Raw genomic sequence first — 72,089 nt, 5'->3', positions numbered from 1 at the left:
CAATTTTTTCTCACTCCCAACAGTTTATTACTTTCTTTCATAGGAACCCTGTCTTGTCAGTTTTAGGAGGACAGAGGATTAGACTTCCCCAGCCCTGTCAGCCACTGCCTATTATCATTTTACTTATCCACTATTAGTTGGAAAATCCCTCCCAGTCGCAGCAGCTGCTGTAATGAATTTGGCGTGCTATCTTGCCCATCCACGAGCGAGCGGTATTGGCACTCCAGGGATCTCCATTCTCATATGCACCAAAAAGTAACTTTTCTTTATTTAAGGTCTCCCAGATTGATACAGATCCTGCAGAGGCCCTTGAGCTCTTGGATCTAGGGATATTTTATCACCTAATTTGTTGTAAATTTTTTCATGAGTTTTGGTATCACCATTTAGTTGCTCTGGTTCAAGTTACCATGATGCACCATCACCTTCCAAAATCCCTTTCCTTAAAGTTTGCATGTAAGTCTCAAGTTATTTTGCCAAGTCTTATGGAATTAACTTTTTCAATTTGTCACTCACCCCTAGAGCTCTTTTTTCCTCTTTTCTGAAATACTTAAATTTGATCTTCGTATCTGATTCTTGATCACACAGAAGTATAGACTTTGAAAATCCTTCTTGCCTCTAACTTGTACATTCTACACTGATATGAATTAAACATTTTTATTTTTTAAGATACACATCACTTAAATTCCTGGTGGCTATATATGATGCCTGTCCTGGTAAAACCTGTTTAAGGTGGAAATTTCCACCAGCTTCACCAAATTTCCCATTAAAAAAAAAAGCAATAATCTTGGCCAGTAAATTTAATTTAAAAGATGAAGTGGATACAAGGGGGAGAGTGTTGGGGAGAGAGGAGTGAAGAGGGACAAGTACAGTATATGGTGACGTAAAATGATTTGACTTTGGGTAATGGACAAACAACACAATCAGCAGTTCAGATGCTATAGAGATGTTTACCTGAAACCTATTCACTTTTATGAATCACTGTCACCCATTAAATTTAATTTTCTAACTAAAATTATTAAAAAATAACATGATAATTAACAAATATGTTTGGGAATCTGGTAGACTATTGCTTTATTCTTTTTTTATTTTTAAGCTAGAAATCAAATTTAGTCTCCATGTTTCTTCCCCAACTTTAATGTTACAGAGACAATTTTTGTTACCTAGTGCTTATATTGAGGTGCAATAACAGGTCTTTATGCATTGCCTATGCTATCCAAAACTAAGTAAAAAAATGCTGCGGTAATATTTTAAGTCTAAATTCTTTAGCCAATGTTCTGATTGCATTAAAACTCAGTTTAATAGTATTAGTATTAGATAGAGTTCCATTAATATGACTTTTTGGATGAGCAGAAACTTGAGAAAAGGAAGGAGAGGCCAACAAGTATCTCCATAATCTGCTGTATTTATGCATTCATCTCATTATTCAAATGTCCTGTCACTTAACATTAATAACATTTAGGTATTGATAAGCCTATCAGTATTTATTCTCACAAATCAAATTTCTAATGAGGTCATGGTTAAGTTGGGAAATGCTCAATGGTTTAAGTTTAATTGAGTCATGATAGATCAAAAGTGGTCCGAGCCTGACCAGGCAGTGGTGCAGTGGATGGAGCATTGGACTTGGATGTGGAGGACCCAGGTTTGAGGTCCTGGGGTTGCCAGCTTGAGTGCGGGCTCATCTGGTTTGAGCAAAGCTTGCCAGCATGGACCCAAGGTCGCTGGCTTGAGCAGGGGGTTTCTTGGTCTGCTGAGGGCCCACGGTCAAGGAACATGTGAGAGGGCGGTCAATGGATAGCTAAGGTGTCTCAGCGAAAAACTGATGATTGGTGCTTCTGTCTATCTTTGTTCCTGTCTGTATGTCCCTCTGACTCTCTCTCTGTCTCTGTAAAAGGAAAGGAAAATGAAAGAAAAAAAGGAAAAACAACAACAACAAAAAAAGTGGTCGAAAATTGAAGTAAATATGGTATCCATTAGATGACTCTATCAAAACCTCTAGTTTAAAGAAAATAAGAAAGGTGCTACCTCTCACTTCATTGGATACATAATTGGCACCTACAAAGAATAATATCAGCATTGGTTAATGTGTTTATTTATTACAGAAGTTCTAATCATGTTTCTATATCTCTCTGCATTGGTGAACACATGGCTTCTTTCATCAGAGGCGCATCTTCCTTTCCAAGATTACTCATCTTCATACGCCCTCTCAAAGCAGCAAATCTTACTTGGTGACAAACATATATCAATTTGCTTTTCCATTTTAAAACAGCGTCTCCTACATTGACCAGATTTTTTTGAGCACTTATCAGGATCCACCAAGGTGCATGTGGCTATAGTGAAAAAAAGAGTAACTAAAATTACTGATCTCTTATTTCAGAACATATTACTTCTGATTATAAAAAGTACTAAGTGTACATTGTAACAAATGTGGAAAATATCAAAAAATAAGAAGGCATTAAAATATTATATATACCCATATATAAACTTGAAATTTGCTTTTAATCAATATATCATATAATAAATTTTGTCATATATTGCTCTTCTTAACAAAGATTAAAGATTTTTTAGAGCTTCAAAATACTTTCTTGAAATTACAAGAGATGAACTATTCAGTCTTTCAACTAGGTCATATTTAAAATTTTAACATTTTAGGTTTATGATAAATAAATTGATATTTCATATTATAATATTTATGGTACATATTTAAGACAGCTGTGAAGAGATAGACTCCAGAGTTTTTTACTTATATACTGCCACCAACAATATACATAAATACTGTCACAAAATAAAATGGTATTTGTTGACATTTTAATTTTTACACCTTTGGTTATTTATTTGGAACAGTTTTTCATTAAAAAAATTTATTTTATTTTATTTATTCATTTTTAGAGAGGAAAGAGAGAGGGAGAGAGAGAGAGAGAGAGAGAGGAGAGAGAGACAGAGAGAGAGAAGGAGGGAGGAGCTGGAAGCATCAACTCCCATATGTGCCTTGACCAGGCAAGCCCAGGGTTTTGAACCAGTGACCTCAGCATTTCCAGATCGACACTTTATCCACTGTGCCACCACAGGTCAGGCCAGTTTTTCATTTTTTCTTTCTTTAGTATATTGTTTATATACTTTGCTTATTATGTTATTGGTAATAAGTTTTTATTTTTCATGAATTCATAATAGCTTTTTTATTTCTTTTCATTTTTTTAAGATTTTATATTTTAAAGTACGTGTAGTTTTAGATTTACAACTATTTTGAGAGTAAGGTATCGAGATTCCACATATATCCAGTGCCTCCACACATGCATAGCTTTCCCCATTATCGACAGTATTCAGTATTCATCAGAACAGTTTTTTGTTTGTTTGTTTGTTTTTTTACCAAGGATGAACCTATTTTGATACTTCATAATTATCCAGAGTTCATAGTTTACATTAGGGTACATTCTATGGGATAGAAAAATGTACATTTATACGTATATTATGTATTATCTATATATATTATACAGAGTATTTTTACTGCTTACCGCCCTACAAATCTTCTGGGCTCTTCTTATTGATCTCTCCCCCAATTTCTTTAGCAATCATTGACATCTTTTTTTTTAATATATAGTTTCGTAGTTTTGCCTTTTCTAGAATGTCGTAATTATACAGTACATAGCCTTTTAAAATTACATTTTATTTTTATTTAGTAATAAGCATTTAAGATTTCCACATGTCTTTTCATGGCTTCATTGTTCATTTCTTTCTGGTATTGAATAATATTCCATGGTAGATGCACCACAATTTATTTATCCATTTATCTACTGAAGGACATTTTGGATGCTTCCAAGTTTCAGAAATCATGAACAAAGCTTCTATAATCACCCATGTGTAGGTTTCTGTATGAATGCAAGTTTTCAAATTCTTTGGATAAATACCAAGGAACACAATGCTAGATCATATTGTAATAGTATGCTTAGTTTCATAAGACTCTGATAAACTATTCCAAATTGGCTGTACCATTCTGTAATGATGCTATCAGTGTATGACAGTTTCTGTTGCTCCATAGCCTCACCAGACTTTAGTGTTGTTAATATTCTGGATTTTGGCCATTCTAAAGGTGTGAAATGGTATTTTAATGTTGTTTTAATTTACATTTTCTTGATGACATATATGTGGCTCATCCTTTTATTTGCTTACTTGTCATCTATATATCTTGTTTGTGAGCTGTCAGTTAAGAACTTGGTTACATTTTCTTAAGTGAGTTTTTTATTTTCTTGTTGTTGAGTTTTAAGAGTCCTCTGTATATCCTCAAGAATGGTCTTTTATCATATGTGTCTATTGCAACTATTTCTCTGTTTGTAATTGTCATTTCTTTATCTTATCATTGTATTTTGCAGAGCAGAAAATTTTAACTTTAATACAGTACAACTTATCCACTTTTTTCTTTCATGAATTATGCCTTTGGTGTTGAATCTAGAAAGTCATTCCGTAGTCAAGGACATCTAGGTTTCTGTACTTATCTTCTAAGAGTTTTAGAATTTTGCACTTTATAAAAAGGCTATGACTAATTTTGAATCATCTTTTTTTGAGAAGGATGTAACATCTGTTTCTAGATTTTTTTTTTCCATGTGGATGTCTAGTTGTTTCAATTTCACATGTTGAAAACACTATCTTTGCTCTATTGTATTTTCTTTCCTGTTTTATAAAAAGTCAGTTGACTATATTTACGTGGGCCTATTTCTGGGTTCTCTAACTTGTTCCATTGATCTATTTGTCTATTGTTTTATCAGTACTATACTGTCTTGATTACTGTAGCTTTATAGTAAGTTTAGAAGTCAGGTAATGTCAGCCCCTCAACTTTGTTCATCTCCTTTTATAATGAGTTTGCTATTCTGGGTCTTTTTCCTTTCCCTATACACTGTAGAGTAAGTTTGTCAATATCCACAAAATAATTATTATTGTTTTTAAAAATTGCATAAAATCTACAGATCAAGTTGGGTAAAACCAACCTCTTGATAATATTGAGTCTTCCTATTCATGCACATAAAATTTCTTTCCATTTTTTTTTTTTTTTTGTTCATCATAGTATTATAGTGCTTCTCAAGTACATCTTTCACCTGGTTTGTTAGATTTATACCTAAGTAGTATATTTTGGGGATGTTAATGTAAATTGTATTATGTTTTAAATTTCAAATCTCACTTGATGGTTGTTGTTATTTAGAAAGTCAATTGAAATTTCTATATTAACATTGCATCCTACAAATTTGCTGTAATTACTTATTAGTTTCAGCAATTTTATTTGTCAGTTCTTTCAAATATTCCACATAATCATGTGATATGTGAACAATAGCTGTTTTCTGTCTCCCTTCCCAATCTATGTGTATTTTCTTTTTCTTTTTTTGCATTAGCAAAGACTTGTAGTATGATGTTTGAAAAAATATTTATAATATTTTTCTTGTAGCAGTTCTTGCTGTGAAAGTTCTGAATTTCTCACCATTAATTACGTTGTTAGCCTTTATCATGTTGTGAGAGGTGTTGTTGTATTCTTTTTTTATTAAGAGCTTTTATCATGAATGGATGTGGGGTATTATAATATTAACTGCCTTTTCTATATCTAATGATGTGATTATATGTAATATTAGTTTTAGTCTGTTGATATGAGAGATTACTTCAATTGTTTATTGAATGTTGAACTAGTTTTGCACATTGAAAATATATCCCATCTGGTTGTGATGCATAATTTGGTTTGCATATTGTGATTTTGATAAGCTAGTATTTTTAGAGATTTTGCATCTAAGTATGAGAGATAATGGTCAGTAGTTTTCTTTTTTCAAAATCTATTTGTCTGGTTTTGGTATTAGTATAAGACAGGCCTCCCTGAATAAGTTAGAGAGAATTCCTTTTGATTTTATATTTTGAAAAGATTGTGAAGAATTTATATACTTTCTAAATTGTTTATTGAAATTCACTAGTGAACCCATCTGGGTTGGTGTTTTCTGACTTGGAAGCTTATTGATTATTGATTCAATTTCTTTCTGATTGCCTATTAACTCTTATGTGAGTTTTTTCCTGTTTTATCTTTCAAGGAATTAAGCCATTTCTAGGTTATCAAATTCTTGGCATACAGTTGTTCATAGTATTTGTTTATTATCTTTTTAAATTTCTATAAGCTCTGCTTTGATAGCCCTTTTTCAATTCTGATATGAGTAATTTGTATCTTCTCTCTTTGTTGCTTAGTCTGGCTTATCAATTTTATTGATCACTTAAAAATATCTACTATTTTCTGGAAAGAACCAGCTTTTCATTGTGTTGATTTTCTCTATTAATTTCCTGTTTTTCATTTTATTGATTTCTGCTCTATTTCTTACCATTTATTTTGCTCTGCTTATTTTGGAATTAATTTGTATGTAACTTTTTTAATTACCTAAGGTTAAAAACTAAGATTATTATTTTTAAATCTTGCTTTTTTACTAATGTAGGCATTTAGTGCTATAAATTTCCCTCTAAGCACTGCTTTTACCACATCCCACAAATTTGATAAGTTGTATTTTCATTTTCTTTTAGTTTAAAAATACTCTTACATTTCTGTTGAGATTTCTTTTTGACCCACATGTTGAGAAGTGTGTTGTTTAATCTTCATGTAATTTGGTATTTAGTAGTTGTCTTACTGTTATTAATTTCTATCTTAATTCCATTGTGTTCTGACAACATCTATTGTAAAATTTTTATTCTTTTACATTTTTTTAAATTGTGGTTTATTTTGGTGAATATTTCATGCAAGCTTGAGAAGAGTGTGTTTTTCTGCTCTTCTTGGATGAGTAGTCTATAGATGTCATTTTTATTCAGATGATTGATTGTATTTTTGAGTTTACCCATGATCTCTTCATTGTTTGCCTACAGAATCTATTTCTGAGAGAAGTCACAAACTATAACAGTAACTAGTTATTTCTCCTAGAAATTCTGTCAGCTTTTGCCTCACGTAGTTTTATGCTTTATTGTTAGGCACATGCATATTAAAAATTGTTATGTATTCTTGGAGAATTACTAAGAGATCTTTTTATTTTAAGGATAATAATTTTATCTGTCTATCTGTCTTATTTGTCACAAATTTTTTTTCCCACTGTTTTCATTTTGTTAATGGTAGTTTTTAGACAATAGCAGTTTTGTTTATTGTTTTAAGATTTTACTTATTCACTTTAGAGAAAAGAGAGAGAGAGAGAGAGAGAGAGAGAGAGAGAGAGAGATGAAGAAGGAGCAGGAAGAATTAACTGCCATATGTGCCTTGACCAGGCAAGCCCAGGGTTTCAAACTAGAAACCTCAGTGTTCCAGGTTAATGCTTTATCCACTGTGCTACCACAGGCCAGGCCAATAACAGTTTTATTACAAGTTAATGCATATTCATTTTTAAAAATGTAAAACCATAATTTTCACATGCAAAGACATAAAGATATAAAATTAAATCAACCTTACTTAGTGAAAAGTTTATTTTTCCCATTGTTCACAATACCATCTTAATCTTTATTAAGCATCTATAGGTATCTGAGTCTTTTTCTGGGCTATTTTTCTTACTGTCTTGCTGATCAGTTCTTTCCACCATTTCTTATGATAATACTATATTGATTTACATTTTTATACAAATTTCAGAATCTCACTCAGTTTTCACAAAACAAGTAGAAAAATATCTTTTGGAGTGTGATTAGGATTACATTGAGTATAGACTAATTGAAAAATAATGACAGTTTTACAGTGAACCATCTAATTCATTTATGGAGCATATTCTTCCTTAAATTTATGTTTTTCATGATTTTTTAATCATTATTTTAGCTTTCTGTGTAGAGGTGTTATAAATTTTTCTTTAGAGTTTTCCCTTTGTCATTGACATTTCTAATGATATTTAAATAGTATTGGACTTATGATTTTCTCCTAGAAATTAAAATATAAAAATTGAATTGATAATTATATTAATTTATTTTTATTTATTTTTAAATATTTTATTTATTGATTTAGAGAGAGGAGAGAGAGAGAAAGAGAAGGGGGAGAAGTGGGAAGCATCAACTCATAGTAGTAATTACTTCTTACATGCCCCTTGGCCAGGCAAGCCCAGGATTTTGAACCGGCAGCCTTAGCATTTCAGATCGTTGCTTTATCCACTGCATCACCTCAAGACAGGTCTAATTATATTGACTTTTAAAATGCAAGTCATGATAAACTCACTCATTAATTATTTTAAATATATATAAATACATATATCTAAACACATATATGAAGATTATGAGGATCATTTTGTTTTTTCAACATATACCATCATGGGAATGGAATGATTAAGTTTTTTGGTTCTGTTCAAATCTCTATCAAACCTGTAACATTATTTTTCTAATGCACTGGCTAGAACTCTCTTGCAGTGTTAATTGATATCAAAGATACAATGCACTCATTTTTATTTCTGATCTCAAAGAATAAATTTTCATTATGTTGTCATTTAGTAGGATGTTTATTGTAGTAATTTTTTATAGGTAAACTTTATTAGATTAATGAGCTTAATTCTTTTTTGATTATATGATTATATATCTAATTATATGATACTGGGACTTTTTAAAAAATAATAAATTATATCTAATAATTTCCTTTATCTATTAACTTGATAAAATAAATTTTCTCCTCTAATCTATTTATGTGGTAACATTTATTTTAGAATGCTCCACTAACTGTGCAATTCAGGAATTTGTGCAAACTTTTCTGATTTTTCTCAATTTTGATTTTAGTTTTTTGTTTTTGAAAGATTTTTGCATCTACATTAATGAGTAATGTTGGCCTTTTTATTTCTTAAAATTTTCTTATGAGTTCTGCCACTGGATAATATTTATCTTCCAGAATGAGTTAGAAGTATTTTTTTTTATTTTATATTCTTTAGAATAGTTTGTGTATAATTTATTTTTAGAAGCTTAATTATTGGAAGTTAATTATTACTGATTTTAATTCCTTAAGGATTTCAGATGCATTTAGATTTTCTTTTGGTCAGATTTATTATGTTGTATTTTTCAAGAATTATTCATTACATATAAAATTTTAAATGTACTGTCATAGAGTTGTATGTAATGTCCTTACATGGTTCTTTTATACTTGTAGCAATGTACCTTTGATAATGTTCATTTACCTTTTCTCTTTTTCAGTCTTGTTAAAACTTTAATTTTATAATATTTTATACTCATTATTTTTTATTGAATTTTTGGGGTGACATTGATTAATAAAATTATATAAGCTTCCAGTGTACAATTCTATAATACATCACCTGTATACTATAGTGTGTGTTCAAGTCTCCATCACCATATATGCCCCCTTCACCCTCTTCTACCCCTCCCCCAACCTTCTTCTCTCTAAACACCGTACTGTTGTCTGTGTCATTAGATTGTTTTTCCTCTGCTTAATCCTTTTACCTTTTTCAATGAGTCAACAAACAGCAAATTTTGGCATGAATGTGGAGAAAGAGAACCTTCGTGTACCGTTGGTGGGAATGCAAATTGGTGCAGTCACTATGGAAAACAGTGTGGAGTTACCTCATAAAATTAAAAATGGAACTGCCTTATGACCCAGCAATTCCACTTCTGGGAATATATCCAAAGAAACCTGAAAGACTAATTTAAAAGAATATATGCTATATTACCGATTTATTAATCTTTGTCTCACTAGCTAAAAATAGAGCTGAATAAGGATGTACTAACAAAGTAAGCTTATAAAAGAATTTCTGTTACATGTTTAATCCAGTTTTACTCTTATAACCATGATTAAATATCACCAGTTTAGTAAGCAAAGTTATGTATTCTGTAACAAATTAAAAAGTATATAATCAATTCTGTGCTTTCACCTCTGGCCAAGATCTCATTATAGCTGAAAGGCCCGTTTCCCTCCAGCTGACATACATCAGAGGATAGATACTTTCTGAGCAAGAAGAATAAGCATAAGGAGCTATACCTCAGCCCCCTTCTCCTCACTCCCACCACACCATTCTTGTTACTATGGGTTTAATTTTATTTTTTTTCAAACTTCTTGACTTAAATTTTAAGTCACATTTTTAGCTTTATTTATTTTCAGATATATAGGTTAAATGCTATAAATTTTCTTGTAAACAAGACTGTATTTCATGGGCTTTTATTTACTACATTTTCATTACCATTTAGGTGAAATATTTTCTAATACCCATTGAATTTCTTCTTTGAATTAGATCAAGTTTTGTTTGTATTCATGTTTAAACCTTCTAGATTCTTCTTTCTGTGTGCGTTTTACTCTGTTTTCTGTTTAACTGAGTAAGCTGTATAATCATTGCCTATTATAATGTTCTCTACTTTTTAAAATTTCTGTATATTTGCATATTTTGAGACATAATTATTAGTTGAGTTAAATTCATGGTTGCAATATTATTGAGTCTTTTATCACTCTGAATAATCAGTTTTGTCTGCATTATTTATTAATGTCTACTTCAGATAATGCTAACATAGTTTTACTGTACTATGCTTTTATGTTATGTATTTTTCTATTTTTTAGGTTTTACAACTTTTATTTTCTCATGTGTTAGATATTTTTCTTATAAACTCTTCATTACGTTTAAAACTATGTTTACTACATTCAAAAGAGTCCCTCTAAATTTATTTTTAATTCTACATTTATATTTAAAATAGTAATATATGTTGGGTGAAACATACTCTGTTATTTTTTTTCTTTTTCTTTCTCTTTTTTCTGTCTTCTTTTGTAATAAATTATAAAGATTATTCTATCACGATATTTACTATTATGTAATATTATTCTATTTTATTATTCTTTTACTGTTTGTTAGAGGTTTCAACTTACAAATGTCATATCAAAAGTCACTTCATTTTTCTGTGTCTGTGAGTTTCCATGTAAGAAAATAAGTGTTGTTTTGTAGACAAAATTGCTTTATATTTTTTTGCTTAATATAGGAGTATTGATGTTGAATTGTGTTTGACTGAAAATATCTTCATGTTACCTTCATTCCTGGGGAGGGTTTTCATTTTATATAGATTCCTAGACTGTAGCTATTTTCTTTCAGGATTCTGAAGATAGCATGACATTCATTGTCTTCTAACTTCCTCCTTCAATATCAATGAGAAGTCAGCTCCCAACTTAATATTTGACCTTTGAGAAAAATCTGTTATTTTCTTCAACTCTTGCTTCGTTTTATTTTATTTTTTAAGAGTTTACTATCTTTTTTATTATTTTCATTTTTTCCCACTCTTCCCCCATTTCTTATTTTCCAATCTTTAACCTTTTTATTTAATTCCACATATTGTCTTCCCATTTATCTTTCATTTTTTACATTATTTTGCCAATTGTACATAAATCAGTGCTTAACACACTCATATATTTTATTTTGGTTCATATTTTTGAGTTCTGGAATTTTACATTTTCTTCTTTGTTATAGTTTTTATTTCTATGACATGTTTTTAATCTTGTTTTTATTTATTTAAATAAATTCAGGATAGTCAATTTAGGGTCTGTGTTTGTTAACTTCATTATGTGGATACCTTGTTTTTTATTTTATTTTATTTTTTTAAATGAGAGGAGGGGAGATAGTGAGAGAGACTCCCACATGCACTCTGACCAGGATCCACCCAGCAACAATGGTCTGGAGCAGGGGTCCCCAAACTTTTTACACAGGGGGCCAGTTCACTGTCCCTCAGACCATTGGAGGGCTCCCACATACAGAGCTCCTCTCACTGACCACCAATGAGAGAGTTGCCCCTTCTGGAAGTGTGGTGGGAGCTGGATAAATGGCCTTAGGGGGCCAAATTGCGGGCCGTAGTTTGGGGACGCCTGGTGGAGCATTGGCTCCAGACCAATGGAGCCATGGCTATGAGAGGGAAAGAAAGAAAGAAGAGGGAGAGAGAGGGAAAGAGAAATAGATGGTCACCTCTCATGTGTGCCCTAACCAAGAATCAAACCAGGGATCTTCACACATCAGGCCGACACCCTGTCCACTGAGCCAACCGACCAGGGCCCACCTTGTTTTTAATTTTTTTTCATTTTTGATAAGATAGCCTTGTTTTCATTTGTTCCTGATTTTTTAGCACATACATTTTGTTTTGTTTTTTGTTTTTCACAGAGACAGAGTCAGAGAGAGGGATAGATAGGGACAGAGAGACAGGAACAAAGAGAGATGAGAAATATCAATCATTAGTTTTTTGTTGCGACATCTTAGTTGTTCATTGATTGCTTTCTCCTATGTGCCTTGACCGTGGGGCTATAGCAGACCGAGTAACCTTTTGCTCAAGCCAGCGACCTTGGGTCCAAGCTGGTGAGCTTTGCTCAAACTAGAAGAGCCTGCGCTCAAACTGGCGACCTTGGGGTCTCGAACCTGGTTCCTCCGCATCCCAGTCCAATGCTCTATCCCAGGGGTCGGGAAACTTTTTGGCTGATAGAGCCATGAATGCCACATATTTTAAAATGCAATTCCATGAGAGCCATACAACGACCCATGTACGTTATGCATTATCCAATAAAAATTTGGTGTTGTCCCGGAGGAAAACTGTGATTGGCTCCAGCCACCTGCAACCATGAACATGAGCAGTAGGAAGTGAATAGATTGTAATACTTGAGAATGTTTTATATTTTTAATATTATTTTTTTTATTAAAGATTTGTCTGTGAGCCAGATGCAACAATCAAAAGAGCCACATCTGGCTCGCGAACCATAGGTTCCCGACCCCTGCTCTATCCACTGCGCCACCGCCTGGTCAGGTGGCACATACATTGTTAATGCAAAATTTAAGAAAGATCTTGAGGCCTAGGATAATATCATCCTTCTTCAGAAATAATTTATTATTGTTTCTTGCTGGTAGCTTACAACCACCAACCAACATTCTTTGATTACCTTAAACCACTTAAAGATTATGAAATAATTTGAAAATGGGTGTTTTTTCCTGAGAGAGTTGGACTAACGTGATATTAACTTAGACCCAGTTTATAGACTTTTGGATTTATTAATTATATTTGCTTAATGAATTTGGATGTTTTTTATTTTCTTTTATGTTTTTGGTCAGATTTAATATGTTATATTTTTTCAGAAATTGTTTATTATATTACCGTTTTTCTATAGTTCTTTCTTCTCAGGCTCTAAATTAAATTTCTTTTGGTGCTTGTGGTAGTATAAGGCTATCAGTTTTATGTTTTTCAACATCTGTTCATTCTCTTCAAGAATGGGCAGGTGCTTGGAGGCAGAACCGGCTCAAAGGTTGATCTCAATGAAATCTTTTCTCTTTAAGTTTTAATTGACTTTTCAACTCTGCAAAGCCTTTAAGCATCTTTCTTTTTTTTTTTTTAACTATTCTACTGTTCTCAGTAGGTGTGATATGAAAAATAAAGCTGTTATAATTTTATAGTAGGGTTTAATATTAGGTCGCTGTGTGAAACAGACTACTATAATTAATGGTCCATTTTACCATCTGATAAAGAAATCAAATTTTTAAAATAATTTGGAAAGTCTTGGTATGGTATAGATAAATAGTTCTTTGTAAAGTGGAAGTGATAGTATCTCCACATTTAATATGTTAAAATGTTTACAACAGTGTCTGGAATATAAGAGTTCTTCAGAGATTAAGAAATGGTGAACAAAAGACTATAATTGAAATTAAATCATTATTGAGTACCACTGTTAAACCAGGTAGTAGGCTTTATGCTCAACTTTATTAGCTACTTGGGAAATGCAAATCAAAACTATAATGAAATACCACGTCACAACTGTTAGAATGGCTAATGTCAAGATAATTAAAAGCACGTGTTCGAGAGGTTGTGGAGAAAAAGGATCCCTCACTCACTGCTGGTGGGAGTATATACTGGTACACACACTATGGAAGACAGAATGAAGGCTGCTCAAAAAATTAAAATACAGTTACCATATGACCCTGTAAGCTCTTCTCTTGGTACCTACCTGAAAAATTTTAAAATATTTATTCACAAATATGTATGCACCTCAGTGTTTACTGCAACATTATTCACCATTGCCAAGACATGGGACAACAGAAGTGTCCTTTGCTAGATGACTGGATAAAGAAGATGTAGTACATATATACAATAGAATACTACTCAGCCTTAAGAAAAAATGAAATATTGCCATTTGTGACAACATGGGTTGATCATGAGCATATCATGCAAAGTAAAATAAGTCAGAACCATAAGGTAAAAATCATATAATTTCACTCACATGTAGTATATAAAATTGAAAACAACAAATGAACAAACAAGAAAAACAAAAAAAATATGTTAGACATGGACAATAGTATGCTGGCTACCAAAGGAAAGAGAGGTGGAAAGTAGTAAAGGGTAAGGGGTCAAATATATGGTGATGGTAGATTTAACTTATGATGGTAGGCACACTATGCAATATATAGATGATATATGATAGAATTATACACTCAAAACCTATGTAATCTTTCCAATAAATTTAATTTAAAAGAAATTTAAAAAAATAGGACATAAGAAAAAATAACATTGAGGCATAGATTAATACAGAATAAAAAATGATTAATTAAGTATCATGATTAATATATTGGGTCCAAAGTGTGAATAGATGCATATTTGTTTATTGTCAAGGCATGGTATCATAGAAGAGTGATATAAAAATATAACCTTCAAGATGAGTAAGAATTATTGAAGTGAACAGGAAATATGTAAAAAGAACACAACTAATCAGAAAAAGTGGTATAAATTTTATCCTAGAGTAGAAAGAATACATGATATATTTGGGTCCAAAAGCTAATTATTATGAAAATAGTTTTCATTCATTAAAAACCCATTGGTCAAGTATTGTGTTAAATATTTTGCATACATATCTTATTTAACTATCATACAACTTTGATGTAGATGTTGTCTAGATAAAAATGTGAGGTTTAAGTGATCAATATTTTCCCCAAATTTGCAAAACTAATACATGCTTAACCCAGGTTTTAATTGTAAATTGTTCCAAGTCCAGAATCCACTCTTTAAATATTTAATCAGTGTCCTCTACATTGAAAAAGTTAGACACTGACACATAAAAAGCACTTAGCAGAGGTCAGGAAATTGTGTCAAATTTGATAGCGCTTATAATAGATCTGCCTGTGTCTAGGAGCCTTAATTATTTTACGACTACAGAGGGATGTGAAAACATGAAAAATAAAAGTTGAGGGCTTTGTGGATGACAATTTATAAGATCGAATTCTATTAAAATGGATATGCCTACATACACAAAGAATCATTTGATATAAATTCTTGATCATGTACGCTATATGCTTAATAGATGGTTTTCTGGCCTGAAACATGAATGTAGGAAAACCTTTGCTTTAGGAAAATTTAAATAATTCTATTCCCTCTACAGTATCTGGAATTAGGTGTCATTTTTTTTTTTACTTGAATATATCTTAAAGTTGTATTATAACTGAGAATTTAATGTTACTTCCTGTTTCTCATATCTTATTCACTTCTTATTCTGATCTTAGAATTAAATCTTTGTTTCCTTTTTTTTTCATGAAACATTGTCAGTGTGGCAAGAGTTATACTTGTCTATTATTCTATGACTGGTAACTGAATCTCTACTCTTAAAAATAATTTATATCAATTGATAGTACCATCATGTAAAGGTCATAAAAGGTCATAAGTAACTCTAAAATATTAATATTTGAATTTTATTTATTTATTAGGTTATTTAAGAATAAAGGGTTTACAAATTGAGAAAGGTATAATTATTTAAGTCAGGTGGATAAAAAGATAGAAAATGTTAAAATTTATTTGTAAATTTTCTTAATACAAACTAATCAGTACCACAAGAGAAGCGTGGTGTTCATTTGTCATAGGGCATTTGTCAAGGGCAACTTTCTGCATTCGTTGGGAAGTTATTTGGCTAATCAATAAACTCCTTGCCAATTTAAAGGGGCTATTTATTTATATGGACTCTACTTTTATCTCAACATTTTACCATATTTTTCAAGTAACCACATTGCATTGGTGACTGAATAACCTTAATTTTGAATTTAATCATACCTAAAACACCAGGACTAGGACTGATACTGTCTTCTTGCTTACATTTCAATACAGGTGAATGTTTCTCTTTTACTATTTTTGACTCCATCTCCCATTCACCATGCAATGTATCCTAAAGCTGCCAAAGCCACCATGTCTGTGCCGCTAGAGATCCATGGCCTCTTCTGAGACATCGTAAGAACGGGCTACACCTGTACACTACCTTGTATTCCTTCACCCCTTCTACTTCTTCTCCTCTTCTTGTTTTCTTTTTACATCTATTGCTCTTCTTCCATTTCATGAAATATTCAATATGATAAATAGTTAACAAATACTATCACTTTTAATCTTTGTACAAGCTTATGAAATAAATATTACCATCCATTGTACAGGTAAAAGAACTAAAGCTTTCTCCACAAAGCCCTGTGTGCTTAATATAAAACCTGTTCTATTTGATGGCAAGCTCACTCTACAAACCACTGTAGTATGCTATTTTCACTATCACTATGGATTATTTTATGCTTGTACTTCCTTAAAATGTAGTCTACTCCTTCATGTTTTAACCATCAACAGCATTGATCTCTATTAATTTTCTACCACTGCTGAAAAGTATCTGTGTACATTTTCACAAAGTATCTGTGTAGATTGGAAGCCATTTATTGTTTCTTTTGTGGCTTTCAGGTTTTACTGATTGCCAAACCACACCACTGTAAAACTGATAGATTTGTGCTACTCTATGATCTCTTCAAAGCCATTCACTCTTACACCTTGTATTACTCTTTCTATTTATTTTATTTTATATTTTGATCTATCAAAGGTCAAATACAGATCATTCTCTCCATTCCAGTAGGCATTATAACTTAGTATATGTTTAAATGATCAAAAGGTAAAGGGAAGCTTATGCTTATATTTATAGTGTCTTCAAAGCCTTATTGGAAACTTTTCTACAATACTGAAAAAATATAGTTTAATGGTACAGCATATAAAAAGAGACAATAGGAGTCATCTCATAATGTTTTCTATGAAGTTGGATTAGATATCTACATAATAATTTACAAAATAGTGTTTGGCACATACTGAAGAGTCATATTTATTTCTCTTCTTTCTTTCTCTCACCTTCCAAGGTTTAAGTATTGAATACAAGTGACTTATCTGCAGTTTAAAGCTTTTATTCAGAAAATTTGGGATATCTTCCTAAATCTCCACAATTACTATAATTCCCCATTCTTACTATTTAAAGCATATTTACAAACCTTCAAAACCAACTAAATCTATTGATTTATCTGGTTTTTTTTTCAACTAGGTTGTAAATATGCCCAGAGGATTACTGTCTTTTATGTCTTAGTTTTCTCAGTGTCTAGCATATTGCTCAATAGATCACTAAGCACTTGATATCAGAAGGTAATTGATTAACATTCTAGCACCAGGGTCCCTAACACATTCCCTAATTATATTTAAGGTCCTCACTTATGCAGCTTCCTTTTAGTAATAATAATAACAATAGCAATAAATGTAATAATAATAATGGTATCTAAATCAACAGACTAATTTTTGATTTGTAAGGCTAGATTCCAATACATTAAATCTTAACTGCAGTTTGACGTGCATATTTTAATTAACAAGTACAAAATTTTGTTAGGTTTTTCATTTTTAAAATTGTGGTTATTGATTCTGCTCATATTCTCTCTTATTTTTTTGTTAATGACATTGACAAATCACTTAAATTCTCTGAGGGCAACTTTCACAAGGTATTAAGCAGGGAGCTAGTAATAAAATCTAGATCTTCTAAGTTTGAATTCAATTATATTTCTAATACATCATCTACGTCTTGAATTTTCAACTCTAAGGCTAAATGAGAACACCTTTAACTGTACATTTCCATTTTCATTGGTAGTGAGTTTGGATTGTCCCCTAGGCTACACCTATCAGGAATATCATATTCACATAATCAACACCAATGGTCTCATTACAGTATATATTTTTTATACTTTATTTTTGATTAATTTATAAAGCCATTGCTGTATTCCTACATGTTTTAGCTAATTCAACAAGAATTTTTGAGGTACTTTTTCTTCACTTGACCCTTTATTTCTGCAGTACCTCATGGCCCAGAATATTCTGAGACTATATCCTAAATCATCTTATAGAGTCTGTTAATGATATCCCAAGAGATATACACTGTTGTTGTCAGTCCATCATCTTCCCTGGGGCCAAATTTATTATAAAGCCTTCACTGCTGAATCATATAAATAAATTTAATAAATTATGATTTTATTAATAATTTGAATAAATAATGGAAATCAAGATCCTCCCAAAAGACAAAGGATTGTTTCATTTTATCTGTATATTAATTTTCAAACTGAGGTCATTAACGTACATTCATATAGCACTATCCAAATGATTAAACCAAGATTCATCATAATCAAGAGATGTTTTTAATTTAAAAGATTATGCTAAGAACCTGCATTTTCCAATTTATAATCTAGGATTTCTATTTTTAGCCGGAAGCTATATGCTACATATGCACATGCCAAAGCCTCTTTTACCTGGTAGAATGAAGGTCACATAACACAGAAAGTGCAGGAGGTAATAAAAGATCTTCATTCTGTAGAAGGAAGCTGCTGAAAGATTTGGTAACAAAATCTAGAGACCACAGCACTTTCCAAAAAGCCAAGAAACATTTACTATTTATAGTTTTCGAATAAAAAAAATTTATCCGGAAATTGTTGTATTTTTGGTGTGTACTTATCTCGCTCCATTGACTAAGGCTGTGGGCAGAATTACCCTAATAGAAAACACTTGAAATTAACTGATTTTTAAGGAGGAATCTCCATGTAGAAATAGATGGTAACATGATATTTTTCTATCAGTGGTGATTATTTATATACATATATCAACATAAAGGGGCATGGATAGAGTAGGTTTAAAAGAAATACTTATTTACTACTTTAGGTGTAAAACAACTGAACATTACCATGTTAGTTAAACTCCTGCTTGTTTTTCAAAATATATTCTAGTCACTAATCTTGTGTGTGAATTCATCAGTATGTCCATATATCCAAAATACTTATTTCTAGTTAACTCAATATTTTCCCAAAATTATTCATTTACTTAAGTTCAGATATTAAGCCTCACTTTTGTCACTGATTATTACTACTTTATTCAAGTGCAACTTGAGTATTTATGGAGCTCTGCCTTTTTTTCTAAAATAGCTCAATTAATGTTCATTTATCTCTGTTTTATTGCAGTAATAAATGGACAAAATAAATATTGGAAAAAAACAACAACCTTATAAGGAATAGAAATAATTTCCCACCTCAATTTTCTGATTTTCAAGTTTTCTGGTTACTATTAACATCAGAATTAGAATTTAGCTTATATTTTGTTTTTGCTTGGCAACCACAGAATATATCTTTTGGTGTTCAATATGAGAAATGCAGTTTTAAGTCACTTTTACACTCTCTCCTGCACTGAACTTAAATATATGACAGTTATATTAATTTTTGAAAATTACTGTGTTACCCTCAACCTTTTCAATACTTCTCTATTTAAAATGAAGATATTAACACCCTTGCCATTCACTCCAAAATTCCTCCCCAGTTTCGACATCTCATCCGCTTGTTACATATATTCTTTTATCTTGCCTGGGATAATATTTAAGCTCTGTATAACCAGAATGGAGACACTAGTTCATGCTTGATATTTAAAGATTCTAACGCAACAATAGATTACATTGCCTTTTTATATGTCTAATATGATGATATTATGCTAATCAAGGACAAATAATTGTTGCTTTCAAAATCAAGTGGATTATTACTGTTTTTATTTTCTTTTAGTATTATATCTTTTTTCCTTTTATTCTAAGATGTTTTCTAGACTTTTTAATTTTACTATTGAAAAGTATTTTTTCTGTATTTTCTTGTAAATATGGGCAAAAATATAAATAATCGTCATTCCTAATTCTTTAGTATCTCTGAGTATCATAGGCTATTTCTACTCCTACATCATTCTATTATTTTCTGAACCTGTCCTGCTGTATAAGTCTACTGTTATCTAGATCTCAGGTTATCTCTTCCTTTCTTTTCTTCTTGTTCTCAGCAAAGGTTTTTAAAAATTGGCATTTACTTGCTGGAAAATATTTTTATTATACTTTTACATTTGATTGTTGGATGTAAACTCCCGGTGGGAAATAATTTAAAATCATTGTGCAGTAACTTCTAGCATTGTGATGAGAAATTTAATGCTAAGCAAGCTCCTTTTAAGTGGTTTGATATTTTTCTCTTGAGATACTTTTAGGACATTCTCTTTATATTTTGTATCCTGAACTTTAGGATTTATACATTTTCTGGTGTGAATTTCTTTTTTATAAGTTATTTCTCGATTGATGAGTTTTGTATCTTTCTTTAAAACAGGGAAAAACTTTTTAAAACATTTTCTGCTGATGTTCTTTCTTATTTGTTTGTATATTTACTTTCTTTCATTTGTGATATCTTTTAGCCAAGTGTGTCATGTCCTTCTGCAGTTGTATGTTTACTCTCATGCTATTCTCTCTATGTTGTTATTTTATAATTTTATTTTTTATTTACTTTATATACAACCTGTAATTCTAACTGCTACTTTAAAAGTATTTTTTATTTGGGAGAGGAGGATGTATTCGGGGCAACACTAGAATCTATGTAAACACAATAAATTAAAATCAAATTTTAAAAAAAGTATTTTTATTGATTTTATTATGGTGACTTTAGTAACTATAACTATATAGGTTTCAAGTGTCCAATTCTATAACACATCATCTGCACTCTGTATCATGTGTTCACAACCTAAACTCAAGTCTCCTTCCATTACCATTTATTTTCCCTTTACTCTCTTCCTCCATATTCACTCCTCTTCCCTCTGACAATCACCATACTGTTGTCTGTGTCTGGGAGCTTTTCTTTTCTTTGCTTAATCCCTTCACTTTTTTATCCAGCCCCGCAACCCTCTTCACCTCTGACAGCTCTCAGTCTGTTCTCTGTGTCTATGAGTCTGTTTTAAATAGTTTATTAGTTGATTAGTTCATTAGATTTCACATATAAGTATAAATAAAAACACTTTTATTTGTCTTCCTCTGACTGGCTTATTTCACTTAACATAACATTCTCCATGTCCAGTCCAACCATGCTATTGCAGAATATATTTTCTTTTTTTTTTTTTAAATAGCCAAATAGTATTCCATAATGTAAGTGTATAACATCTTTTTAATCTACTCATCTACTGATGGACACTTGGGCTGTTTCCAGATTTTGCCTATTGTAAATAATGCTGCAATGACATGGGGGTGCATATATTCTTTCTAATCAATGTTTTAGGTTTCTTCAGATAAATTCTCAGAAGTGGCGTCTCTGGATCACAAGGCAGTTTCATTTTTAATTTAGAAATTAACCCCTTATCAGATGTATCGTTGGTGAAGATGGTCTTCCATTCAGTGGGTTGTCTTTTCATTTTGTTGCCGATTTCCTTTGCTGTGCTAAAGCTTTTAAGTTCAATCTAGGTCTCATTATTTTGTAATTTTAAATATATCACATTTTAGTTTTTCTGATTTTTTAGGAAACATATTTATAATATCAGTGCCTTTTTCCATTCTCTGATTGTTCTCTTGCCATAGAACGGTATTCTTGTTTTACAGATGTAAGAGTTTTTTAATTCCTCTGCAAATATGTTTAAAAGAAATTTTTTTATTTGTATCAAATTCTATTTTTCTTGAACTATCTATTTTCATGGGATCTTGTGTTCCATTTGCTGTTGTAACCTTGGTTTTTCATGCTCCTGATAATTTCACTGTTGCAAAATTATCAGTTTTAGAATGAACAACTGGATATCTTGTGGGTAATTCCGTTGCTTTTGTACAAATCTTTTTTTCAAGAAATCCTCCCTTCAGTGGCATTCTCGTGGTAAGATTTGTGAATGTAGTTTGTAATGAGCTTTTTTACTGTGAACAGAAGGAATTAGGACTCCAGTGTTTTGAAGAAGAAACCTAAATTTTGTTTCTAGGACAAAAGTTTCTATGCCAGAAATCTTAGCTTTCTCCGCATAATTTGTTCACTTGAGCTGTGGTTTCATTTAAACAAAACTAAAAACTCCATGATGGAAGAAATGTTTATGTCTTGATCTACAGTTAGTCTCCAATGTGTAGAATTTTTTTTTATTACAGAGGAAGAACTCCAAAAATAAATATGTAACCAAATGAATTTCTTTGCCATCTTTAAAAATAATCAATTGACTACATATATTAGAGTTTATATCTGGACTTCACATTGTTTTATGTCAATCTGAAAATCTCTTAATTACTGTAAAACCTGAAATTAGATAGTATAAGTTTTGCAACTTAGTTCTAAATTCTTCAATGTATTATGTCATTTTTAGGTCTTGTGAGTTTTCATATCATGTTTTAAGTAAGATTGACAATATCTATTTAAAAATCCAGATGGAATTTTGTTCTGGATTTGGTTGAATCTATAAATCACTTTGATGAGATCTGACATTTTGACATTTCCAATATGTGATCAAGGTACATCTCTCTATCAGTTAGCTCTTCTATACTCCCTCTCAGCAATGTATAAATAATTTTCAGAGGAGGGTGTTGCATTTCAATATCTCTGTCTGTAATTTGTCATGGTTTTGGATACATTTATATAGAATATTTTGAAATTTAATTTTTCATGTATGTTTTACTAGTTTACAAAAATAAAACTGATTTTTATATTGGACCTGTATCAACAACCTTATTAAATTCAATTATTAGTTATATTATCTTTATTTTTAGATTTCTTAGATTCACTATATAGGCAATCATGTTGTTCTCAAATGTCTTTACCAATTAAAAAAATTAAATTACAGTTGACATTTAATATTATATTAGTTTCGGGTGTATAGCATTGTGGTTAGAAATTTATATAACTTATGAAGTGATCCCCAAAATAAGTCTAGGACTCCCCTGACACCATGTATATTTATTACGACATTCCTTCTGCTGTATTGTACAACCTGTGACTATTTATAACTGTCAGTTTGTATTGCTTAATTCCTTCAGCTTTTCCCCCAGCCCCTGAATATCCATTCCCACCTGGCAACCAGCAGTTCGTTCTCTGTATCTATGAGTTTATTTCTGTTCTGTTTGTTCATTTATTTTGGTTTTCTGATTTCACATCCTGTGTTGTCTTTCTCTGACTTATTTTACTAATATAACTTGGGAAGTGTTTTCTAATTGTATTTTACAGAAGTATTTGTGTATAATGTGTATAATACAGTACCTAGTATTTTCTATGTGGGAAGATTTGTAATCGCATTATTTTAAAATATAGATATAAAATTTAGTCATGTTGCAAATTTTTTTCTTGAGTGAATCTTGGTAGTTTACATCATTTGTGGGTTTTTTTCCTTTCATAACGGCTTTCAAAGTACTAATAAAATGTTTTTATTATATTCTTGTATTTTTTAAATCTCCATTGCATCTGTAATTATTTCTCCTATTAATTCCTGACATTAGTCACTTGTGCTTTCTCTCATTTTTTTCTTGATCCATCTGCTTAGAAATTTCTGAAAAACATATTTTTAACTTTTTAAAAAAAAACAGCTTTTTTTTCTTATTGATTGTTTTTATTATTTGTTCATTATATATATTTGTTGTTTTTTTAAATGAAAGGAATGGAGAAAGAGAGACAGACTCCCACATGTCCCCAATAAGGATCCACACAGCAATTCCTCATCTAGAGCTGATGCCTGAATCAACCAAGCTATCCTCAGCACCCAGGGCTGATGCTTGAACCAACTGAGCCACTGGCTGTGAAAGGGGAAGGGAGAGAGAGGGGAAGAGGGGGAGAGAAGCAGATGGTTATTTCTCATTTGTGGCCTCACTGGAAATAGAAGCTACATCTGCACACCAGGCTGATGCTCTATCCATTGAGTAAATCAGCCAAGTTCTCATTTTATATTTAATTATTGCTGATCTTATTTTATTTTCTTTCTGCTAAGTAAAAATAAGGGTTTCATTAAAAGATGCTTTTTTAAAATTAGATTTAATTTACCCTTCTTTTTCTAGATTCTTAAAATTGAATTTTAAAACATTGCTTTGAGACATTTCATATATTTTAACATAAACATTTTAAAATAATCTTGAACTGTTACCCAAAAGCTTTGGTCTGTGTCTCTTTCTCTGTTCATCTCCGTGGGTATCACAGGGTTTCTGTTTCCGGTTCTCTCTGTCACTGCTTCTCATCTCTTACGTTGAGGGAAGAAAGGTACTATATTGTGAGCTTCTTTAAAGAGCAGCCCAATGGATGTGGTTAGAATCTGTACCCATCTATTTAACAAGTTATAATGAACTGAAGCCTTAAGTTGAATAGAGTTCAAGAATGAAGGCTGCCAAAAACCACAAGAGTGAGCTTAGAAGCTGATTCTTCAGCCCCAGTCTAGTATTGAGATGTCTGTAGCTCAGATCACCTGCTTCAGTTTCAGCTCATCTGAGATGGTGAGACAGGAGCTCCAAGCTGAAGCTTTTTCCTGGAATTCTTCCCATTCAATCTATGAAATAATAAAGGTTTTAAGCTGTTACTTATTAATTTGTTATGCAGAAATAGATAACTAATACAATATTCTGTCTTACAGTCTCAACCTTTTCATTGCTATGTTCAAAATATTTACATTTAATGAAATTATAATGTAGCTGTGTTTAAACCTGCCATTTTGTTGTTGTTGTTTTTTCCTATTTGGTCTTCCTGTGTTTGTTCCCTTTTCTTTTTCTTCTGATCTGTGTATTTTTATTATTATATTTAAATTACCCCATTGGTGCCATATATATATATTTTTTTTTCCTTGTCCTAGAGTTTATACCACAGGGCTTTAGCTTACACATATAATACAGGAGACTTCCAATCCTATACTTCTATTTCTCCCCTTTTTGTGATCTGGAAAATTGTTCTCATTCATTTCTTTCTGCAATTCAATAAACTGCACAATATATTATCACTCTTGTTTAAGGCAGTAAATTATCTTTCATAAAGATTAAAAATCGAGGAAAAGAATATTCCCATTTAGCCACAAATTTATAAATTTCATCTTAGTTTATTCCTTTGTGTAGATCTAATTTTTAATCTTGTATAATTTTTTTTCTACTGGAAAAGTTTTGTGTGTTTCTGCCAGAAAACACTGCTAAAAATACATTTTTAAAGGTTTCATTCGCTTGAAAGTGCCTTTATTTCACTTTTATCTTTGTGACCATTATTTCCACTGAGTAGAATTGTAGGTTGAGTGGAATTTTTTTCAATATTTAAACATGTTGATACATTGTCTTTTGTCTTACATCATTTCAGATGAGAAGGTTGCCTGTAATTTTTTCTTATAACAACATCATTGAGATTTACTCACGTACCAAACCATTAAGCTATTTAATGTGTACAATTCAATGAGTTTAACGTATTCACAGAGTTGTGTAAACATCACCATAATCAATTTTCGAATATTTTCAATTTCAAAAACCTGTACCCTGTAGCTATCACCCTTGACTCACCTCTTTTAAGCCCTAGAAAACCATGACTGTAAATTCAGTATCTATTTGTTTGCCTTGTCTTGATATTTCACACCAATGGAATAATAAACACCGTATGTGAAATTTGTAACTGGTTATTTTCACTTATCATATTTTCAAGTTTATCAATTTGTAGCATGAATTAGTACTTCATTACATTTTATTGCTCAATAATATTATTTTGTATAGGTGTACCGCACAACATTTATCAACCCATCAGTTTTTGGACATTTGGGTTGTTTCTCCCTTTTAGCTATTATAAAGAATGTCGCTATGAACATTTGTACAAGCTTATTTTTTAACATATGTTTTTATTTCTCCCACACATATGCCTAAATGTCAGATTGCAGAATGAAATAAAAACTCCATTCTTGACTTTTTCAGGTACTGTCAGGCTGCCTTCTGAACACTTGTTACTATCTCTTGTTTTAAACATAGGCCTCTTAGTGGTGGGAAGTGGTAACTCCTTGTGGTGTTGATTTGCATTTTCTTGATGGCTGCTGAGGTTAAATATCTTTGCATGCGCTTGTTGAACATTTTATATCTTCTTTGGAGAAATATATATCTAATTCTTTTGTTTATTTTATAACTGTCCTTTTTATTATTAAGTTGTATATATTCATTATGTATTCACGGCTACTGGTGTAGGGAGGCTGTGGGTTTCCAAGGTTATTGCAGTGCTGGGACGAGTTGGACAGTAACAGGGCAGATAAAATGCCACTAAGCTGGCTGTTCTTACTGAAATTCAGTATACATTTTTAAAATTAATGTTCCTTGGATTTTCACAAGTTTAAGGTTAATTTGCACAACTGTTAAAAACTGAATTTTTGTCAATTCTTCCCAATCTTTTGTTGATTTTTAAGAAGGGGTGGATTTTTGGAGTTCTTTATTTCATTCTTTCTCAAGTCCTATCTATGATTTATTATGTATTTTTTAAATTATTTTTTAAAACTTTTATAGTTGGAAATTATACACACACTGGTTAATATTGTTGTGCAACAAACTACCCTGAAACTCGATGGCTTTAAACACTATCTATTTCATTATGCCATTGATTCTGAGGGTCAAAATGAATGCAAAGCACCATGGGAATTGGTTTGCTCTTTCCTTCTATGTCTGGGAACTCAGCTGGGAAGACATGAAATCAGGGAGTAAATTCTCTCTAGCTAGCTGATGTTCCTTTCCTCCTTGGTAGAGTCTACTTTTCCTTAACATACTTTAAGTGCTATTTCTTGAGATTTTAGACTTATTTTTCTCTTCTCAATCTGTAGTCTTCCCTTGAGTAGTTTTATCTTATTGCTTCAGTTAATGGCTCCTCAAATTCATATTTGAAGCACATTTTTTTCCCTGACCTCCACCCATGTATAGAGCAGAGCAGTCTAAACTTAATGTGTCATAAATCTTCCTTTCAAATCTGCACCTTTCGCAAATTTTCTAATGAATGTTTGCATTGTTTGGCATGTATTTCTCAAGTAAGAAAACTAACTGGAGATTATCCTTTCCTCTTATATCTCTTTAGCTCCTTTATCCCAAGGCGCTAAACTTTTTTCACTTCTATGTCAGAATTCTGACCTAAGTTTTCATATTGTCCAAATCTGTACTATAGCTTTAGGTTAAAAAAAAAAATACACTCGGTGGAGAATTTTAAATTCTGAATGTCAATCATTTCATAAAAAAAGTTTAGATTAACATTCATTCAATATTATGATAAAATTAATGTGGAAAGTGAAAAATTGGAAACACAATAAGTTCAATGAAGACAGGGACAAAGACTGAAGCATTAAATACTGAATTAAAAAGTAAAGGAGTTAAATAAAATTCTTCAGGACCAAGAGAGAAGAGCCTTGGACTGGCTGTCTAAGTTCAGGATTGATTATGATAAATATCATATCTCTAAATAGTATTATTAGAAATGACTTTTATTGTTATCTTTGTACATTTCTGTATCCTTCCAAATTTTATTATTTTATCATAAGAAAAATACCTTTAAAGTGTTTTTAACTTGCTTTTGCTCTCATCACATTTTATTCCCTGTTGAGTTTTGTTTGATGTCTCTTTCTCACATTATCAATAGTCTGTTCTATGTTGTGGTTAAGATGTATATGACTTTGTATCCAAGACTCAAACACAGTTTGGCTGAAACTATGGAAAGGTACTATAAACCATGATTGAAGGCTGATACCATAAAGATCATATGAAAATAACCATGCTATTACACAGGGAAAATAAACAGGCCAGAGATGAGTAAAATATTAAGAATGGAGGACGTTGGTTATACGAGTGGGAGAGAACTATTTAATGAAGAGATTATTTATTACTCTTCTTTATTTTGCTTGTACTAACCCAACATTGAACTCACTAGCTGCCATGCAATAGTTTTATAATCCTGAAGGCCAGAGGACACCCATGAGAAAAGATTTATAGAAAGTAGAAAGTTTGTTTTTATTCATAGTATTGTTACAACGTAGTATTGTGTAGTGTAGTAGAACTAGAAATTACTTTTGTTTTGGAAGTGACAGCTGTAGTAGTTCTGTATTTAATGGTTGGTTTTATGTAGTCTCGTATGACACAGCAGGGCTCAATATTGCAGTAGTTATATACATATTCCCAGGTGTTGCATGTAGTCTTGCAAGCACCACGAACAAGGTAACATTGCATTGTTCTCTGTGTAATTTCTTTTGTTTTTTCTTTTGTTTTTCTCTTTGAACCTAAGAAAAAAGAGCCATAATCATAAATCCAAGTTTCCATAAATATATGGATAGAAAGACAGATAATATAGAGATAAGTAAATAAAGTTGTTTAAGTTTTAGAGTTAAGCCATTTTATTCCTGAAATCATGCCCAGGTAATTGGATTTAAAGTGTGATTCCATCCTCTGTAAATTGGTATAAGTATTTATTTATCCAACAGTATTTCCTTTGCCATTACCATTTTTTTTGGTAAATAAAATATCTTTAAATATCTAATCTGTGCATTCTTCCTCAAGAGAAAAGGATGTGGAAAGAAAATTATAGTCTCCATGTTTTGTATTCTGAATAACCATTCACTTCTAATACCATAAATACACAATCTATCCCATCACAGTTTACTGGCTAGTTAGTTATAGAAAAGTTAATGTTGACAACAGCTACAGTATCAGTTCATTATACTGCATGTAAAAAGAGGAAGCAGTAGAAAACACAGAAGGAGTCATAGTCTCATCAAACAAAAACACCAAGCAAGTTTTACTCATTTTTTCTCCCATGCAAATAAAGTGAATTGTATTATGAATTCATATGCTGTCTTCTAACAACCACTCATTTGCTTTATTTTTCTAGAGTAAAGCCCTCCCCACCTTTTCCATATTAACAAACTTTTATTACCTGATGGACCACAAGACACAGTGAAGACAAAAGTCAGGAAAATACAAAGTATCTTCATTGCTGACATAGTTACTAGACTGATGTTTAGGCAGAGCTCAAAATATCTGAGAGTTGTGCTATTTTTTTTTGGTAAAAAGAAAACCAACTCTGGTTTTTATAGTCTTCTCAGAGTGATTATTATTCTGATTAATGCCACCATTCAAGATTGAGAACATTCTGAAATAGCAACAAGCAGATTAGAGGATTTAGTTCTGTTCTGACCTTAATGAGCCAAATGTGAACTCATTTTCAGCTATACAAGCAATGAGTGAGATTAACATCTTATTAAATTCTTTACCTAAAAGCATATAATCAACATCATCGATATTTTGACCATGTGCTTTTTCAAGCCTACCTTACAGCCCAAGCAATGTTCTGAGCACTTTATATAGCTTAACAGGTTTAATTCTGATGACAATTTCTATGACATAGGAACTTTTTATTTTCCAGGTGAGGAAATTCTGGTACAGAGGGAAGGATTATGTAATTGCCTCAAATCGTACATCTAGTGATTGGTAGAGCTGAGATGGACTCTCATGTAATGTGATGCTAGAATCCAAACTCTCAACCTCTACCTTCTTCATGCAGAGCTGAGTAATGGGTGTCCATCAGGTGAAGTTATTCTCTGTACACATGGTCTGAGCCAGACACTGTTAATGAAATTTAACTTTTCTACAAACAGAAAATATTTCTACAACATAGTTCTGGTACTATTACATTGAAAATAAATTACCATAGTTATGCTATAGGGAAAATCAATATAATTCTTTACATACCGTGTAATGAATCAATCCTAGGGTTACCTCCTTCATAGGGGAAAGCAGAATGGGGGACCCTGGAAGAACCCTGGAATTACACACAGAGAAGTGATCTTGAGCTATGGCTCCTCTGTTTGCGTGCTGTATATTTGGGATAAATATTCATTAGCTAAACCTCAAGATTCTCTCCTTAAAAGCTAAACTGGTATGACCAACCATATTTAGAGGTTTATGGTAAAGCTTAAATAAATAACATATATGAAAAATAATTGATAAGTAATTGACATATAAACATAAACCATTTGGCTGGGTCTGAAAACCTCAAAGATGTATCTTTACAAGTTCATAATTTGTGTTCACTCTGTATCGTGAGGACAAATTTTTAAGGGGATTCTATACTCTGAGCCTTATAAGTAATCTAGTCGTCTTGTTACTTCTCTGCCTTATTTTTTATCTCAAAGTTGCCTATATACTTATAGCCAAATCATGAAAAAAATTTTTTCACAATATATCTTCCTAAAAACTGCTGGTGATTTAATAAGACCTATTGCACATAAGTAGAGCAAATAACAAGTGTGAAGATTAAAAGGCTGGGCATTATCATAGTGATGGCATGGATAAGAAGGTGATGTAGGAAAGAATAGTTCATTTTTGCCTCAATGAATCTGGGTCCATTTCATCTATTTAAAATAAGCCATTCCTATCAAGTTGAAATATCATCTAAAGTCTTATTAATTGCATGACCTTTTCTTTCTTTGCTTAAGTATGTAATTGGGACTAGTGACATGTGAATTGCACAGAATATATTTCTATACAATAGCCTATTCTAAGTGCCAGTAGTAATGTCCATTCCATCCATAGATAAAGGAATAGGATTCTACTCCTACAGTGAAAAGATGGTTAAGGAAAATCACACAGCTGATGATGCTCGGATAAAAGCAAAGAAAACTGCAAGTGAGGACATCAAGAAGTAATATGGAAATATCTTAAATAACAGTTTTATTATTTTTTGTCAGGTATTATTTAATATTTTATTAATATTTTAAAACTCCTTCTTATAATCTAGTTTTGTGTACCTCTTTTATTGTTCTTATTTAAGTATTAAATGCATAAAATAATAAACTACCTTTTGGTATATCATTTTTTATAAAATTTTAAAATGGTCATTAGGGCAGAGAACTGGTTGTTAAATTATTTGAATCCCACCACTGACTTACTATAAGGCCATAATATCCAAATAGCATGGTGCTGGCATAAAAACTAACATATAGAAATATAAAGATATGACTTTATAGTCAATTAATATTTGACAAAGGAGATGAAAATATACAGTGGGATAAAGACAGTCTATTTAGTAAATGGTGTTGGGAAAATTGGACAGATACATGCAAAAAATAAATCTAGACCACCTTCTTTTACGATACACTAGATTAAATGCAAAAATAGATTAAAGACTTAAACGTTAGACTTGAAACCATAAAAACTCTAGAAGAAAACATAGGCAATAAAATCTTTAACATTACTTGTAGCAATATTTTTTCTGTCATATCATCTCAGGCAAGGGAAACAAAAAAAATTTAACAAATGGGACTGCATCAGACTAAAAAAGTTTTTTCACAACAAAGAAAACCATCAATAAAATAAAGACACCCCACTGAATGGGAGGCCATATTTGCCAGTACATCTGATAAGAGCTTAATATTCAAAATTTATAAGAAACTCATAAAACTTAAAACCAAAAAAAACACCAATAACACAATTAAGAAATGGGCAAAGGACTTGAATAGACACTTCTCCTGAACAGACATGCCAATGGCCAATAAATATATTATAAAATGTCCAACTTCACTAATCATCAGAGAGAAGCAAATTAAAGCCACAATGTGATATCACCTCACACATGTCAGAATGGTTATCATCAATAAATCAACGAACAACAACTGTTGGCGAGGATGTGGAGGAAAGGGAATGTTTGTGCACTGACTGAGGGAATACAGATTGGTGCAGCCACTGTGGAAAGCAGTAAGGAGTTACCTCAAACAATTAAAAATGGAACTACCTTTGACCTAGTAATTTCTCATCTGGGAATATATCCAAAGAAACCCAAAAACACTGCTTCAAAAGACTGTATGCTTCCCTATGTTCATTACAGTGTTATTTACAATGCCAAGCTATGGAAGCTGCCCAAGTACCCACCATGAGATGAGTGGATAAAAAGCTGTGGTACATTTAAAAAATGAAATATTACACAACCACGAAAAAGAAGGAAATCTTACCTGTGTGACAGCATGGATGGACCTGGAGAGCATTATGCTAAGTGAAATAAGCCTGTCAGAAAGAAAGTACCACATGACTTTATTTATTTGTGGAATATAATGCACAAAATAAACTAAGAAAATAGAAACAGGTTCATAAACTGGCAGCTGTCAGAGGGAAAACCCCTCAAAAGTGGCCCATAGACTTTCAGAAATGAAGAAACACAATTTATAAAGTATTTCAAAAGTCCATTTAACACAGTTCCCTACTTCTAAACATCCATTTCTTTGACTAATTATCTCCATCTAATACCCCCTGACTAGACTAAGTAGCTTTGGAATATAGAATGAGCCTGTTCTTGGACATTAGAAAAACCTGGAGTTGAGCTTTAGGCATACTATCAAAGTGGTCTGGTAAGGATCTGGTTTCCTAGCCTGACCAGGCGGTGGTGCAGGGGCTAGAGCATCGGACTGGGACGCAGAGGACCCACCCAGGTTTGAAACCCCGAGGTCATTGGCTTGAGCGCAGGCTCATTTGGTCTGAGCAAGGTTTACCGGCTTGAGCCCAAGGTCATTGGCTTGAACAAGGGGTGACTCGGTCTGCTGTAGCCTCCCCCCACCCCCTGGCCAAGGCACAGATGAGAAAGCAATCAATGAACAACTAGGGTGCCATAACAAAGAATTGATGCTTCTCATCTCTCTCTCTTCCTGTCTGTCTGTCCGTATCTGTTCCTCTCTCTGTCTCTGTCTGTCTCTATCACACACACAAAAAAATCTGATTTCCTTATCTATAAAATAGTGATTTTGATAATAAACTTATTAGGCTATACTACATATTAAATGAGATAACACATGAAACTGACAATGAAGACACTCATTAATAACTTAAAAAATTATGGAGTTCTAAAATAAAATACTGTACTGAGTTCTTACTATGTGTGGGCACATCTCAAGAATCTAGGACAAAGCAGGAGGCAAGGTAGTCTGGTCATAATCATGCTTGAATCTTAATTTTTGGAAATACAGAGCTCTTCATAAAATTCAATAGAATGTTAGGAAAGAGAATGACTATTAAGAGATGATCAAGAATGATGTCTACCATCCTAAGAAGGGGATGACGGACCAGAGGTGTCTCATGTAGAGAGACATAACTTTTCTTGAGCAGTAAAATGTGTGAGGAGCAAAGAGCCAGGCTGTGAGCTGACACAGTGGTAGAGAGGAGTTAGGTTGTGTTAGAGGTTCCATCTCACTGGGCTTTTTCTGTCTTGGTGAAGTGGTGGATTTCGTTATGTTTGCTAGAACCTATTTGAGAGTTAATGAATTCCCTCTAGCTACTGGTAGGAGAACTGTCTGGAAGGGAGTGGAGGAGTAGAGTCCAGAAAGGAGGTAATTTTGGAGACCACTACCGTGATCTAGGTGGAGGGAAGAGATAGTGGCTTAGATAAGGTGTGTCTTTGAGCTGACTATTGATTGTTCTCCTTACTGCTTACACTTCCTCCCCATGGCTTTGCTAGTTCTCACGTTGATTCTGTCTAAACTCCTTCCTCTCAGATCTGACCACAGATGAGGAGAACCTGTCCCTGATTTATTGCTAGATCTTTGATCACTGATATGTGTCTGTTCTCTCCTACCTTATTCCTGTCAACCTTGGTTTGGACTTTATGTGCTTTCTCAAGGAACACTCTGAAAATGACATACTGAGCCACATGGGAGTTTAGAGCAGAGTTTCTCTTTTATCTCACGATGCCTGTGCACTTTAGGGGACATTCACATCCCTCAGTAATGTTGCCATCTAATGCACAGAAAATAAAATCAGAAACTCCCACAGGGGAAATGTCAGGTTAGCTGACAGATGAATATATATGCTTGTGAGAGGAAAGGAGGACAAGAAAAGAGAGGAAGCAGGAGGGAGAGAAAAGACATTAATAAATGGACACAGTTCTGATGTGTTTCTAGAACAGTTTTTCTTGTGAGTTACCTGGGTTTTCCTTAACATGGATTCCAGTTTGTTAGGTATGGGTCAGGGCAGAAAGGCTCCATTTCTTATAAGATCTCTTGCAGTATAAATGCTCTTCTTCTGCGGAGTTCACTGTGAGTATCAGGGCCCCTGCATACACCTCAGTGGGCATTTACTGTATCATTATATGGAGATGGGCCCCCCAACAATGTGGTGATAACAATAGAGTATAGGCACATTGCTGCAATGACAATTGTTCTTTCACCCATCATCAATGTATATTTACATTGTGGTGGAAGTTGGATTCAAAGGTTGAAATATGGCCGTGGCCAGTGTGCTCAGTGGTAGAGCATCAGCTGGGCCTGTGGACGTCCTGGGTTCAATTCCTGGTCAGAGCACACAGAAAATGAGAGCATCTATTTTGTCACTACTCCCCCCTCCCTTTTCCTTCTCTCTCTCTCTCTCTCTTTCTCTCTCTCTTCCTTTTCTGCAGCCATGGCTCTATTGGAGCAAGTTGACTCTGGGTGCTGAGGATGACTCTGTGGCCTCCCCTTCAGGCACAAAGAAGAGCTTGCTTGCTGAGCAAAGGAGCAATGTCCCAGATGGGTAGAGCATCTGCCCCTAGTGGACCTGCCAGGTGGGTCCAGTTGGGGTACATATGGGAGTCTCTCTGTCTCCCCTTTTCTTACTGAATAATAAAAAAAAAGCTGAAATATAAACATGGATTGTCATCACATAGTTTTCAGGAAACTGAATTCTTCAGTATACTCTCTCTTCCAGTCAGTGAGGTGAGTAGCAGTTCAGAGGGGGGAAAATTCAATTAGGGAATGATACAAATCTCTCTCTCTTTTTCTCCTCCCTCTAACATACAAAGGAAAACATTTTAACAGAGTATGTATTAAAGAAGAGATATCACCAGTAAAAATAAATTTGTAATGTAAATTTAGGTTTTTATTTCAGGCTAGAATTAAAGATATAAAAAGATAAAGAATTACTATTTTGCCCAGAATCTCAAGGCCAGCAGTCACTCCTTCCAAACTTTCAATCTTAATGTTCTTTATCACAAGTTTAATCATGTCCTGCTGAATTAATTCTGGATTTCTTTTTATCCACACAACTTTATTTACTTGGATTATACACAGTAATCTGGACAAAACTTCAAAACTGAACCCATGTAACTTTCAATAAAATATTTCAATAGATATGTTACTTATAGATATGCGTGCCAAAAAAAAGGGGAATATGTTAGCTATAACAATTTCCATGGCTGATGAGATTTTTTTAAAGTACGAAACAATGAGATTAAATAGGTGAGGCCCTCTAAACTTTTGGATGAAAGACGTACCCATATTTATAGTTCACCTGTGCGGTTCATAGTTTTGTTTACACAATTATAGAAGATTATAAAATCTGTGGCTTACTGAGAAAGGACTACAGCTGAAATACTTCACCAACACACTTAAGAATAAATAAAAGAGAACCTTCATGTTGCCAACCCAGGCTTAGTAGGGGAAAAATTATTTCTAATGATTCCCTGGCAGTTAATGGTAGTGGTTTCAAGTTTTGATCTCTGAATCTTCAGTTTTCATTAAAAAAATTTTATTACCCTTATTTTTAAAGTACCACCCCAGCTTCCAGTTATTTGTGGAAATATAATAAAAACCACGTGGGTGAAAGTTATTGAACAACTTGTCTCTGAGACGCATTCTACTATGAAACTCACGGCTCACAAGTCTCTCTACTCCCCTGCAGGGCCTTGCTGTGGCTGCTGTGTTCCGCTTGATGGCCAGTATGTTCTCCTTTGAAGTGGCCACTATTTCCCACCTCTCTGCTGTCTGATCAGGGCTCTGCTTTCTATTGCGCTCTTGGTGATTTTGCACTTTTCAACTTTTCTTAGCGGGGGTCCCTTCTTCTCCACACTTCCATTGTTACCATTGCTGTTCTAACTTTGGATCCTCTTTCTTGACCAATTTAATGGCTCATTTTTCAAGGTTTACAAATGAGATATTTATGCTCTCTGAACTCCCTCCACATTCTGAGAGTGATAGCTGTGTTTCATGTCGTATCAGAAAGTGTTATTTCTAATCCTCTGCCTTGCATGGAACTGGAATCATGTCTCTTGCAACCTGTGTGTAAAACCTCGTCCTCGGCTGGGTTTGGTGGTACTGTTCTAACTCTGACCCACACTGGACTGCCTCACCTCTTGCTTACAACATTTCTAGTTTTTGGATTCTTCTTTTGTCCAGTATGTAAGGCTACCTCATTAAAAAAATTAATAACTGCCTGACCAGGAGGTGGTGCAGTGGATAGAGTGTCGGATTGGGATGTGGAGGACCCAGGTTCGAGATCCCAAGGTCTCTAGCTTGAGCGTGGGCTCATCTGGACAAAAGGTCGCTGGCTCGAGCAAGGGGTTACTCGGTCTGCTGTAGCCCCACGGTCAAGGCACATATGAGAAAGCAATCAATGGACAACTAAGGAGCCGCAACGAAAAACTAATGATTGATGCTTCTCATCTCTCTCTGTTCCTGTCTGTCTGTCCCTATCTATCCCTCTCTCTGACTCTCTCTGTCTCTGTAAAAAAAAAAAATAAAAAAAAAAAAATAACAATTAAGAAATGCTTTTTATCTAAAACTTCTGATCTTCATAGCACTAAGGAAGTTTTATTATCTCTCTCTGACTGCTACATTATCAGACTAGATATCTCTGAGTCTTTTGTTTTTGTTTTTGAAATATGATTTTGCTTAATGATATGAAGTCTCAAGCATAAATGTGGGAAAATCTATTTAAAAACAGGATATAAACACAAAATAATCTGAGAAAGATAAGGGGTAAAAATGTGGCATTTTCTAATTATCTGATACTTTAACTGGAAGTCAAAACAGTAATAAACAATATTCTTTCCTGAGTTTGTTTTATTTAATAACTAAATGTTATCACCTAAATAATTTGCATCCAAACACTGAAAGATAATGTGACTTGGCCTTTGAACTGGTGTCTTCTAGCTCCGAGTATATGATGCCTAATGCATTTGCTCAGAATTGAATAAACATCTAATCCGTGCAGGCTGTCTGCTGAGACATGCACATATACCCAAACACACATAAACATTGAGAAATATCATCAAAAGTTTTTCTCTATTCTGGTCTAAATTATTATTTCCAATGAAGAGTGAATCATTCCATATAGACCAAGAAAAAAAGATGTTAAGTCTGAAAAAACGTCAAATGTGAATTCAACAAAAGCTGATTTTGAGAAGCTGTTTTCTTTCCCTGGCTGCTCACTTGTGCTGGTCCATCTCTAGCCCATTATCCTCTGTCTCACAACCAGTTACCTGTATCTTTCGTGCACATGTAGCATCATATCAGCCCCAACCTGATTTGACAGAAACTTTGAACTCGTATGTTCAACACTGATTGAAATATCTTTCTTTTTCTCAAAATATATAGTACAAAAATGCAAATCTTTAGTAGAATAAAGATATGCCATCATATTAAAAAAAAACCCACAAATATTATGTCCAATGACAAGTAGGTGATTAAAATCTAATTTAACATAAGTATTACTATTTGCACTGTTTGATATATGCGAGGCCTTGGGCTATAAACTAGAAAACTAGGTATTGCTACCTCAATTTTATGTATAAGAGAAACAAAACTAAACTAGTAAATAAATAAATAAATAATTGAATAAATAAGACTCAATAGCCCTGAACCATCTGACTTCAATCAGTATGATATTAAGACCTATGTCTCAAACACTTTGCCTAGTGTCTTCTCTACCAATACATCCACAACAAGACCAAGTTAATCAAAACACGAAGGAGAGCATGTAAAAGAAGTAAAGTCACGTGAGACAAAAACTAATCATGCCTATCAAATAACTCTTTAGGGGAAAGTCACTCTCCAAGAATATGTGTATGGTCATGTGAATATTGCTACTTCTAGGTAGGAGTAAATTTCGTTTGGGTATGAAACATCAGGACTTCAGTTTCATGCTGCTTTACATTCAACCCCTTCCTCTAATTCCAAGTGTTCTTATGCTTTGCTCAGAAGATTTTTTTTCAGAGAGAGAGAGAGAGTCAGAGAGAGGGATAGACAGGGACAGACAGACAGGAATGGAGAGATGAGAAGCACCAATCATTAGTTTTTTCGTTGCACATTGCAACATCTTAGTTGTTCATTGATTGCTTTTTCATATGTGCCTTGACCGCAGGCCTTCAGCAGACTGAGTAACCCCTTGCTCAAGCCAGCGACCTTGGGTCCAACCTGATGAGCTTTTGCTGAAACCAGATGAGCCCGCACTCAAGCTGGCGACCTCGGGGTCTCAAACCTGGGTCTTCAGCATCCCAGTCTGACACTCTATCCACTGTGCCACTGCCTGGTCAGAAGGAAACTTCTTATAACATAGCTTTCCATGTAAATAAATGGTCCACAGGGAAGGGAAAATATGCACTGGTCATGCCAATACATACGGTTAATATGCTCAATAATACCATTTCTAATCATTGTTATGACATTGGCTTCCTGTATCAAACAGGCTCAAAGTGTCAGTGAGTATCTATACCTGTTACTCATCATGGCATGGAAAAAATGAACTTTGAAGTCAACCAACAGTTCAAAGAGAATCATGGGGAAGCTGTGTAAGACAATGGTTGCTTTTGAAGATCCCTGTGGAATCCACCTGCAGGCCTTCGTGACAATAGCTCCAACTTGGCAGCCAAAGGCAGAGCATTAGTAAAAGATTGATGTGGGTCTATGTTTTGCCTTTTGAGGCAGTGAAGTGCCTTTGGTTACCATACATCTTGTCTAGGGTGTTATTAAGAAAAATCAGCAAGGGTAAAGAAGGAGAAAGTAGAGATAAAAAGAGAGGAGTCTTTGAGAGTCATGGCCACTGAGTTGCTACCAGGAAGAATAAGAGATACTAGTTTTCTTTACTTTTTTTAAAAAATGTTATTTTTCAATTACAGTTTACTTTTTCTTCTACAATATTTAAAGAAATTTATTATTAGTAAAATTTGACCTGAACCTAGGCAGTCTTATGAATTTATAGCTGTATATGTATGTATGTAAAGAAGTGGAGGGTAGAAGTGAGTGCGTTTTATCCTCTTACCCCCTTCTCATGACAAAAAATAATATTTTTATTTTGTCTCAAATACAAATATATAAAATATATTACTACATATCAAATTATATATTAGCTTGTGCTACATCCTTTAGAACACTTAATCCAACCTCTTCTTTGTTTTTTTACATATTAGGTCCCAAGTTTCTAAAATAGATTATTTAAAAGTAAAAATGTAAGTATTTCCTCTAGAAGTGATTTCAAAAATGGAATCACAAATCATAAAAAAAAAAGTAGAACTCCTAAGACAATAAAAGGATCAGTTGTTGCCATAGGAAGAAAGGATGAAAAGGCAGAGCACCAGGGATTTTTAGGGCAGTAGAACTATTCTGTATGGTATTATAATGGTAGGTACATGCCATTATACATTTGTAAAAAATCACAGGATGGACAACACCAAGACTACACCTTAATGTAAACTATGGATTTTTTATTTGAATTTCATTAATTAAGTAAAAAATCAAGGAAAAAATTGTATTGAGTGATATATAATATTTTAAACATTATTTGCACTTAACAAAGAATTTTTTATTTCTTATATATTCTTTTTTCTTTATGTACATAATGTATAGAAAATTAAGATTCCCAGGTTATTTTTTTTTCAAAATTTGAGGTTAAAATACTTCTCATGAAGTAAAATCCATTTCTATATAAGAAAATGCTACTAAACATTTAATAAAAAATATATCAATTTAACATAAATTCTCTCAGAATATAAAGAATATTTGATATATAAACAAAAATATGTTATGATCAAATGAGGATTACCAGAAATATAGATTAATTTACCACTTGAAAAAAAACCATAATTCACCAGATAGACTGAATAAAAAAGAAATATAGAAGATCATTATGATAGATGCTAATCTTTTTTCACAAAATATAATTGTCTAACAAAATGTCTCACAAAATTACAAATAGAAGTATTTGCTCAGGTTAATAAGAGCACCTCAAATAAAACAACAGTTAACATCACATTGGGTGGTAAAAGCCTCATTCTCTCTGAGATGAGGAACCAGGGAAACATGTCTGCTTTCACCCTTTGTGTTCAGCATTGTACTAAAGGATTCTAGTAAGGAAAATAAGAAAAGAAAAGGTATTCAGATTGGAACAGAAAAAGAACTATGTTTATTTGCCAGTTACATGATGAAATATTTAGAGAATCCTATGGTATTTATAAGAAAGTTACTAAAAACAAATAATTGAGTTTAGTAAATTTGTATGACACAAAATTAACATGAAAAAAATACAATTGTACTTTTATATGATAGAAACTCAGAAAAATTTTAAATAAAACATTATTAAAATAGCATCAGAAATATGAAAAAAGGGTAAATTTGATAAATTGTGTTAAGATTTATACCATGAAAACATTGCTCAGAGAAATTTGAAAAGACCTAAATAAATGGAATGTTATACCACGTTCATGAACTGGAAGATTCAACATATCTAAGATATCAATTCTTCCCAAATTGATTTATAGATTCAATACAATACCATATACAATCTTAAAAGGATTGAATGTTGGCATGTATATGGAGGAATTGTGATGCCCTTTCCTAATAGTGGGTACATAAAATCTTACAAACACTTGGAAAAGAGTTGATAGTTTCCTTAAAAAGTTAAATGTATAACTATTTTATTCATACATATTTACCAGAGATAAATAAAAGCAAACATGTGTTCACATAAGAACTTTACAGGAATGTTCACAGTCCTTTCATTGAAATAGCCAATATCTGGAAGCCACCTAGATTTTCATTAAGAGATAAATGGACAAATAAATTGTGGTGTATTCATACAATAAATTATTCTTCAGCAACAGAAAGGAATAAAATATTGATACAACAGTATAGATAAACCTCCAAATGAGCCTGACCTGTGGTGGCACAGTGGAAAAAGCGTCAACCTGGAAACGCTGAGGTTGCCAGTTCAAAACCCTGGGCTTGCCTGATCAAGGCACATATGGGAGTTGATGCTTCGTGCTCCTCCCCCTTCTCTCTCTCTCTCTCTCTCCTTTCTATAATGAATAAATTTTTAAAAATCTTAAAAAAAACCCCTCAAAATGACTATAAGTAAAAAAAATCAAATTTTAAAAACATTCACTGTTTGACACTAATATAAAATAATAAGCAATTCAATCACTTGTTGTCAGGGGAGTTGAGGAGACAAGAAGGAATGGGAGGGATGGAATGAAAAGGGAAAACACACAAAAACAACACTCATGGATGACTGGCATGTTCACTAACTTGATTTGGTGATGGTTTCATGGGTACACAATAAAGCAAAACATCAAACTTTATTATTGAAACATGGGCATTTTATATAATGTTAAATATATCTCAATAAAAATGGTTAAAAATTATATAAAAAAACACATGAAAACTTAAATTTTTAGTGTAGCCAAAAATAATTTACTACCGCTAAGACTTTTAAGTAAAAACCATCTACACCCAAAATTCCAATGAGTTAATTATTACTGAGAGTTAACAAATGAAACACTGGCCATAAAAAAGAAGCAAATCTTGTTTTTTTGCGACAGCATGGATGAACGTGGATAGTTTTATGCAACGTGAAACAAGCCAGCACTGAATGAGAATGGGAGAGGAGGTTGATCAGTGGACTACCTTGAGCATTTGGAGTTATCCCTGAGTTTACAAATGCATGTCTCTGTGGCTAGGCCATCACTGTTTGATAATTGGCATCCACTGGAGATAGATTCTTAGCCTCCCACAGAGACAGAGATTTCAAAGGGATGGTTCTCAGGTCCTTGAGAAAAACATTTCTTGTCTTGTAGAACTGACAAGAGGAGGGGAGAAGAACTTTCATATTTTTCAAAGGAACAGAAGAAGAATTTATAATTGCAAGTTTTCCAAAATAAATTCAGTTTTAAAAACGTGAAGTCACCCTGGCCGGTTGCCTCAGTGGTAGAGCGTCGGCCTGGCGTGCAGAAGTCCCAGGTTTGATTCCCGGCCAGGCCACACAGGAGAAGCGCCCATCTGCTTCTCCACCCCTCCCCCTCTCCTTCCTCTCTGTCTCTCTCTTCCCCTCCCGCAGCCAAGGCTCCATTGGAGCAAGGATGGCCCGGGCACTGGGGATGGCTCCTTGGCCTCTGCCCCAGGCGCTGGGGTGGCTCTGGTCGCAACAGAGCGACGCCCGGGAGGGGCAGAGCATCGCCCCCTGGTGGGCAGAGCGTCGCCCCTGGTGGGCGTGCCGGGCGGATCCCAGTCGGGCGCATGCGGGAGTCTGTCTGACTCTCTCTCCCCGTTTCCAACTTCAGAAAAATACAAAAAACAACAACAACAACAAAAAAAAAAAAACACATGAAGTCAAGGGCTTGTAGTTATGAAGAAATCTCAATGATGTTCAGTCAAAGCTAGGGGAACATTCAGGCTCTGTTGAGCATATTTCTTTACTTGGCCATTATATCATTCATGGAATCAGCAGGAAAATCAAGACTGTAAATACAACATGACAATATTTTGTGTTCAAAGTACATGTGAGAATTGAAGAAAAGTAGCTATTAGCACTTGTCTTTTTATGACTTCTCAATGTTTTGAATCTTAAAATTCCTATGAGAAAGTAGGAGAGTGAGGGGGAGGGGAAGAGTTGGGGAGAGGGAGACAGAACATTATTAGTAAAAGTATTTCCACAAACAGAAAATTTAAAACCTTTTATAGCCAGTTTTACTTCATAGAATTTTCCATGTGCAATTAAAATGAGCTTCTATTCAGGAATTTTAATTCTCTAGAACACTACAAAATGAGCAATAAGATCAACTAAAAAAATAGAAAAAAGACACACTGAGTTTATTTTTACTTAATTTAGGTCAACTGACAAACCAATATGCTAGAACAAATTCTAATTTCTTTATCTAAAAGATTATTTTCAGTCTCCCCCCCCCCCCCCAGAAAGAAATCTTCTCCAACAGAAAGAAATATGTTACTTGGCACCTTTTTTTCTCCTACTTGAGTATGTTTTGTCAGTAATGCCAATGAATCTCAAAAACTTTGGTTGAAATTCACTAAAAAATTAAGGGGCCATGAGTTTGCTTTAGAATACAACAGGTAAGATTAATTTTAGGTAGTAGTTAGCATATCTTTTAGTGCATAATAATCATGTAGGGAATTCCATCTCAAATGTTATTGATTCAATAAATCTGAACCCCAAGAATTTTCATCTCTACAAGCTCTCAGGTAGTGCAAAGACTGATGCTTCAGGAATCCCATTTTGCTCCTGGAAACTTCACTGATTTTTTTTATATAAGTTAGCAAATGATTTCTGTAGAGGGCAAATAGGTCAGCCTTTACTGACCAAGATGCAAAATTAAGAATATTATGTACAGACTTAACTAAAAGAAAAAAAAACAAAACAGTGTTTCATGAATTTTTAATTGATAAAAATACAATGAATAATACTACTGGTTGTGCAAGTCCTAAATAGTTAGGACCAGAACACCTATTATTGAGCTTCCTTGTGGGATTTTGTTTGAATGAAGGACTGCATGGATAAAATAAGCTTTTTTTTTTAAGACCTTGTTATTTATCCCTTTTCTGTGTGTACCATGAAGACCATTTAATATTCCTAATGAGAATACCATTAAACTGAGTCATCTCAAATGGCATCTCACAGGAATTAGTTAAATTCATACATTAAATCATTAGGCAAGAGGAGATTGAAAGGTTTCATCTATGAAAGGGGAGAAGACATGCGTTTTCTTTTAGGAAAGATTTAAGTCCTGACCATGCAGTGGCACAGTGGATAGAGCATCAAACTGGGACACAAAGGACCCAGGTTCGAAATCCCAAGGTCTCCAGCCTGAGTGTGGGCTCATCAGGTTTGAGTAAGGCTCACCAGCTTGAGTCTAAGGTTGCTGGCTTTAGCAGGGAGTCACTGGCTTGGCTGGAACCCTCTGGTCAAGGCACGAATGAGAAAGCAATCAATGAACAACTAAGGTGCCGCAGCAAAGAATTGACGCTTCTCATCTCTCTTCCTTCCTGTCTGTCTGTCCCTCTTTTTGTCTCTCTCTGTCTCTGTCACACACAAAAAAGAAAAAATTAAGCTACACACACATATGTGTGTGTGTGTGTGTGTGTGTGTGTACTGATTATCATATTAAAGATGGCAATCCAGTCACGTACATATATTGAGAGAATAAGCTGTGCAACTCAGATGAGCAGCATGAGTGTCTGGGTAGAAAAATGGCCACAATGAGGTTATAAGAGCAATTTAGAGTCTGTTCCCTTGCTTAAACAGTATGTTCATCCACCTGAAATACAAAGAAAGTGATCAGTCAATGAACAGACAGAATAGATACTGTAAATTATTTTTATTTATGGAAACAGTGATATTTAGGATTTTAAAGGGTATATTTTTTCCTGTAGTGGTGCAGTGAATGGGGCACGAACCTGGGATGCTGGGATTCCGTGTTTGAAACTCTCGAGGTTGCCGTCTTGTGCATAGGCTCCTCCAGCTTGAGTGTCAACTTGAGCAGGGGATTGCCAGCTTGAGTGTGGGATCATCTATATGATCCTACGATTGCTGGCTTGAGCCCAAGATCACTGGCTTGAGTAAGGGGTCACTGGCTCGGTTGGAGCCTCTGGTAAAGACACATATGAGAAGCAATCAATGAATAACTAAAGTGCCACAGCTATGAGTTGATGCTTCTCCTCTCTCTCTCTCTCTCAAATAAATAAATAATAATAATAAATAAAAGAGCATATTTTCATTAAACACTGTTAAATTTTTACCTACTTTTGAGTTAAGAAAATGTATTTCTGTTCCAAACTTTGATGCTCAATAGTACTTCTCTTATCCAGAGTTTTTTTTTATCTTATTTTCATTAATTTTAATGCAGTGACATTGATAAATCAGGGTACATATGTTCAGAGAAAACACCTCCAGATTATTTTGACATTTGATTATGTTGCATATCCCTCACCCAAAGTCAAATTGTCTTCTGTCACCTTCTATCTGGTTTTCTTTGTGCCCCCCTCACCCCTACCCCCCTCTCTCCTTCCTCACCCCCTCCTCACCCCCCCACCCTACCTCCCATTACCATCACATTCTTGTCCATGTCTCTGAGTCTCATTTTTATGTCCCATCTATGTATGGGTTCATATAGTTCTTAGTTTTTTCTGATTTAATTATTTCACTCCGTATAATGTTATCAAGGTCCATCCATGTTATTGTAAATGATCCGATGTCATCATTTCTTATGGCTGAGTAGTATTCCATAGTATATATGTACCATAGCTTTTTAATCCACTCGTCCACTGACAGACACTTGGGCTGTTTCCAGATCTTCACTATTGTGAACAATGCTGCCATAAACATGGGGGTGTATTTCTCCACAGATGGCCAATAGTCATATGAAAAAGTGCTCAACATCACTAATCATTAGAGAAATGCAAATTTAAACCACAATGAGATATCACCTCACACCAGTCAGAATGGCGCTCATCAATAAAACAACACAGAATAAGTGCTGGCGAGGATGTGGAGAAAAGGGAACCCTCCTGCACTGCTGGTGGGAATGCAGACTGGTGCAGCCACTATGGAAAACAGTATGGAGATTCCTCAAAAAATTAAAAATCACACTGCCTTTTGCTCAGCTATCCCACTTTTAGGAATATACCCTAAGAACACCTTATCCAGAGTTTTATATGCAGCACTGATTTCTCCATTTAATGCAGTATCCGTAATCATACTCATCATCATCACAAAACGTTTTACATATTCCTTTCACTTTTTCGCATCTCTCAAATCTATACTTTGGTTCCAAGTTACTTCTACCTGCAATCAAGAAAGATAAAGTTATCAATCCAGTTTTTCATTTGGGAAATTTCTTGCCATAGGTAGAAAAAAAAAATTTATTCTAAGTCAGAAGATCATATTTGTGGGAGACGAAAATTCTGGAATGTCAGGTTGTTAGATAGCACAATTTATCATTTAGTTCAGAAAGTGACCAAGCCTCAGACATTTACTTGTACAAAATGCATGTCTTTATCTTATGTCTCACATCAGTACCTAATGTCAGCTGGCTCCTAGGGTTCTTGCCTTCCCACCTTTTTTCTTACTTTGAGACCAGATTTACTTGCTCATGCGAGTAAATGACGATTAAATGATGATTACAATATTTAAAACATCTGTAAGTTCTATTGCATGTATTCTTAATTTTTTAAACCTACTCATACTGCCTCTTCATACAATTATTTATCCAATGTTTTATTCTCCATTCCAAATCCAGTTCTTAATTTAATATTGTTTTATTATACTAGAACAAATGGATATGTCCCTTTCACCAGTCTACAGGTAATATTTTTGTTACTTTATGATAAATAATGAATGAATAACATAATATAATTTAGTACTAAGTTATATGCATTTTCTAAAACATTTGTTATGATTTTATTCTTGAAGTCAAATTATAAACTGTTATTTATTTATTTATTGTTTGTTTGTTTGTTTAGTGAGAAGAGAAGAGATACAGAGACAAACTTTCACATGCACTCTGACCGGGATCCACCCAGCAACCCCCAGTTGGGGCAGATGCTCTGCCCATCTAGAGCCATGCTTGGAACCCAGTTATTTTTAGTGCCTGAGGCAGAGGCTCAACAGAGCCGTTTTCATTACCTGGGGCCAATGTGCTGGAATCAATAACAGAGCCATGGCTGCAGGAGGGAAGTAAAGGGGGGAGGGATGGAGAAGCAAATGGTCACCTCTCCTATGTGAACCTGGGACTTCCACACGCCAGGTCAATGCTCTATCACTAAGCCAACCAGTCAGGGTACTGGCCAGGGCTCAAAATATAAACTTTTAAATGTTAGTTATGATTTATTCTATTTCTTTGTTACCTCTTACCCAGTATAGCCCAATAATTGGTACACAGTGGGCATGAAGATACTTACTGATACAGTAATTTATTGAGAAAACAAAACCACTTTAGATATATACATAAAACACCATTTTGTTATACATTATAGGCTTAGTAAAAGGAGGAGGCCCATTTTAGTTAGCCTTTTACTTGATTGTGAATTGTCTAAAGTAGGTGTTCTGAGATCCTAAACTCACAGTGTTATGTTTATACATTAAACAAAATAGTAATGGAAGTAAATATTTCTGCTACTTTAGAATAGTTTTTCTTTTTTCTTTTTCTTTTTTTTTACAGCGACAGAGAGAGAGAGTCAGAGAGAAGAATAGACAGAGACAGACAGACAGGAACGGAGAGATGAGAAGCATCAATCATTAGTTTTTCGTTGCGCATTGCAACACCTTAGTTGTTCATTGATTGCTTTCTCATATGTGCCTTGACCACGGGCCTTCAGCAGACCGAGTAACCCCTTGCTCGAGCCAGCAACCTTGGGCTCAAGCTAGTGAGCTTTTGCTCAAACCAGATGAGCCCGAGTTCAAACTGGAGACCTCGGGGTCTCGAACCTGGGTCTTCTTCTTCCCAGCCCGATGCTCTATCCACTGTGCAACCGCCTGGTCAGGCAGGATAGTTTTTCTTAATAGTTCTTTTAAAGTCAGGATTATTTACTCTTCCTCCAAATTTCATCATTATACTTATCTTGGATAAGTCATTCTACGTACCTACATAAATAAACAATATATGACAAATATATTTTGAATATTAAATTTTGTATGCATCAGGAAAAATAAAGAAAAATAATTTCATTAAAATATGGAGAAAAAATTAAGTTGAATTTAGATTAAAGTTATATAATGTCAACTCATAAACCCTAATTGCCTGCCTAATTGAAATTCAGAATGGTTTCATTCCAATTCCATATGTCAGATGTTTATTTGAGTCCCTAATTTTCTGCAAGTATTAGGTTGAGAACTGGACAGAAACTTCAAATATATAGAATGTAGAGAGAATTTCAAATGTACATACTTTATTATCATTAATAAAGTCAGTAGAAAAGAAAAGTAAGTTAAGCTTAAAGTGCAAGAATTGTCAGATGGGTTTTGACATGTGAATATATGTATCTCCTGTGGGAACAGGAGAGTAATTCACGATGACAGAATCTCTGGCTGCTGGTAAATTTTGGTGAAATCTAAAGTTACTTCAGAGCCATACAAAGTATAATTTAAAGTAGGATAGAAGGTGATATATTATCGTATTTAACTTTAAAAAAAAAAAAAACTTTTGCTGGGATAAGTACTTTTTAAACTAATCAACATTCCTAAGACCCTAATATTTTATCAACTCACCAAATCCGTGTTTAATTTTAAGATATATTAAATTCAGAAAAGAGAAGTATGGATTCATAATGATGATTGGTAACATTAAAAATAGACTAATATCCTTTTTATTTCCTCACTGTTTCAAAAGATAAAAAATGACTTCAATCATGAAGAAACACACAGAATTATATGATCTGGGAACAAAAAGCATGTGTCACCAAACTGGTTGTATTACTCTTGGTTATTTGCAAAAAAATATTTCATTTTAGAATCACAGCTAGCATGTGAAATCTATCAATGAGACTTACACAATCCCATAACATTTTTGTAGAAATTGGTTAGGTAATACAGTATAAACTTTAAGCTATACAAATGTCATCCACATGTGCATAATTATTTATGTGAGGTGATTAAAACTGTTAACGTAGGCCACATACAATACAAACAAAAATGAATGACTATTTGGAGAAGGACACAAACATCTCTTTCACTTACTGATACCTCTGTACCTTTTCAACATCACTGGAGAAATGAGACCCGTGTTAATCAATTTCCATGTAAAGAGATAAATGCAAACAGTAGTTTGGACAATTAAAGGGATATATATCCTCTTATATAAGGGATTCTGGGCGAGAATAAAGTGCTACAAATAGGGTGGAGATATACTGTGGATAGCAACCTGTAACAAGTCCTGCAAGTCATGCTTAGCGGCAACTCAGTTAGGAAAGCAGTGGTTAAAAACTCAGTGGCCCCGTACAGTAGATTTAATGATAGTTTTCCTAGGCTTTGTGGGAAGCTCTTCACCCTCTCAGGAGAAATGTCTGGCATATATTTTCCTAGTCTAATGAGGTAATTAGCTATAGATGATTTCTCTGCCCATCTGTGATGCTCCCTGCAATAGAGAGGCAGAGTTGAAAGTAGGAGTAGTTAAATTTGGAAGATCTTAACTTTTACTGGGTCCAAGTTGAAATCAAGGTATGAGCAAGGTCATGGGTCAGTGGAAGTTTGTATAATGTATCTGAAAAGGCGGATCGTATAGAATCTAATATGACCAGGTTTCAATCCTGTATACTCTATTTATTAGCTGGGATATATTGACCAAATGATTTAATTCACTCTATTTCATTTTCCTCATAAATCTGAGATTTTTGTGAAATTTTAAGAGCTATAATGAGAAAATATGTAAACTTCTTGTACATTTTTGAAAAATTAATAAGCCTTCACATTCAGGTTATTTGCATATCCTTTGTTTTTATCTCCCTTTTGGATTCCTTGTTAAAATTGACCCCAGATGAAGCATTGCTATTAGTTTATGACCTACTCTAGTGGAAGCACAAACCTCTAGCCTTAATACACTAGATCAGGTCTGCTGTCTGCCTTGTTTGCTCATGTAGTTCAACATGCAGCAAAATGGTAGAAATAACATGCTTAAAAAATGGGCAAATAACTGACAAAATGCCCGAGTGAATGAACATGTTATCATGGATAAGAATCTAAAGGGTGTGATATACTGAAAAAACTCTCTGGGTTGTATTACAATCTCTCCATCTGCTTTTCCCCAATGTCAGCTGAGTCAATGACTTAACCTCTATACTAGCTTCTTCCATTGTAAAGTGTGTTTAATAATAATGCCTACTTCAGAGTGTTGTGTGGCATCAAATGAGTCATATAATAGATACAGAAATAGATTGTAGCCCACAACTAGTAAAGGAGGTTTGCATTAACATCGGTATGAGTGAGTTGCCGATCTCTGGCAGAGTTTTACAATAACTCTTTAAAACTCACTGAAATTTCTTCATTTTCACTGTTAAATGAAGAGAATGCCTTCTCTTATGATCCCTACAGTGTGCTTTATAAAACAGCTGTGTCATACTCAGTCCTGGGCTGAGCACAAACGCAAAATGAGTGAAACCACGAGCTTCTTACCTACAAAAGGCAGCCAGAGTTTGTTGAGAAATGATAACACAGAAATAGAAACAATACAGCACCCTTTGTGAAGACAGTTCTGGAATATAAATAAAATGTCCTTGTGGCACAGAATAAAGAACCGCAAACTCTTCCTGGAAAAGTCCATTTTTCCATTACTGCTACCAGAGCTACTGGTACCACAGCCATTATTAACAGCTGTGCTTTATCAGGGGTTCATTAGGTTTTAGGTTTTTACTGAGCAGCTTACTATCTGATTTAATGCTCTCACAACCTTATAGGAGATATAACCATTCTTGTTTGACCCATAAGAGCTACTGGAGTTCACTCTGCACAAGGTTTCAGAGGGAATAGAAGAGGAGTAAAAGATTCACAGTTAGTCGTCTTGGACTCTGAACTCCTGTGTGTTCAATAACTTCGCAGGAGATTTACTTTTGGTTGTGTCTCTAAAAGCCAATAGCATATTTTCAAGGAATTGAGAGGAAGCCTAAACATTGATAGGGTATTTTGAAAGAATTTGTGATTGATGAAGAATGGTGTGACTTTTAATGTGACTGAAGTGATACGGGCATGAGCTTCAGAATATACAGTGAAGTCACGCCCTGGCTGGATAGCTCGGGTGTTCAGAACATGGTCCGGGATTGCAGACGTTACCGGTTTGATCGCTGGTCAGGGCACATACAGAAACAGATTGATGTTCCCGTTTTCCTCTCTCTCTCTTCCTCCCTCTCTCTAGCTCTAAAATCAATAAAAATAAATATAGAAAAAATTAATTACTTAATTAAAAAATACAGCAAAGTCAAATTAGGTACACCTGGCAAACACCTATAAAGCTGAGTAGTTGGATAATATGACCATGAATGGAGTAAAGAAGTTCTAGAGATTTTAAACACCATTTACTCAAAAGTTATGTAGCAGAGAAGTTATGTGAAGGGTTGTTAAAGAATTCTAAATGAAAAATAATGATAATGATGATTAAGTTAATACGATTTCAAACAAAGAGAAGAAAGTGAATGTGTAGTTACAAGGTAAAAGCAGCCCAGTTAAACTTCTGGGTTGGAGGGTAGAGTACTGGAAGTAAAGCAGCAATGATGTCAAGTGTTTTAGTCCTTAACACCTTGTGGTTGAGAACAACAGTGAAATAGACAATAAAATGTGGGGGGGCAGACATTAGCTTTTGTGAGTAAAATGAGTTCTATTTTAGACATATCAGGATTAAAGCATTTGGAGGCCAGCTGGGTAAGTAGGTGCCATCGCCAGTGATAAATGAAGCTTTGTGGTTTGGGAAGGGGAAAAAAAAGTACTTGCTGACAGCAGAAGTTATTGTAGTGAACAAGATAATCTCAGGAAAGCTTGTAAAACAAGAATAGGGATTTAATGACAAAACACTGGAGATCACTGCATTTAAGAGACTATCAAAAATAGAAAAGTCAACTAATAATTGTCAAAATACTGGTCGACTAAAGCAGTGTTCAGGAGACTAGCAAGATGAAGAATTTAAAAAGGCCTTTGTGTTGGACTTTAGGAAAATATTCATAACATTAGTACGATGATTTTTCAGTTGTAACAGGATTTTCAGTTAGTTGTTCTGGGTGAGTGATTAAGGGACTCTAACTCTACCTATAACACATCCAGAGCCCCTCCACTCCTTATTGTTTTTATTGTTACCACCCTGGACTGAGTTACCACAATGTCTTACCTATATAATTTCAAGACCTCCTACCTTATGAAAATATTTCAAAGAAGTTCTTTAAAACAAATATTTGGCACTGTCCAGTTGGCTCAGTGGTAGAGCATTGTCTGCATATAGACATCCCAGGTTTGATACCTGGTCAGGGCACACAAGAGAAGCAACTATCTGCTTCTCCACCTCTCCGTCTCTCACATATCTCTCTATCTCTCTCTTCTTCTCCCACAACCATGGTTCAGATGGAGCAAGTTGGCCCTGGATGCTGAAAATGGTTCCATGTCCTTACCTCAGGCACTAAAATAGCTCAGTTTCCAAGCAGTGGAGCAATGACTCCAGATGGAAAGAGTATTACATGGTAGGGGGCTTGCTAGGCGGATCCCAGTCAGGGTGCATGTTGGAGTCTGCCACTCTGCCTCCCCGCTTCTCAATTAAGAAAAAAAATTAAAACAAAATTCAAATCATGTTTTTCTTTTGGTTAAAACCTATTGAAGTCTGGCCAGGCAGTGGCACAGTGGATAGAGCATCAAACTGGGATGCAGAGAACTCAGGTTCAAGACTTGAGGTCACCAACTTGAGCATGGGCTCATCTGGTCTGAGCAAGGCTCACCAGCTTGAGGCCAAGATGCTCGCTTGAGCAAGGAGTCACTTGGTCTGCTATAGCACCCCCCCCCCCCCAGTCAAGACATATATGAGAAAGCAATCAATGAGCAACTAAGGTACTGCAAAGAGAATTGGTGCTTCTCATCTCTCTCCCTTCCTGTCTGTTTGTCCTTATCTGTCCCTCTCTCTGTCTCTGTCACACACACACAAAAAAAAAGAAAAAAGAAAACCCATTAAATTTCTCCCAGAATGAAAGGCAAGGTCCTTTCTAGTGCCTGAAAAGCTCTGAGTAATCAGCACATTCTCGCCCTGACCACCTGTCCTCCCGAATCACTCTATCCCAACCACTCTTGCTTCACATGTGTCCCTCACAGAGCTCATGTGCTTCTGTGACCACTTCTTTACTTCCTTTATTATTTTACTTAAATGTCACCTTCTCAATAAAGGCTCCCTGAAATATCCTATTTAAATTATTGTAACCACCATCATTTTGGGTACTTTAACTCTGTTTGATATATTATTTTCAAGTGTAATATGCTTATTTATAATGCTCTCTGTTTGTATTTATTACCACATATAGAATATGAAAACCACAAAGGTAGAAAATATCGCCTGCTTTGTTTATTGATGTGCCCGAATATTATATTATGGCTAACACATGGAAAGTTCTCAAAGAGTACTTACTGAACGTGTGAATAAGTGAGAAAGGGGGTATGGAACACAGTGTCTAGCTCACATGCTGTCAATGTTATGAATCGACATTGATTTTGCAGAGGGCAGATCCTATGTCTTATTCATTTTTTAACTTTATCTAACTAGATAGTACTTAAAGCTCAGTTTGAGATCAACGATGACCAGTTCCTTAAGACAGGAGCTCTAATTATCCTCAAATCCAAAGCCTGTGACATTATACCTGGGAAGAAGCAACCCTTTAATCAAATGTTGCTTTGACTAAATAAATTACTAATTGAAATTAGAGATTGTTCTTGCCCCAGGACATTGAAGTGAAATGAATCCTGAAATGGGTTGGGTTTGAATATTTGAAATCAGGTTGAATTCTAATTATTCTCCTTCAAGTCCTGTGCTGGGGTTTAATAGTGATAGATCTCATTTAAATATAATGTTTTTTAACTGATTCAAGAGTGTATTGAGCTATTAAGTAACAACAAAATTATTGTATCCAACACCTGGTGGTGTCTAGTTTATCAGGGTCAATGCTGATCAAGACTTACAGGAAACTAAAAATGAAGGGAAATACATAGTCCTTAGGAAATTTAGATTTTGGATCAAGGTAAGGAAAAATGCAAAATTTCAGGTCTTTAGAGTTAATGAGGTTAATATTATCTAGCTGTTTTGACAATAAGTGTGATGAAAATCACCATGTGTGAGCAAGAAAGTTGCCAGAAATATTTGCATTTATAAGCATTTGCTTTTTTCTTTTTCTTCTTTAAAAATTTTTTTTGATAGCCTGACCTGTGGTGGCGCAGTGGATAAAGCGTCGACCTGGAAATGCTGAGGTTGCCGGTTCGAAACCCTGGGCTTGCCTGGTCAAGGCACATATGGGAGTTGATGCTTCTGGCTCCTCCCCCTTCTCTCTCTTCTCTCTCTCTCTCTCTCTCTCTCCTCTCTAAAATGAATAAATAAAATAAAATATAAAAAAAAAACCTTAAAAAAAATAAAAAAATAATAAAAAAATAAATTAAAAAAAAATTTTTTTTTGATAATTAATTCTGAGGACAATATAAATAATTAGTGATAGTGCTTTCTCTCTGAAAAACCTACTAAAGAATTTCATCAAAAGGGTTTCTAGAATTTTCAGTGAATATTATCACACAAAATAGAAGATTTCTGCAGAAAATGACATTAAATTTCACAGTTGATACTCATAGATTTACATTGTCCTTCAAATTAGTCATATTTGTCTTTTGGACTGAAGGCAGAAGCTTGTGGCTTAAATATACAATGGACTATACTAAGAGGGACCAGCTCAGGATTTAGATGGTTTTCATTTTCTCTGTCAAACTCTGAAGAATGGAAAGTCTACCAGTACAGACTAGTTCATGGGCAGAGATGCCTCGAGTGTCTAGAACACATCTCACCATTTACTACTACTCAGTGTCCACTGAAAACCTCAATTCTTACTTGCCCCATCCTAATAGTATATTAGGTTTATCAATTCTACTTTATAGGTCTTGACATACTGATGGCCCAGTGTCTGCATAAGTAGGATAAATAATAATCAAACCTTTATAATAAGCATTTAATTTTACTAATCTCCCTCTCCACATGGCTTATATACTTATTATCCAAAGGTTAGCCTAATTTTTTTTCTGAAATCACCAATATATCATCTCTGTTCCACATATAATAACATAGGAAATTTTCAAATAGAAATTTGTTCTCACAAGACACAGGAATTTATTAACTACCTGCAAACTTTGCTGAATGGTTTGTTTCCCTTTTCTTTATTAAATATCTGTGAGAATGAGTGCTTAATTATAAAGTAGGGGTTCTAAACCAGGCCCTTCAAAGAGGATAGTTGACAATGATTGTCACAATTAGGAGAAGGAAGTGTTATTGACAAAGGACTGGTAAAGGCTCAGGATGCAGAAATACTTGTTGCAGCTAAAGATACAATGCACGACCTACAGTGAAGAATTGTCTGCACCAAAATATCAATGGTACTGGGGTTGAGAAACTTTGTTTAAATAAATATTGTATAAATACTTTGGGAGATATTTATGCTACAAGGGAACACATTAAACAATCAATGTCAATTTTAAGTTATTAAAACATGTGAAAGATAATGCATATAAGGCTCCAATGTTTGCTTAACATATAATTGTTTCATACTGGGAACCTGTATGTTTATTATAAATAAACCTTGCCCTGGCCAGTTTGCTCAGTGGTAGAACATCCACCACATGCAGAAGTCCCAGTTTCTATTCTCAGTCAGGGCACCCAGGAGAAATGACCACCTGCTTCTCCATCCCTCCGCCTTCTTTCTCTCTCTGTTCCCCTCTCACAGCCATGGCTCGATTGATTCCAGCGCATTGGCTCTCAGGCCAAGAATGGCTCCTTGGAGCCTCAGCCTCAGGAGCTACAAACAGCTCAGTTGAGAGCATGGCTCCAGGTGGGCAGAGCATCAGCTTCAGATGGGGAAGGGGTGTGAGTGGGTAGTTGCCTGGTGGATCCTGGTGGGGCGCATGCGGGAGTCTATTTCCCTTTCTCTCACTTAAATAAAAAAATGAACCTTGAAAATTAAACAGTCTTTTGTGATAAAAATGTATCTAGAAACTTTTCCAAAATAGAAAAAATTGTTTTCCCGTGCACATCACTGTAATAGATAGATAATGGTTAGTATGAACACACATCCTTAGATCTCATATTTGCATTTAGAAAATGGAATGAGACTTCATAATAAAAATATTGAGAGAGGAGCTGGGGCCCAGAAATTCTTTGCCTTCTTATATGAATCCCAGTCTGATGCACATATATCCATTCAAGAATTTCCCTTCTTTTTAGTTTGACTACCATACCAAAAATAATTATTCTATTGTATTTGGGGGGAGGTTTCTAACTGTTTCTATTACTATACCATGGTATTGATTTTTAAAAAAAATCTAAATTAATACTAATTACTAAATTGTATTCTTAAACTCATAAAAGAAGCTGACTTTTGGACTTTTTGAATAGAAACTATGTGATGCAGAGGTATGGCTGAAAGTATTGTGGAGAAATTACCGTGGACATCACAGAAAGTAGTAGTAAGGGGAACTCAGGCAGAGTGGGGCTGAACAGTGAAGATTATGCCTTCATTCTTCTGCTGCCTTTACCCTCAGTCACGGTCATTTTCCAGGACTGAGAAGGTAAATTCAGCTATCTGGCATTCTTTGTCAAAATATTTAATTAAAGATAGCCTCTTCACCTTTATGAAATACTTCTCCTCCTTTGTTACCCCCTCTTCTACTTCTTTTTTCTTTTCTTTTCTTATTTTGGTGACAGGAACAGAGAGAGAGGAACAGATAGGGACAGACAGACAGGAAGGGAGAGAGATGAGAAGCATCAATTCTTCATTGTGGCACCTTAGTTGTTCATTGATTCCTTTCACATGTGTGCCTTGACCGTGGCGCTACAGCAGACCGAGTGACCCCTTGCTCAAGCCAGTGACCTTGGGTTCAAGCTGGTGAGCTTTTTGCTCAAACCAGATGAGCCCGCGCTCAAGCCGATGACCTTGAGGTTTGGAACCTGGGTCCTCTGCATCCCAGTCCGACGCTCTATCCACTGCGTCACAGCCTGGTCAGGCCCCCCTCTTCTATTTCTTGATACATATTTTTTCTTCCACTAAATAATAAGAAGAAATTGCAATTGGAGTTTGTTGTGATTGTCTTCACTTTCCTGTTCTTACATTGTCATTATTTTTTCACGATCTGCATCTCTCATGCAGAGAATCTGCACTTCTGATTTCTAGTCTTCCAAGCCCTTGTGGATTTAAATTTTTAATGGGATTATTTATTGATCAGTATTTAATAATAAAATATCACCACCTTTCTACTGTCAGCTTGTATTTCAGAAATATGCTCCTCCCATTTCTTTGACCTATGGTTTCTCACAATATTACTTACGTCAACTTACACGAGGCACATAGATCTTTGAATATTTGTTAGGCACTTCCACAGAATAATTTCTGCTGACTCTGGTACCAAGAGATCAAGAGAAAATGCAATGTAAAGGCACCAGATATGTATATGACACAGAACCGCTTCTGAATGGTTCAGCATTCCATTTTATTTAGTTGATTGTGTATTGCAGAGATACACAGGCCTTGACAGATGTACCAGGAAGGCTTAGTGACACTGATCCTCCCTTCTTGGACCGTGTGTCTCTTTCTCTTCTTCTGTGACAATTACTTCTGCAAGCAGCAGTGCGTTCCAGGTCTCATGCAGTAAGCAATTCTAATTTCATTTTCATGGCACTCAACTTTACAACGACCATTACCCTTTTTGCACTCTCTCCTCAAATCCAAGCTACCATACTGGGGATATTTCTTTCTGGCTGTAAGAAGGAAAGAACGACTAAAATTAGCACTCTAGCTATGACACACCTATATTTTAAAAAGGAGAAAGTTCAAGTTGTAAAAGATCATGGAACAGGGCCAAAGAAAAAGCCCCGCTTCCATTTTATGACTGTGAAAATTTTACCAAGGAAAGTTTCAGTGACTGTACCATGCCTTGGCTCACGGTCAATCTTGGAAATCAGAAAGTGTTCTGGACCTACATGAGGAGTGCCAACTAGCTGCCTTACCGGTTATTAGAGAGAAATTTAAGGATAGTTCCCAAAGGCAATAGGAAACGAACGATTCATAATTTATCCTCTGTCAGGTTTAGCCTCTATAGTCATCAAATTGTATTTGGATTTCCCCTTTTCTGCTTTCACAAACATTGTTTAGACAGAACGTTGTGCTTTATGAGTCCTTCAAGAGATTTCTATGTCCACTTGATTTTACGTTTCTAGAATATTGAGAGAGAGCAAAGCAATGTTAAGCAGTTTGTCTGACTTCTTACAATTCCCCTTGGTATTTTGGGACTTATTCCCTGAAGAAATGATCTAACTTAGACACATGTCGATGGGAGCATGGATTTTAAAAAGTGGGAATGTCCAGAAGGGGTGTGGCTATTGTTGGCCATGACATGGTTTCAAAAATTACCAGGGCTCCAAGCTACATGTTTGTTCTTATAGCTTAGAGATTGACACTCACTAGAAGTCTTTATTATCTAGGATAGTTGCAGGCACTTGGGGAATTGGGGGGGGGGGGGGTGCTGTTTGATAGACTCTAAGATCCATTCCAAGCCAAATATATTTCAATTTTATATTTCACATTGTATGTAGACCCATGTGTTTTTAGAAGCCCATTGTTTGGGAGTCTTTTTTGTATATACATCACTTTTAATAATTAATGGCCGTATTTATATAATGAGATTAAAAGCAATTTGTATGCAAAAATTCTGAATTTCGCTAGGGTCTGACCTAAGGGCAGACTCAAATATTTTAGTATAATTGTGATATGAAATCAAATAAATTTTACTGCTTGTCTCTGCCATTAATTATGGTTTTATGTCCCATTCAGTCCCTTTAAAGACCAGGTTATTCTTCCTAGACAATCTGTTTGTATTTCCAACAATTGGTGTCAAGAAATGATACTTATTAGTAAACACTTAGACTTAAGCTATATTGTTCATATTGTTGTATAAGTAGCTGATAAAAAAACCTAACTATTTCATTAAAATTATCTTTCTTCTCACTATAACTGACACATGCAGAATTTGGCTTATAGCAGAAAGAATACTTTGCATAGATTAAATGTTAACTTCTAAGTATCATTATTTAGTCTACAGTTTCTGAGGACTTATTATTATCAAATTCATATATGATTTGCTAGTGACCAAAACCTGTAATGTACTCTTTTTAGACAGAGTTCTGTCATATTTGACACTATTGCTCAATATTCAGTATTGTTTGATTGACCACACCCCTTCTCTTATTAGTTCTCTGTCTTGTTTCACCTTTCTAAAATTATTGTCTTCTTCTCATTATGATCTCTAAATATAAGTATTCCCCAAACTTGTGTCCTTGGGTCACTAATATTCATTTTTGCAAGCATTCATCCACTCATTCAATTATTAAGTACAATTGACCTTTGAACAAAGCAAGGCCTAGGGTACCACTCTCTGCAAAATCAAACATGTAAATATAACAATATAACTCTTCTTTTTTTTTGTGGCAGAGACAGAGGGAGTCAGAGAGAGGGATAGATAGACAGGAAGGGAGAGAGATGAGAAACATCAATTCTTTGTTGCGGTTCCTTAGTTGTTCATTGATTGACTTCTGATATGTGCCTTGACCAGGGGGCTACAACAGATTGAGTGACTAGTTGCTCGAGCCAGCGACCTTGGGCTCAAGCTGGTGAGCCCTGCTCAAACCCGATAAGCCCACGCTCAAACTGGTGACCTCGGGGTCTTGAACCTCGGTCTTCCGCATTCCAGTCCAACGCTCTATCCACTGCACCACTGCCTGGTCGGGCGCAAATATAACTTTTGACTCCCCCAAAACTAACTTCTAATAGCCTACTATTGATTGTAGCCTAACCAATAACATAAAGAGTTGATTTACATATTTTGGATGTTATATGTATTATATACTGTATTCTTATAACAAATTAGACTAAAGAAAAGTGTTATGAAAATCATAAGGATGCAAAAGTACATTTATAGGATTTATTGAAAATAATCTATGAGTAAGTGGATCGTCATAGTTCAAACCTGTGTTGTTCAAGGTTCAACTGTATACTCCTTGTTAAGTTCTATGCAAGTCTCATAGCTTCTCACCCTATGCACAGTTGACATTTGGGTTGGACAGTTATTTGCTGTGGAATATATCCTGCTCACTAAAGGGTGTTTAGTAGCACCCTCGGCCACTATCTAATAGATGCCAGTAGTGCCAGTTGTGACAACCTTCATGTCTTCAGACATTGTCTAATATATCCATGAGGGTGAAGCGGACTCTCATTTAAAATCACTGTTCTTGTGATACTGTGATAAGCTAAACATACATGGTCTTTCTCAGATATGTTGTTCAAATACAATCTTCTCTCTGAAGTCTCTGCTGATCACTTTCAAGAAAATAATTTCTCTTTTCTTTGCTCTGCTATATAACATTTATAATACATACTAGAGGATTTTTTGGAAACAATAGTAAAGCCTTACTTAATATACAATCTAAAAATGAGCTAGATAATTTCTAAAATATTTTCAATTCATAATTTCTTATTTTTACTCATCTGCTATTTTATTCCTTAGGCTACCATTCACCTCTTTAGAAATGGGAAATGACTATCCTTTCAGCACAAACCTATTCTATCAATCCCATAACCAAAGTACATACCAGTTTCAAAGAAAAGTGATTATGGGCAATAGCACATTTTTTAATTTGGCAGACAAAGTGAAATGATAGGTGAGAATAAAATAATACCTTATTTCTAGACATTCAGTGCATTTGTAAGCTCTAAACTATGAAGAGAAAAACTACAACTTTACTGGAAATTTCCTTTCATAGGAGAGTGGGGATATTCTTCTACCTCAATTTTGAGTTAGAACTTTCACGATATGAGACAAGATATAAAATACACTGGGGAATTCTAAAAGATTGTTATATAAGTGATATTTAATACTATTCAGTTTAGTTCAATCACCATATGTTGGTGAACTACCTATAAGATAAAAGAAAAGGTACCACCTATTTTAATATTTTCTAAAATGTCTGTATTTCATATCATACTTCTAATTTTGTGGAGAAAATATATATCTTGACATACTGTTTTTCTTTTGAGATTTTTTTCATCAGTAATGGTAAAAGTTCTGTTAAAGTTTCATACATGTATAATTAACAAAGACAATGGCCTCCTTTTGTAAATATAGTAAAAATATACAAATACTTAATATTGATTTTGTAATCTACATCACTATATTTCCCAAGTGGTTTATAATTTCTTTATCTACAAAACGTGTCAATTTTTAAATTTGTTGATAAATGCATGAATAATTTGTTATTAGTAGAGACTCTTGATGTGGTTATTATAAGAAAAAAGGTAATAAAACATAAAACCAATTGGCATAGTGATTTATTAATATTATATACTGTTGAAATTAAAAGAAAAAAATTATTGAATGCTAATAAAAATTTTACTTTGCCTCTTTCTAGAGCTGGAAAAAAATTCAGTGATCTTTTTCTAACAATATTTTGAATGAAGGAAGAGGAAGTAATTTTCTTAGTTAAATTAACAACTGCATTACTTTGTTACTTTATAGATGCTTGACCCCTAGTTAGAATTTTATCTTCTTGTGACCTTTAAATGATAATTTATTACTATATTATATGTAAATTCTTAGATTTTCATGATGGACTCTATAATAGTAACAATGAAAGATAAGTTAATTTAGTCTCCTAGACCTCAGTTATGACTTTCATTGGGCCTAAAATGTCATCCTGGTTCTAAAAATAAATATTTTCCTGAGTGTTAGTGAATTTGAGCTTGACTCCAGTGCTGGAATCGTAAAGTGAGTAGAGCTGATCTTATCCTTCTACCTTAAACTCTAAAAAGAAGGGCATAGACTCAGTGATTGCTCCATCTCCAAAACTTACTATCCTATTTTTGTACAATTAATACTTACACATTAATTCAGAAGAGAATCTGGTTACATACCTGAAATGAGGACGAAGTTCTTGAGGGGAAAAAAGTTCTCAGATAATAGAGCTCATATACAAGGTATTACACTCAACATTCATGTGATCTGTAGTACTCAAAGACATAAGAGAAGTGACTAGAAATATTTAAGGAAAGGCTAAGAAGCAACATAATTTGCTCATAGTACCAAGAACAGAATATTAAGAAAGGTTTTTTTCTACTAATTGGAAGTAATATGCTAGCATAAGTTTTAAAAAAGGAAAAGATAAATAGATTGTTCCCTAATACTAAACCATCTACTCTTTACCAGTTGATAATGCTAAAGAATATATATTTTTATCAGCAAGAATAAATTTTAACTCATTGTTGCAGGATGAAGGTGATGAGACTAGTGTATTAATCTTATTATTTTTTAACTTTCATTTTGAAATTATGTTAGATTTACAGAAGAGTTGCAAAAATAGTAGAAGCCAACTTCCTTTATAGTAACATCTAACTTAACCATGGCACAGTTATCAGCATGAAGAAGTTATTATTGGTATAATTCTATCACCCGAAGTACAGACTTCATTTACACTTTACCTGTTTTCCTGCTATTGTCCTCTTTTTTCTGCTCTAGGGCTCAATCTGGAGTATCACAATACTTTTGGTGTAAAAAAGCTGTAATCCTGATGTGATTACCAAACTTTTAACAAGAAACAACGGATATTACCTCAAATTCACTAGCACAAATACATCCATAAACATTTCTATGTTACCTGGTAAAACTGTGACCCAAAAAAGCAGAATAAAGAAAAAGAGATGAATCTTCATGGTAGGGAGTTTCTTAAGAGAAAAGTGTCAATGATTTTCTCCTTCAAGTCAGGTTTTCAGATAAGGAAACAGAGAACCTTTTTTCATTTATAGATTCTCATGGGAAGTGGTTCTAACTACTGAGGCTTATCAATAGCAAGAACATTTGTATGCTTGGTTGAACTGTGCCATGTTCAAAGAACATGGTCACAAAAATTATTATTAAATTTTATTATGAAACAAACAACTGATTATGTTGCCTTAGATATTATCTTATGTAAACACAATCTCTAAGGGCCTTTAAAGAGATGTGTTTGGATTACTAAAACATCATAGTGAAAATGTTGCAGAAATGCGATTCTCTCTTATATGTTACATATCATGCTAAATATTTTAATGCTCTTAGTATTACATTAATGAATGTCTGAATCAATAATATAGGGTTTCATAACTAGAATATTTCATTGAAATAATTTGTTTGCAGATGAAAACAATGAGAATGAGGTAGTTGAAATTATTTATTTCAATTTAGATAGTATGTAATTATACATGTGACATAATCAGAAAATTCTGGATTCACTAATGAGTATGAAAAATATACAGTAGGTTTTTAAATATGACATAAATTTCTTACAATAAATTACCTGATTTTACAATTCTAGGTCCAATGTTTTTAATTCTGCTTGTTGAACTGAAAGTGAATTTTGATCATTTTACATATTGCCAAAGTCTATTATCTCAGATACTTGCGAAAGAGTTGCAAGTTTTACACAGTATCCAAAATCTGATGCTGTAGTCAAAGAACAACTAATCAATTATCTCTTACCACAGAGTCAAAAGAATTTCTGGGACAGTGGTTCTTAAACACTGATTATATCATTATCCCTTAGAGGGCTTGTTAAACAGAGAATGCAAAACCTCAGCCCCAGCATTTATGATTTAGTGTGTCTAGAATAGAGTCTAAGACAAGATCCTGAAATGCTAATCCTGATAAAAGGGCACATATTACTCTGAGAAACCTGATTCCTTCATTCTATAAATCAGGAGAATGAATTAGAGAGTCACAGAATATATGTCAAAGGTTAGTAAACAATGTGAGACTTCTTAGAGATTCTAATCATATCCACTCCTTATAAGCAAGGGAAGTGAAATCAAGAGAGATAAACTTACTTGCCTAACAATTATTTCCCTCTACAAAAATAATATTTCAAATCATAAAAAACAAACGGAAACTTTGAACTTAAATAAAATATGAGAACCTTGATGTGGCTATGCTTCCTTTCTGGAAAAGAAAAAAAGAGAGAGAATTTAGCTTCAGCTGATAGAAGGAAGACCACTTTAATATAACACTAATTAGCATTTATTCACCAACTATTTATTGAGTAGTATAATTGGCCAAGTTGAAACTTGCTACAAGCTGATGGCATTTTGGAGGAAAAATTAAGTTTAAATATGAACCTGGAAGGTGACAGCAATCAAAATGAGGAGGTAAGGCAAGAACCTCTGAGAATGTGTCCCTCCAAAAACATAATGGAAAAACTGGTGAAAACTGCCAAGATGCTGAAAATAGACGGAAGGCTAGCAACTACTCATAGTACTAATTCAAGAAAAACTGTCTAATCTCTCAAGACGATGAGCTCTCTAACATTTTATCATATTCCCATCCTATCCCTCTCTTCAGTGCAGCAGAAACCTTGAAAAATAACAGCCCATATTCATGGTACCAGGTAAAGTAGAATATGGCTAGAGTTGTTCAAATTCTCGTTGCATGGCCCTGGCCGGTTGGTTCAGTGGTAGAGCGTCAGCCTGGCATGCAGGGGTCCCGGGTTAGATTTCCGGCCAGGGCTCACAGGAGAGGCGCCCATCTGCTTCTCCACCCCTCCCCCTCTCCTTCCTCTCTATCTCTCTCTTACCCTCCCGCAGCGAGGCTCCATTGGAGCAAAGATGGCCCAGGCGCTGGGGATGGCTCCTTGGCCTCTGCCCCAGGCGCTGGAGTGGCTCTGGTCGCAACAGAGCGACGCCCCGGATGGGCAGAGCATCGCCCCCTGGTGGGCAGAGCGACGCCCCCTGGTGGGCGTGCCGGGTCGATCCCGGTTGGGCTCATGCGGGAGTCTGTCTGACTGTCTCTCCCCGTTTCCAGCTTCAGAAAAAAAAAAAAGTTCTCGTTGCCAAAGTTCTGTCTTGATTTATTCGGTAAGGTGATTTCCTAGAAGATTCTGTTTAAAAAACCTAACTTTATTTGTTGTGATCCAGAACACATGTGCAGTACTAAAGACAACTCCAAGGAGGATTTTTAAAAAACATTTACAGGCAAATATTTTAGTCATTGTTACCTGAGGCAGTGGGAAACGTTTAGGGCAAACAGTAGACTAACCAAAAGGTTTGGAAGAAAAGGATAAGGAAGAAGCTTCCTATAGAGGCTTTGAAAATTTTGGACATTTTCCTGAGAACCTAGAGGGCCATTTGCATGTTTAAATGTAGAAATGAGCACGTTTTCAGGAAATATGCACACTGTGGAAACCCCTGAGAAGCACCTGAGCTCCCACCTCTTCTAGATCTTGGGGTTTGGCACAAACAGGAGGTGAAGGCAAAGCAGAGAACCAAACTGCTTGGCTGAGTGTTAAAGTCATTCTCCAAATACACAGAGATGACCTCTGCAGAAATGAAGAATTTTAGATTTCGTACCTTTAAGGAAATCTTTGTATCATTAGTGACCAATTTGATTATGAAACAGGAAGTCAAGGGCCTGACACAATAAAGACATAGACTGGAGACAATTAGTCCAGCAACGTCATTAAATAAACTAAACAAGTACTATACCAAAGTGCTACAACAAACCTGTGTGAGGGAAGAATCTGATTTCTGCAGTTGTTACATTATAATATTTAAAACATCCAGCTTACAACAAAGATTTATAAGCCAAAAAAAGAAACAGGCCGGGCGTGGTGGCTCGCGCCTGTAGTCCCAGCTACTCGGGAGGCTGAGGCAGGAGGATCGCTTGAGCCCAGGAGTTCTGGGCTGTAGTGCTCTATGCCGATCGGGTGTCCACACTAAGTTCGGCATCAATATGGTGACCTCCCGGGAGCGGGGGACCACCAGGTTGCCTAAGGAGGGGTGAACAGGCCCAGGTCGCAAAAAAAGAAACAGGAAGAATAGGAAAGATATCAATGGATTTAAACTGTCCTTGAAAATCCAAACTTTGGATTTACTGGATGATGGGTTTAAATAAGCTAATTAAAGTATAGTTCAAGAGTTAAATTAAGCCATGTCAAAAAAAAAAAAAAAAGTATAAGAACAAGGAAATAAAAATATTCAACAACACTATAAACTAAGTAGACCTATTAACTAACTAAGTTACTAATAGGTCTACCAACTAGATCTGTGTAACATTCCACCAAACAAAAGCAGAATACATGTTCCCATGTGATCATTGAATCTTCTCCAGGATAACCATATATTAGGAACAAAAAAATCAATATATTTAAATGAACGAAATGATACAATGTATGTTCTTTACTACAATGGTGTAAAATTAGAAATTAATAACAGAAATAAATACAGAAAAAGTAAACCATACACTTCTAAATAAACAGTGGCTCAAAAATAAATAAAAATAAAAATTAGAATGTACTTTGGATCAATGAAAACAAAAATACACCAAGGCAGAACTTATAGAATATAGCAAATGCATATGGAAATGCAAGAAATCCTAAACAGCCAAGACAACCTTGAAAAAGAAGAACAAAGAGGGATTACAGTTCTGGTTTTAAAACTTAGTACCAAACCGTGGTAATCAAGACATTATAGTATTGGCATGGGAAGAGGGACATAAATCAATGGAATAAAATTAAGAATCCAGAAGAATACCTATACACCTATGGTCAACTGAGTTTTTATAAAGGTGCTAAGATAATTTTATGAGAAAAAAATAGCCCTTTAAAAAATAATACTGGGGTAACTCAATGTGATTAAAAAGTAGAAATAAACCCAACTATTCATTCACTGATGGAATGGATAAACAAAAATGGTATATATGTGCAATAGAATATGATTTTGTCATAAAAGGAAACAAATTATTGATACATGGTACAACATAAATATATCTTGAGAGCATTAAGTTGAGTGAAATAAATCAGACACAAAAGTCAAACTATTGCATACCTTTACTTGTATGAAATATCCTCAATAGTCAAATCCATACAGACAGTGGAAAGTATTTGCCAGGGAATGAGGGAAAGAGGGATTTAAGAGTAAATGCTAATATAAGGGTTATTTTTTTGAGTAATAGAAATGTTCTGGAATTAAATAGTAATAAATATGCTAAAAACTCATTGAATTGTGTACCTTAAAATATGTTATATAAATTATATCAGAATTTAAAAAGAATAAACATTATGGAGAAAATACGTATCAATATAACAAGCAAATTCAATATAAGCAAATATAAAATGCCTAATTTTTTGCCTTCCCTGTTCACAAAAATTATTTTAGAAGGAAAAGAAATATAAGGACCTAAGAGAATCTCTTTGCTTTTGTTGCACATGGAAATAGTGAGAATCTTTGTTCAGTACTCTGAGCATCTTGAAGACAGTTGATTTAAGTCTTTGTCGGCCCTGGCCGGTTGGCTCAGCGGTAGAGTGTCGGCCTGGCATGCAGGGGACCCAGGTTCGATTCCCGGCCAGGGCACATAGGAGAAGCACCCATTTGCTTCTCCACCCCCCCTTCCTTCCTCTCTGTCTCTCTCTTCCTCTCCCGCAGCCAAGGCTCCATTGGAGCAAAGATGGCCCGGGCGCTGGGGATGCCTCCTTGGCCTCTGCCCCAGGCGCTAGAGTGGCTCTGGCCTCAGCAGAGCAACCCCCCCGGAGGGGCAGAGCGTCGCCCCCTGGTGGGCAGAGCAGCGCCCCTGGTGGGCGTGCCGGGTGGATCCTGGTCGGGCGCGTGCGGGAGTCTGTCTGACTGTCTCTCCCCGTTTCCAGCTTCAGAAAAATACAAAAAAAAAAAAAAAAAGTCTTTGTCTAGTAGAGCTGCAATCAAGTCTTGGGAGGATAGTTTCTGTTCATTTTTGTTGTTTGGATAGGGCATATTTTCGTGTTTCTTTGTATAACTTTTAATTTTTTATGGAAAACTTAACATTTGAATCTAAAAATGTGGCATTTCTAGAAATCATGTTCTTTCATTTCTCAAGTGTTTACTGTTTTTGTTATTATTTTTGTTTATTGTAGGCTGTCTTGGTGCCAAGAAACAGCCCGAGGATAAATAAAAGTACTTGCCAACTTTTTCTGAGCCTGTGCCATGGGTAGTCAGTCACTTTCTAGTTTTCCCCATATATGCAGTTGCTTTAATGTCTGGATCCAGAAAGAGAGAGAGAGCAAACTAAAGGGGAGGAAGAACATCAGCCTTTAAATTCACTGGAAATCACTTCAGCTGGAAGGAGAGGATTTTGCCACAATGAGGGGGAGGTGCAGCAGCAATGGTCATTGTCCTCCTTGTCCACACTTCTGTGTTCAGAAACAGCAATTAGCCATCAAAGTATAGATTCACAGTATTTGGCAAATGAGGTCCCTTTTTGCCCTTCCTGAATCCCCTAAGCTGGATGCTGAATGCTCCAGGAACACATGCATAGTTGTTTGCTGTGTGGCTGGGAATGGGGGACATTTGGCTGCTACTGTACTATGAATTGAAATTGATTAAAATTAAGCACAATTTTCTGTACAAGCCTTTCCCTGAAAGTTGCAAGACTTCAATTGATTATTCCAGAGTTTTAAATCAGGTATATCAGATAGATTCTGCCAATGTAATTGTTATCTAGGTTGGCGAAAGATTCCTGGTGCTTTCTAATCCTTCGTTATTGTAGGGTCTTCTTTGTATTGGGTTTGAATGTAAATTTTTAATGCAATATATTTCACATATATGTGCATCTGCTTTTTGGATATGCTTTTACTATGTGATTTCTTTTGTTTTTTGATTTTGCATTTGCTTTGGTATTCTGGAATATTTATATACTTAACCAAATGGTTAATATTTTATTCTAGTCTTTTATTTTTCTTTTAGAAAAATCCAACCATATATATATATATATACACACACACACACACACACATACACACACATACATATATATATATTGGGTTGGGGAATAAGTTCATAGCGGTTTTATATTTTCTTTTATTTTACAACGATTTGTTTGCTGTTTGGCAAAGGGTAAGTATTCATTTGATAAAACTCTTTCTGCTCTACAAAACTATGTTAATTGTATTTTTGAGTTATTTAATTTTTTATTAGTTTTGAGGCTTAAAATGGAATACCCAGGAGGCAAAAATCAACATTTTCGACACCTACTCTTCTTTGCTTTTCATCGAGGTCAAAAAGCTGCCGAAGCAGCCCGGGACATTTGCGACGTGTATGGAGAAGGTGTCATAGGTGAGTCTACAGCACGGAAATGGTTTACAAAGTTCAAAAATGGCAACTTTGACGTCGATGACACGTCCTGCAGCGGAAGGCCTTCTGAATTTGATGAAGAACGTCTCAAATCACTTTTGAAGGAGAACGGTCGCCAAACCAGTCGTGAATTGGCAGAAAAAATAAACTGCAATCATAAAACGATTCTCAATCACCTTCATTCAATGGGATTTACCGAAAAATTGGGAGCCTGGGTGCCTCACGAGCTCAACGAAAAAAACAAAGAAAGTCGCCTTCAAATTGCTTCTCAGCATCTCGCCCACCATCGAGCAACACACAGTCATAAACAGCGCTTTTTGTACCAAATCGTCACGGGAGATGAGAAATGGTGCCTATTCATCAATATGAAGCAAAGAAAGGAGTGGGTGGCTCCAGGAGATACGCCAAAGCCGAGAGTCAAGCCGGACCTTCATCCAAAGAAGACCATGATATGTGTTTGGTGGGACTGGATGGGCATGGTGCACTGGGAAATGCTCGAAAAGAATGCCACGGTGAACAAGGAGCTCTACATTGCTCAGCTACACCGCGTGAATGAGGCTATTTGACTGAAAAGACCTGATCGACATGGTCAAACCATACTCCTTCACGACAACGCCACACCCCATGTTGCACAAGTCGTCAAAGCCGCACTCCAAGAGCTCGAATGGGAGGTCCTTCAGCATCCACCGTATTCTCCGGACCTTGCACCGACTGATTACCATCTTTTCTGCTCCCTGTCAAACCATATGAAGGGCGTTACCTTTGATAACAAAGAGGTCCTTAAAAACTGGCTCAACAACTTCTTTGACACCAGACCAGGCGATTTTTGGCGGAACGGCATCAACAAATTGGTTGAGAGGTGGGAAGAGGTTGTAAACAGCAACGGCAAATATATAATTGATTAACTTATTGATATAATTATTGTTTTTTGTTTAAATAAAAGTCTTCCGTATAAACGCTATGAACTTATTCCCCAACCAATATAATGCTTATTGCTTGTGTTTAGACATCTTACTTTATTTTGAATATTTAAAATTATTTTTATTCATGTATGTATTTCTTCTTTATTTATATTCATCTTTTTATGTGCTATCTATTCAGTCTATTACCTTTTTGTTTTCATGTTGACTTCATTTATGAATTAAAATCATTTTTTCTGACATGTCATTTTACATTTATATCTATCTATATCTAAGCACTGTAATTTCTGGTTTTTAAATTTTTTATTGGTCCTTTTTAAACCAAAATATTAAACATTTTAATAAGATAATGCAATTTAGGAGCCATTATTTATAGTTTAATATCATAGCTCTGGAAAATGGCACCACATGATATAATTGAGCCCTGATATGGGTAATGTAAACAATATTTAACATTTAATTATATTAATAACAAGTATTAAAATTATTTTAATACTCAAATAATTAAATAATTCTAGACATATAGTTATTGACCTAAGAAGAAACATTAGAGAAAATTTTATTTTGTAATTAAGAACATTTAGGTTGGTTTTGAATCCAACATGTAAAAATGTTAGATAGGCACTGTGGGTCAAACAAGTTTGTAAATATGATGTATATGTTTGCTCGCTTATAGTTTGCATTGGGTGTGGGCACAGGCTTTAAACAGGCAGGGTCGTTATAGCCTAAGGCTTAGTTTTAAGACTAAGCTTTTCCCACACCCTTGACTATTGCATGATGTGGGGTGGTGCGCTCTCATGAGGAATCCCATTATGCCTCAGATAAGTGACTTTGTATCTTAGATTAAAGGGTTGTATATTGGATTAAAGGTTTTGATTTCTACACTGTAATGTGGGGCAAAGGAACCCATGCAGGAGGAGAGCAGAGAAAGGCCACGTGGAAGAGAGGAGAAGCAGATAAGATGACAGAGTGCTGAGGGAGAAGCCAATTTGTGCAGAGTTTGTGCAGAGAAAAGATGTGGAACAGAGGTGAATAAGGCTGGTGAGGTAGAAACCTTTGATTTTAGGAAACTCAGATAAGTCAGTGGTTTTGGAAGCCCTGAATAGAAAGGGAAGCGTTTTCCACTATGTGTACTTCTTGCCAGCTGGGTACAAGCTAGGATTAAAGCTAATGACCCACCAGTTCTTGGCTCCATTATTTCATTACCATCTGTCTGAATCAAATGCGAACCTGCACAGGCCAGGCAACTGTGATGGTGGCCGCACTACTGGCTTCACAGGCACATAACATAATCAACAGTTCAAATGCTATAGATATAGTTATCTGAGCCTTATGTATGCTTATTGATCAATGCTACCCCATTAAATTTAATTTTCTAAATAAAAATGCTATCATTCCTATCGTCATGACAACAGAATGCTGAGTAAACAGAATAAATATTTATCCTTATAAGTATCTAAAAATTGAGTTCACAGACAAACCACCACCCTGAAACCTGGAGAGACAAGTGAATGCTGAGAATCTTAGCCTGTCAGGAGCATAAGCAACTGGTAAGAGCATTTAAAGGATAATTCACTGATTGGAGACTAACCATAGACTAATTGGAGGGATAAACACTTCTGGGAACCCAGTTTTATCAAATCCCTCACACGTTTGTGCATTTTTATCTTCAAGAGCCCCACCAACTTATCAGGATGAAGAGAGGGGGAAAACTCCAATAGGGAGAGTGGGAAAACTCGCCACTTTCAAAAACTTCCAGAGTGCTCTGTTCTCCTTAACAACAGCCTTCCCTCAAAGAAGAGGATTTTACCAGAGCCTAATCATCATGGGTTTTACCAGGGCATAACCAATAGGAGGAAAGAGAAATACCAGTACCCAACTCGAGCCTCCTCTAGCCTACCCATCTCACCTAAGGGGAGTGGGTGGGGCCAATGTGGAAGTACTTGTGAAGGTCACAGCCCAGGGGCATAGGCCTACTGAAAGGTCCAGACTTAGATTTATTCACAGAATTGTAGAATTCTTCCTTCCTCCAAATTTTACCACCATATTTAAGCAGAGCAAGGGATTACAGATGAAAGAATGGATTAGAATATTTAGGTCTCATGGGAAGCTGGAAGACAAGGGAAACTAAAGCAAGAAAAACAGAGGAACTTTTAGCCTCTGACACATCTACAGTTACACCAAAGAGTAAACACAGTCTAACTCCTAGCCAGACAAACACAACACTCACATACACTGAAAGCTAGTTTACTTTAGTTTCCATTACCG

The 72,089-nt window shown here is 34.6% G+C and overlaps 3 protein-coding genes across 3 annotated transcripts; all 3 read right to left on the bottom strand.

Annotated features, from left to right (window-relative positions):
• Positions 1 to 24,441: 24,441 nt before the first annotated feature.
• DEFB113 (defensin beta 113) lies at positions 24,442 to 28,953 on the bottom strand. Its single transcript, XM_066360300.1, has 3 exons — positions 28,887 to 28,953; positions 28,034 to 28,221; positions 24,442 to 24,531 (listed from the first exon to the last, which is right to left on the bottom strand). The coding sequence occupies exons 1-3, from the start codon at positions 28,951 to 28,953 to the stop codon at positions 24,442 to 24,444; spliced, it is 345 nt and encodes a 114-aa protein (XP_066216397.1).
• A 16,733-nt stretch (positions 28,954 to 45,686) lies between these two features.
• Positions 45,687 to 56,282, bottom strand: LOC136388469 (beta-defensin 110). The gene is made up of 2 exons (XM_066360298.1): positions 56,267 to 56,282; positions 45,687 to 45,820 (listed from the first exon to the last, which is right to left on the bottom strand). Exons 1-2 carry the CDS (start codon positions 56,280 to 56,282, stop codon positions 45,687 to 45,689), a joined length of 150 nt encoding a protein of 49 aa, XP_066216395.1.
• A 1,054-nt stretch (positions 56,283 to 57,336) lies between these two features.
• LOC136389551 (beta-defensin 110) lies at positions 57,337 to 62,484 on the bottom strand. Its single transcript, XM_066361390.1, has 2 exons — positions 62,430 to 62,484; positions 57,337 to 57,485 (listed from the first exon to the last, which is right to left on the bottom strand). The coding sequence occupies exons 1-2, from the start codon at positions 62,482 to 62,484 to the stop codon at positions 57,337 to 57,339; spliced, it is 204 nt and encodes a 67-aa protein (XP_066217487.1).
• Positions 62,485 to 72,089: the final 9,605 nt, after the last annotated feature.

This window comes from Saccopteryx leptura, chromosome 1 (genome assembly GCF_036850995.1).
Source record: "Saccopteryx leptura isolate mSacLep1 chromosome 1, mSacLep1_pri_phased_curated, whole genome shotgun sequence".
Classification (NCBI taxonomy): Eukaryota; Metazoa; Chordata; class Mammalia; order Chiroptera; family Emballonuridae; genus Saccopteryx; species Saccopteryx leptura.
The sequence above is the reverse complement of the archived record's forward strand: the minus strand, read 5'-3'. Positions and strand labels throughout refer to the sequence as shown.

Excerpts from the sequence above, each read along its gene's own strand:
- DEFB113 (XM_066360300.1), bottom strand. The coding sequence starts at position 28,953 with ATGAAGATACTTTGTATTTTCCTGACTTTTGTCTTCACTGTGTCTTGT. Across the intron at positions 28,222-28,886 it reads TGGTCCATCAGGTAATAAAA|AAAAAACAAAAGAAATTACA; the intron begins GTTTGTTAATAT and ends GAAAAACAAAAG. Across the intron at positions 24,532-28,033 it reads CTGTCACTTCCAAAACAAAA|ATTGAATGGGAAGAATTCCA; the intron begins GTAATTTCTAGT and ends ATTATTTCATAG.
- LOC136389551 (XM_066361390.1), bottom strand. The coding sequence starts at position 62,484 with ATGAAGATTCATCTCTTTTTCTTTATTCTGCTTTTTTGGGTCACAGTT. Across the intron at positions 57,486-62,429 it reads TTGGGTCACAGTTTTACCAG|CCAGAAAGAAATATCCCCAG; the intron begins GTAACATAGAAA and ends TCCTTCTTACAG.